General features: G+C 41.5%; 3 protein-coding genes across 3 annotated transcripts; all 3 read right to left on the bottom strand.

The window, feature by feature from the left end:
* Positions 1-33,426: 33,426 nt before the first annotated feature.
* On the bottom strand, positions 33,427-34,230 carry LOC120287466 (very-long-chain 3-oxoacyl-CoA reductase 1-like). The gene is made up of 3 exons (XM_039300271.1): positions 34,021-34,230; positions 33,597-33,922; positions 33,427-33,490 (listed from the first exon to the last, which is right to left on the bottom strand). Exons 1-3 carry the CDS (start codon positions 34,228-34,230, stop codon positions 33,427-33,429), a joined length of 600 nt encoding a protein of 199 aa, XP_039156205.1.
* A 3,598-nt stretch (positions 34,231-37,828) lies between these two features.
* LOC120287465 (very-long-chain 3-oxoacyl-CoA reductase 1-like) lies at positions 37,829-39,906 on the bottom strand. The gene is made up of 3 exons (XM_039300270.1): positions 39,697-39,906; positions 38,158-38,191; positions 37,829-38,064 (listed from the first exon to the last, which is right to left on the bottom strand). Exons 1-3 carry the CDS (start codon positions 39,904-39,906, stop codon positions 37,829-37,831), a joined length of 480 nt encoding a protein of 159 aa, XP_039156204.1.
* Positions 39,850-40,415, bottom strand: LOC120287800 (very-long-chain 3-oxoacyl-CoA reductase 1-like). The gene is made up of 2 exons (XM_039301191.1): positions 40,105-40,415; positions 39,850-40,017 (listed from the first exon to the last, which is right to left on the bottom strand). Exons 1-2 carry the CDS (start codon positions 40,395-40,397, stop codon positions 39,984-39,986), a joined length of 327 nt encoding a protein of 108 aa, XP_039157125.1. The 5' UTR covers positions 40,398-40,415; the 3' UTR covers positions 39,850-39,983.
* Between the last annotated feature and the right edge of the window lie 23,957 nt (positions 40,416-64,372).

Here is a 64,372-nt window from a genome sequence, read left to right as displayed (position 1 = left end):
AAGCAGTAAAGATCGTTGGCTTTATAGGTTCCACTCGCTACAAGTACTATCCATGTCTATTATCTCGTTAATACTCGTATCCACTACTTCAAGAGTTTCTAGTTGCAACTCCACCTTAAGTTGAACACCATTCAAATATGTATAAATACTATCATAATCACTCATAGCTAGAAGTATCAAAGACTCATCAAACGTAATTTCTCTAATAATAACAAGTGAATTTAATTTTGGACACCATAATCAATAATCATGCTTACCTTATGCATAACTTAGGAATATATACTTTGTACCCGTCCATTGAGCTTACCATTACTAACTCAAACATAATAAGGGCAACCAAATATTCTAAGAACCAAATAATCAGCAATATTACCCAAACACACTTCTTCGGTTGTCCAACATCTAATCTTATTCGATGATGATCTCTTTATTAGATAGCTCGTACGTAAGCACATTTGCTAGAATATTGTAACTATACTAGCACTAGAGAGCATTTTATGGGCCATCTTTAGTAACATTTTGTTCATCAATTCTGCAATCTGTTGTAATTCATTGGCACTAGTGCGATGTCTTACTATGCCTTCCTTCATCAGAATTCATTTAATAATTTTGAGCAAAACTTCATGCTGCTATCAATCAACACATGCATGATCATTTTACTAGTTTCATTTTCAATCAAAGCTTTCAACTGCATGATCTTGATAATAATATCAAACTTGTGTCTAAGCACAAACACCCATGTCTTCATCGAATAATCATCAATAACCATTAACATATATCTAATACTCTCCCTTGAAGGAAATCGCGATAATTTGTAATTTGTGGTTTCTATGATAATCGTACAAATTGCACTTTCTGTTATTGATCTAAATCATAACACTTGCATACATTTAGTTCATTAGCAACATAATCACCTAACAGATTTCTTTCACTTACAACCTTCGGGTTTCTCTCTTCAATATTCCCCAAACGCATATGCCATAATTCAGACTCTCAAGCAGATGCACCTGACGTCTCCGTGGCAAAATATGTCGTTGTCTCATCTTGAAGTTCATACACGCCACTATGCTTGATTCATTTCATTATTACCAAAGCACCACGAATAATTATCAAAATTTCACATTCTAAAATATATAGACACTCGATTGAATCCATGACATTTAAGGAAATTAGGTTTTTTTTTTTTTTTTTTTCAACTTTGGAACAGTCTTATCCCAGTCAATGTCCTCATTATACCATTATGCATTCTAATTTAACATTACCAATACCGACAACATTGCATTCAGTATTGGTCTCAACTGCACTTTTACTGTTATTTGTGCGTTGATAAGTAGTAAATCGATTTATATTTGGTGTAGTATGAAACAGACAACCAAAATCATTATCTATCCATCAAACGACTAATCATTAATAACAAACAGAAAAAAAAAACAACATTATCTGAATTATCATTAGCTACAGCTTGCAATAGCATTTACAAAATTAACTATAATTTCTTTTTACCCTTCTTGTTCTTTAACTTAAGACAATTCCTTCTAAAATACCCTCTTGCCATAACACCAATAGACATTATCACCTATCCTAAACTTTCCACTTTATTGCAACTAGTAAAACAATCATGCATCGTCTAAATCTGGTTTATTACAATCCCACACGAAACCTCGTGCTACACATTTCAAGAGAGTTAAAGAATCAGTCAACTAGTTCGGCGTGCGTTACTCGGTCACTTTCACTTGCGTACGTCTTCCTCTCGCTTTCTACTCCGAGACCACTGACAATAAATACTACTCAATACTGACGCGACCATCTAGTACAAAACGAGCAAATTTTTGAGGACTTTCCCATGATACAGATAAGCCTTTGGATACCTTTTCTGAACTGCGCTTGCAAACTAAACCTAAAGCAGAGAAACCACCGTGGAGAGCACGAAGTTCTTCTGTATTTATCATCAGGGCACCAACCTCAGAGGAAGCAATCAAACAGCATCGTTAGCAACTCACCTTGCCGATCCGTCTTAGCTTGAAGGGTCTAACTAACATTATAAGCGCTAGAAACCAATAACGCGTCGTCCCCGATCAGGAGGGATGAAGATTTCTCCACTTCGTACGGTTCAGTGTTCCAAATTTGCGCCCAGACTATTTTCCAACCGCCAATGAAAGTAATGACGATACGAATTAAATGGTGGAGTGGGGCTACGAGAGCTTCGTGTGCAGGGGATAGTGAACCCACTTCCTGACCGCGCAACAATAAGACTAGCCTGGTTCAGGTCACGACCAATTGAGAGCTGATTGGTCAAGATTGCCATCACCATGTCCCCATGTGCATGTTGAATAGTCTGTCATCAATTTCTCTTTTCGCGATCTAGTCTATTTTGCTAATAAAATGTTTTTAGCACGAATTGCGCATGAAACAACGTGCGAAAGCGATCTTCTCAGACTTTTTTGTTGCACGACATGTCCATTTATTGATACTTATAGAGCCGATGAAATGGTTGGATGAAAAAGGTCTCATAAATATATACCTAACTCATACTGAAAATGGCGGTTCCCACTGTTGACTTATTTCACCTAGCTACGACCGTCCCTCTTTCTTTCAATGTAATGTCGCACTTTCTCTAAACATGCAAGCTGCAATTGGGCCTATTTCATGGAGCCCGCACCACGCCTAAAAAATTGTCCATCAACTTGCTCATTCCAAGATTCAACTTTCAAATCTTCTATGACTTACTATTTTTCTTGATTTAGAACCAGATGGGTCATCGGATGACACGGTTTTGGAGATTGGATTTTTATGCCAATGGCCTATGGAATAAAAATCCTTTGTAAAATTGGAGAATTATATGAATTAGGTTTATATGTAGCTTAAGTACCTTGTCTGTTTGATGTGCTATCGATACAATCAATCATATGGCCGTGGCTGATCATTGAATTACATATTTTACACTGAATGTCCAGAATAAAACCCTTTATTATTAGCATGGATTAACTTCCATGTCATATCATGCGAAGCATATTGACTAGTTTGATGGTGCATTAATCGAGCTAAATGATTCATAAGAGTACACAACTCACATTCAACTCTCTCATTACACAATAATCATAAACTCTCAATGTGTATGCAGCTTGAATTAAAGTTTGATTAAGCTAGTTGATTGAAATGAAAAAGTGTGATGACGCCCTTCATTTGGTTGTGCTAACCTTCTCAAGTCTGAAGGATATGAACTCGATAGCGGAAGATACACATAGAATAGTGAACCCTATCATTTCTTGTAAAATGACCAACCCTTGCATGACGTGTGACCAATAAGGGTTGCACTGACCCTTATTGTTGGTAATTTGTTTATAAACAAATGAAGATGTGCCTTGTCCCACATCGAAAAGATTTGAGTGCGCACGTGACGAGATTTGACACTAACCGATGATCATTATTTAATGAAAATCTGGATTTATTTCTATAAAAAAATTAATTATAGTCTTATTAAAAACAATGTGACTGTTCACGAAAAGTTATGATTATTTTTTATTTTTTATTTATTTAATTTCGAATTTTTATGTCTTTTCAACGTAAAAGATGTACTTGTTCATGAAAAATTGCATTTGTTCTTTTGCAACCTTTGCTTCTATTCGAAAAACAAAGATAAGTACGTTTGTTTTGAGATAAAAAACAATTATCTTCTTCCTTTTTCGTCTTCTTTCAAAAGAATATATAGCCATTGTTTTTCAATTATTTTCCATGAGAGACCCTAGAGAAATACTAGAATTGTTATCTATTATTCTCATTTTAAGACTTTGTTGTATCCTGAAGGATTTTTGCCAAAGGACCATTAATAACGTTGTGGGGCAAATAAATCCTTAAAGAAAGTGATATCACGCCTCAAAGTCCAACTTGAGTACTCTAAATATTCATCTTCATTATTCTACCCAATTCGAAGCCATATTTTACCAACAATTTTACGGATTTAATTGTGCAACAATGAAGTTAAAGTCAATCACCAGAAGCAGAAGTTCCTTTAGAGGCTTCGGGTTGTGATATATGTGGCATGGCTGTGTATCTCACTCTTTTGCGGGGCATGCTAGACGAATGATTTATTGCCAGTGGAGTGAGCATTGCACGATTATCCGGTTCTCTTCGAGTCGGCCTCGGTCTAGTCTGCAGAGATTGTGGGCTTGTGCGAGGAGAGGTGGAAAGGCGATCTGCCCGAGAAAGAGAGGAAAGGAGACAGAAGAGAAATTGTGAGAGGTTGGCCACGAGAAAAAGAGAGCAGAATTAGGTCTGTTCTTCGATGGCTTCCACGGATGCTGATGATCATCGCTCATCGCAATCGGCTGTATTTTTGAAACAGCACAAAGCGTGCTCTGCTTGGTTGAGAGCCCGAAGTGACTGCATCTCCATCAAAACTTTTCGTTGGCTGTAACTTGATCGCCAACAATTGCCAATCTATTAACAAGTGATACTCTTTTCTAAAGTATTGCTTTTTTTTTCTGTGGATGGCACAAGTAGATATGACCGGAATGTTCCTATGTTCGCAAATTGGTGTCGCATTGGTGGCACCGATTAAACTCAGGAATAGTGGGGGTCATTGTACCCACAGATAGGACAATTGTGGTTAGCACTACGCGCGAATTGTTTGAATCCGAAGCCCAAGGCCCGTTGCTCACCTTCACAGGCAACATTTCCCCGAGTTTCCTTGCGCTAACTGGACTATTGACGGTACATGAGAATATCTACTCAACAAGCGCATAGAACGGTTTGTCAAAATGCCCTTTAGACATCCCTGCGAAGTAATTTGCGATTTTGTTTAAATCTGAGAATATGATGTGATTTAATAATCTCATTATCGCGTAGACTCTATTTCACTTACGTTTCATTTTTGTTAAGATCGAAAATCTGAGCACATTTTTTTTTGTCATTCTTTGTTTCTCTGTATCTTGGAGTATTCCCATGTCCGTCCATGGTGATCGTCGGAGAGAGATGTTTGAGGGGTGTGGGATGACCGGAAAATGAGAGAAACTGATTGGCGACGCTGCCAAGAACCAGGTTACCATGAATCCCACCAACACCGTCTTCGATGCGAATTGGTTGTTCGGGAGGAGATTCAGCGATCGTTCGGTCTAGAGTAATATGAGGCATTTGCCGTCCAAGGTCATTGCTGTCCTGGACTCAAGCCCATGATTGTCATCATTTACAAGGGCTGTCAATCACAAGGGTGAAGGGAAGCAATTTTGCTGCAGAGGAAATCTTATTCATGGTCCTCACGAACATCCATGAGATCACTGAGGCTCATCTCGAATTTGTCCACGAGCATTGCAAATATGATCCTTGTCAAGCGAATGAGAGAGACGCTCTGTACCAGTCTCTCCTTTTACAGGATATATCATCCTTTGATGGGCAAACACTGATTCATCAAGGAATGGGTCATTTACAACGCCCGAATTGGAAGAAATTGTCAAGTGAAGAAGCGTATGGTTGTTCTTGATGGTTTTTGGGGGGCAATGCTTCGAAAGGACTTCTCGCCCAGGGGACTAATCAAGGAATAAGATATGGCATGTGGGCAACTGAAATGTGCTAAATTGCTTATCGGCTCATACACTAAGGTATACGATGTTTTCATCTCCATGTTTAGCACGTAAACTATTACACTATTTGTCATTGATGGTTTCATGCTTGCTTTTAGTCTTTATTCATCTTTTGGCATGGGTGTTCAATTTCATATGTGGGATAATGATAGAATTGAAGAGATGCGATACATGCCCCATTTAAGACTTCCATAACAAAGAAAATGATACGCATGCCACATGTCTATGCTTGGGCTGTTGATCATTGTAGGCGGCAAACCAAGGAAGGTGAGTTCAATCTCAATGAACTACGAGAAGCTATGTGTATATGTGATGTGACCTGAAATATGTTCTTAATGGGTCTTTTTCAAAGTGATTGTCGATTGATTATGATCGGATGTTGTCTGCTTGTGCAATGGAGACAATGTTACTCCTTTTGATATGCTGCATAACTTTGGGTCACCTATGGTTTAGTACAAAGTTACCTTCCTAGAGGTGCATATAAGCAGGGTGCATTTTATTGATATGAAGCAAATTATCTGTTGCAATTTATTTAGGCATTTTTCAATTTGAGTTCATTACAGCCGAAACCATTTCATAGTCTTAAAAGGAATACGGATTTATGGATTTGGTGCTTAGTGACTTATGTGAACTAAATGCCTTGATAGTTATGTCATGGGTGGGTTACTCAATGCTTGCGCACAATTGGGAGCACTAGAGTTAGGCTGTTGGGCCAATAACTTAATAAATAGAGACAAGTTTTTGAATAATCCCATCTTTGGCCCAGAATTGATCTACATGAATGCAAAATGTGGATGCGTGGCTTGAGACTGAGGAGTTTTCATAGAAATGAGATAAAGTGGTGTGGACTTACAATGAATGGGCATGTCAATCCTACATTTGGGTTGTTTGGCCAAGTAGAGAAGCTTGGGTATTTAAAAGTTAAAAACGTAATGAGGGTTATTCTTTGAGATAAAGTGATGACATGTAAAAGACGTTGAATATATTTAAACATCTTGGCTTCAAAGAAATAAGTAACCCATTTGATTATAGTATTAAATTAAATTATAAAACCAGTGGAGCAATAGCACTATTTGAATATGCCAGTGCTATAGGGTCTTTAATGTATGCGATGCATTATATTAGACCCGATATTACTTATTCCATATAAGTTGAGTACATATGTTTGTGATCCAAGTATAAAACATCGGAGTTATTACCCGAAATTTTGATTATTATTGAGAACTAAAATTTGGGATTGTTCTATAATAATTATTCGGGTATATAAGAAGGATGTGCCGATGTTATTTAGGTTACAAGTGTGAGAAATAAACGATCCATTACTAGATGGATTTTCACATTACGTGAATGAGTTGTTTCTTAGATGAGCAAGAAACAAATGTACATAACTCACCAAACTATGGAATCTAAAGTCATTGCTTTAGCGGCAATTGGGAAAGAGGCTCAATGGATTAAGAATTTGTTGTTAGATATCAAATTATGGGCTAATCCTATGCCTTCTATTTCTATCCACTATGATAGTTAGGCTACTTTGACAAGAGCCTATAATAGCACCTATAATGGTAAGTCTAGACATATTAGTTTAAGACATGAATATGTGAGACAATTGATTAAATATGGTATCATAACAATTGTCTACGTGAGGTCAAGTAATAATCTTGCCAATCATTTGATGAAGGCTTTACCAAGACACATGGTTATAATGATCTCACAAGAAATGGGGTTGAAACCCTTTAATTGAAATCACCAATAATGGTAACCCGACCTTTTTCTAGAATATCACTAGTTATAAGGTTTAATGGGTAAGAACAAATTATTGAATGTAATTGTTTGATACTGATGTAGCCTTGATATGAGAAGTCAATATCGTTTGTCACGTTTTGTAGGTTGAATTGAATTCTTAATAAAGTATAAATCAAACTTGTAATGTGTTGATAGTAACAGAAACGCATGGTAGATACTTCACCTATATGAGCTTAAAAGTGGTGCCGCTTCTTACGAAAGTTAGGGTTGCTTTCTAGAGAACTCATGAAACAGGATCAACCGCAATGCCATAATAGTGCAGAGTAATATAGAACTTCTCGCTAAAATAAGAGGTTAATGTATGTGCAGTATGTCCGGTTCTATTATATAAAAGTATAAGTTTAAAGCCAAGCTACTTGTCACTTTGATAGAGCTTTGAGATACTTGCACTAAGTAAATGTTTAACTCAAAAGAGACCTTTATGAATGTATATTAATCTCACGGAAATTTTGGCTGTATATTTCTAATGTTTTATTTCTTGTTTTTGTTTTACAAACAAAAGTGGGGGATTGTTGGTAATTTGTTTATAAAACAAATGAAGAGGTGTGTGTCCCACATCAAAAAGATGTGAGTGTGCACGTGGACGAGATTTAGCACTAACCGATGATCATTATTTATTGAAAATTTGATTTATTTCTATAAAAATTAATTATAAAATCTTATTGAAACAAAGGCGACTGCTCACGAAAAGTTACAATTATTTTTTATTTTTTATTTATTTAATTTCGAATTTTTATGTCTTTTCAATGTAAAACACGTACTTGTTCACGAAAAGTTGCATTTGTTCTTTTGCAACCTTTTGAAGGGTTGTCTCTATTTGAAAACAAAGATAAGTACGTTTTTTTTAGATCAAAACAATTATCTTCTTCCTTTTTCGTCTTCTTTCGAAAGAATATATAGCCATTGTTTTTCAATTGTTTTCCATGAAAGACCCTGAGAAATACTAGAATTGATATCTAGTATTCTCATTTTGAGACTTTATTGTATCCTAGAGGATTTTTTCCGATGACCATTAGCAATATTGTGGGACAAATAAATCTTTAAATAAAGTGACATCATGCCTCAAAGTCCGACTTAAGTACTCTAAATATCTGTCTTCATTGTTCTACCCAATTCGAAACCATATTTTACTAACACTTATAACTGACCTACTACGTGTTTGCTCCACTGAACATCTTGACAAACGGTATGAGAACCGTACGCCTTCTCAACATAGTCATCTTTGTTGCTAGGAAAAGGGGAATATACCTACAGAATTCAAGAATACATCCGTTTGAACTCCTTTTTGCGCTATATACGACTTGCATATAAACTTAATTCAACATAGATAGTGAATCTTTTGACACGTGGTTAAGAATTAATGATTCATACAAGACTTTATGCACGTATAATCTAACGAGTAGCATTAATGTAACTTGCAAGCACAGTTGTTATACATAACTATGTAGGGTAGCCTGCCCTTAACGAGAGAAGCACATAAGATGAATACGTAAAAAAAATCTTAAATTATATTCATTGTGACATAAGTACTTCGATTTTTTTTTTGTATCATCAAAAACTTTATACTTGTCCATACAAATACCCCTACTTTTTAAAAAGACTCAAGCTTAAGTATATGTAACATATGTACTTTCTATTTTAGTTCCATTCATACTAAATTTAGATTTTTTATGACAAAGAAAAAGTTGAGGGTATATGTGTCTCGATGTGTAAGTTTATGATCTTTTGTGATATAAAAAAAAGTTCAGAATGTATGTGTCATAGTGGATGAAGTTTGGAATTTTCTCTGGTATTAATTCTAATGTAAATTTCCACGGAGTTTCATCCTTTCCAATCTAGGATAACATGCAGAAACCATAGCTAGGTTGGTCATTTTAATTACATTCATGTACTGGAAGGTTCAATAGAATCTATCTATATTATATATAGTGACATATAACATTCGGTTACCCGATATTGAATATCGACCCCACGTTCCTTGCACTCAAGACCGATGCTCCTCGAGAACATTGCCATAAAACTGCAATTAACAAACAGAATACAATTCTCAATTAGCATATGTAGAGTCCACGATGATACGGTCTGGTCTCCTCCATTGACGGAGGAGGCGAGGTGACGCCGGCTATTTCACAGAGAGGGCGAGGCGGCTTGGAAGTGGTGGAAAGTGACTATGGACGAGGAAACATCGAGGCTGCATCTTTCTATTGGTTGGGACGGTGACCGGCAGTCGCGACTGTGGCGGTGGCAGGGTGACCAAGTAGAGAGGATGTGTCACGCCCCGAACCCCGAGCGCGCGCACATCCCACTGCGGTCGATCAAAAATGCGACATCTCAGGATATGTCGCCGACCCATTCATTTATTTACGCATGCGGAAGCGAAACGAACCCCCTGACAATAAAATACGGGATAGAAAAGCAGAAAGCAAAACCACAACATAACACTTCCATAATTCAACAGAATTACAAACAGAGGTCTACGGCCAAAAGTCTACAAAAGACCGGCTCTTAAAAATGAATTGTCCTACGACCTACAAGTCGGACACGTTCTCCAATCTTATGACTTCACCTCTGCAACTCCTCAATGCCAACCAAAGCTATATGGCCGCTTCGTTCACCGGGGACCTGAAATGGTTATTCAATAACCACTGAGACAACGTCTCAGCAAGTTCAACCCCCTAAACCCCTATTAGAAAGAAAATACGCCCAAGGGTGGTCTAGCCACATCACACAGAAAACTTACCTCGCCTCAGCCTTCATCTGCAGGTTAGCACAATTTATATAATTCAACCACGTACAATTATGATAACCGAACAACCATGGCTCAATCACATTATCAAAACAATTTAACCACTTGGATCGTCTCGGCGATCAATCGACTCGGCCGACATGTGTCATTCTAGCAAATCAATCATTGCTCACAATCACGGCCCACTCGCCAACATTAGAATCAACAAGTGGCATCACGGCCCCACTCGCGCGACCTTTAACAGTGGCACCACGGCCCCACCGGGCGCGACCTTTATCAGTGGCATATCACGGCCCCATCGGGCGCGACCTCTAATAGGTGGCATATAACGGCCCCATCGGGCGCGACCTCTAATAGGTGGCATATAACGGCCCCATCGGGCGTGACCTCTAATAGGTGGCATATAACGGCCCCACTGGGCGCGACCTCTAGTAGGTGGCATATCATGGCCAATCGCCCATCAATTTCCACACTTAGAAATTTATAAAGAATCCATATATATCGAAATCACATTCAATTCACCACAACCAATCATAAATATCAAATTCTAAATGCACAAAGAATGATCGGCACGAAATTCGAGCAACCTGGATCAAAAATAATTTTTCTGATTTTTTTTTAAATTAATATTTTAATAATTTCGGATTATAATATAATATTATATTTTCCAGAATTTCAAGCACTTAAATAATTCAAAACTAAAATCATTTTGTGTCACATCAAGGCTTAACTTTAAATAAACTCCCTTAGCATTTAATTAAACATACTTTAGATTAAACAAACATCTTAATCTAAATCATAATTAAATCAACTAAATTAACCACCTAAGCTTAATCAACTTAAGCTAAGCACACCTAAAGCATAATTAACCCTCTAAGCGAGGTTTAGTGAGCTAAACTCACCGGATTAGCGAGCCGAGCGGACCAAAACGAGGAGCACGACGCGAGGATCGACTTTTCTCAAAGCGGGCCGAGCATCCGAGCTCGGGAAGGCGGCCAAAACGAGCCAAACGTCCGCTGCATACCCATTTTCCAACTCTCGCTCGCTGCTGGTTAGGGCCGAAAATGAGCAGATCCGGGCTGGTTGGGGTCGGGAGTGGGCGGAGGAGCTATGGCCGTGGCTGGTGGCGACGAACAGCGGTGCACGGCGGCGACGAACGAGCTCCGGCAGCTCTTGCGCAAGCTGAACAGCAGCTCGGGACGACGAGCCGGGCAAAGCGGGCGGAGCGGCGGCGGCGCGGGCTTCACGCGGACGACGATGGTAGCGGCGAGCCGCGACGGGCCGACGGCGATTCGGGCTCACGCCAGCTTCGACACCTCCTCGATCCGCTGGGTTTTCAAGCGAAACCGGAGCCGGAGAAGAGAGGAGAGAGGGCGACGGTGGCGCGGCCGGTGGTGCGGGCGGACGGCGAGCAGCTTGGCGGTGTAAACGGCGGCGAAGGAGGCGGACGGCGAGGGGCTGCCTCGGCTTCTTCCTCTGCAATTTTTCTGGTCTTTCGCACAAAGAAGATGGAGGAGAAGCCAACGGAAGGGAGAGAGGAAGGAGAGAGAAGGAGGAGAGAGAGAGATGGGACCATTTTTCTTTTCTCTTTCTTTTTCTTTAATCCCACCAAATGGCCCACCATGACCTAGGATGACATCACACTCCACTATCTCCCACAACCTCTTCCAATGGGTTCACTTGCAATTTCCGCCGGTCCAATTCTTGTACATCAAATTCTTCAATTATAATCAATCCACTTCCAATTGAGTCCAAATTGAAATCCATACAATTAATCCAATGTCACCATGCTTCAATTCACATCTTCACTTGTCCATAGGACCAACTTAAGTCCCAAAAGCGCGACCAAAAGCGGCCTACTAATTTCTCGAGCCAAATTAGCCATATCTTGGTTAATTTGCCGAAAAACTCGGCTTGCATGAAAAATCTTCCGAAGATTAGTCAATATTCCTAAAATGATTTGTGACACACCCACTTCCAATTTCTGAATTTAATCTCAATTTCACGGTAAATTTCACTTTGGCACGATACTAGCGCGGCCCAACCTACCGGGTAGCCTTTAGAAATTTTCATGCATTTGACCTGTGGTTGATCATCTCAAGCCACAATGTACATCTTTGAAACATTTGCGACTTTCGGTTGTCGAGAAAATCTCAAGGTTTCAAATACGAACACAGGGTACCCAATCGACAGAAAAGTCGGTCCAGTGCCGATCAACAAGAATTGTGCGATCTGGTGGAATCACCCACACCTGATCACATGCCTCTGTCGAGTCGACCTATCTCCGATCTCTAATCGATTTTTAATTGTGCCGTAATGACCCTTGCAGATTAACTCGGTCGAAAGATCACTTCCTGGTCAAATTCTCGAGTCTGATGCATTGGAAACTCTTAACAGCTTCACCCGATAGACTAGTTTCCACATGAGTGGCCGACTCAAGGAAAAGAACCATATGTGTGCCAACGAAATGCCCGTCTCAATTTATTGAAAATAGAATTGGAAAAATCGGGATGTCACAGGATGAGCTGAAGCGGTCGTCCCGGTTGAAGACTAGCATTCTCAGTTGCATAACTGTTAAGAAGTGATCCATTTACTAGAGAAATCTAGGATAATTATACAAAAAATATCTGGTCATCAGGCGGTAATTGAAGTGCGTGGAGTTGTCCTGACCTTTTTGTAGAAAAATCTTAGACAAATGTAAAAAGAGTGAATGGGTTAAAAGAAGACACGTAGCCTGTGTCTTTACCTCATGTAAATCTCCATATAAATAGGCTTGATGGGCGTTGTAGAATATATATATCGTGGAATGCACACTACAATCCAATGAACTTCCCTTCCTTTCTTGTGCTTCTAATCATCTCATGGCTAGTATTGTCCCGCGTACATAAACTCTTGGTTCATGCTTAAAAATTTTCGGCCACCGATGAAATGTCACACTTCCTCTAACTTGGAACGTCATACTCCAACTAACATGCTTCACCTTGCCACGACCGCCCTTTCTCTTTCTCTCAGTGGAACGTCACACTCCATCTAAATGGAAGCTGTAATTGGACAGTATCTGTGGAACCCGCACCATTCCAAAGAGGAATTATCAATCTATCCTGCTCATTCTAAATTCCATCTTTCAAATCTCGTATGACTTTCAAGTAATCAAATTATTTCTCTTGATTCGAATCAGATAGGTCATCCACGATTCAAGGACGACCATTAAAAATTAATGTGCCAAATATATATTAGATGCAACTAAAATAGATGGTATATATGTCATATCCATATAAGTTGGGGGTATTTGTGTATAATAGGTATAGTTTAGGATCTTTTCATCACATCTGCCTCATTACTCATGACCTCAAAAACAATGCTTATACTAACTTTTAGATACATATTTATTTATTTATTTATTTATTTATTTTTGGAATCTGATTTATTTATAAGTGAAGTAAAGATAGGAGAGGACAACGATTTTAAGCGGGCCCATTGGTGGAAACCTTATTAGGCACACAACCAAGAGCTTTTATAGCATAACATGACAATTCCGAAAGAGCCACGACAGGGTTTCTAAGACCATGCACCCTAGACACCCAACGTCAAAGGCGGTGCCGTCCGAGAATTATTGTGGCGCATGGCCATGGATGGCCATCGTGCTCCAACCCTCCTTTTCTCATCCATTTTACGTAGCGTTGACCATACCAAATGATGAATGCCTCTGTGGCACGCACCACGAACCCTTGCACCGCATGTAACCAGTAAGGGTTGCGCTGACGCTCGTACCCGATCCACCGCAAACTTGCTCCGCCAAACATCTCGAGAGACGGCAAGAGCATTGAGCACCTCCTCGACATGGTCATCTTTGTAGCTATGAAAAGGGGGACCTATATCAGTAGAATTCGAGAATACGTCAATTTCCACTTTTTGGACCGTATATGGCTGGTATTAGGGTACGGTTTTGGGGGTCAGCAGTAAGTGAGTGAGGCATGCAGGGTTAATAAATTTACCGACCCATTTCACTTATTACAAAAGTATACAATCAGTATTGCACGCTTCTTTCCACAATTTTTTTTTTTTTTTTCTAGTTTTTGTAGTATAATATCACTCCATGAGAATTGTCTAAAAAGTCCTAAACCTATTATATGGTGAGCAATTTAGTTTTAAATCTTTTAAATGTATCAATTTAATTATAAACCCTTTGACGATTTACTTAGTCCTAAAATTTTTAATTGTGCTAATTAATTATAAACATTTTGAAGATTTATCAATTCATCCTAAACTTATTATTTGGATATTCGACTGAAAGGGCCACATTGCCAAATCATCAAAATGTTTAGGACTAATTGGATGAATGTTTATGACTAAATTGATACAATTAAAAAGTACTGAACTAGCCTTCATATAATACTTTCTAGACAATATAGCATCTTTCAAGAACACCTACCTTTTAGGAGAACTCACAAGTGAAAGAGTAAATAAGTGATTGCATAGTCTAGCTAGAATGAAACATGACAAGATTTTCCCATGGACCACGAAATAGGCTGTATTATACGACCCCAACATGCGTTATGGAATTGTCACTAATCGCCAAGTACCCGGCTTCTAATCATCTCGTTGACACCTCAATTTTAATTAGGTTAATTTTATTAAGTTTTTATTTTATTTTGTCATTTCGGATAAATAAGATAATTAATAAACAAATAACAAAGCAAAAACAAAAAAAAGCAAAGCAAAAGCCCAACCCATCTTTTTTTTTTCTCCTTTTCTTCTCCCTCCGCGTGGCCCCTACGGTCCATTTTCCTTCACCCCCGGCCCGGCCCCTTTCTCTCTTCTTCTTCCTCCTTCCCTTTCCTTTGCCGCTGCAACTCACGCGTGCGAGGGAGGCCGACGCGTGAAGGATGGCCTACGGCCGAGGAGTGTAGGGCGACATCAGCCGGAGGGGATAAGATCGCAGGTGCCATTAATGTTGAGCGAGCTTCGCTAGAAAGCTCGATGGGACACCGGTTCAGCCGAGTGGAACCGGTGGGCAAGCCGGAGGCCGGCGACCGAGCCCCTCCGTCGACCGGATTTCCTTCACCTATAAATAGGTGGCCGCAAGCATCGTCGGAGGGTGTGGCAAGCTTGGAGATCCTTCACTGAGAGACATCGGGAAGGATCGAAGGGCGAGCGCAGAGAGAGCTCGAGTCGCGAGCTCAGCCCACCCTCCACCGAGAGACTTCGGGAAGGCAGGCAGCAAGCGACTTCGAGAGGTCGGATCCGGCGGTGGAGGCTCGGATCTGGCCCGAGTGAGAGAAGATCGAGGCCGAGGAAGGTTCAGCCGAGATCTGCGCCTCAGATCTGGTTCTTTTTTGCTGCTGTTGTTGCCGTCGGACGCCGTGTCGCAGCCGTTCGCCTCGACCAAGTCCCGACGCCGTTGCTTCGAAGTCTTGTTGTCGTGCCCCACCTGCGAAGCCGTTGCCGCAATCGATCCGCCGACGCCGCGCCAGATCGGGAAGCTGAGTTGCCCCGTCACCGCTGTCGATCGCGTTATCGCCGTCGCATTCCCCCTCTCGGACCATGTCGCCACCAACCACACTAACGCAACCGCGTTGTTGCTCGTCCTCATCGTCCCCGTAGGCGGTTTGTCACCGTCGCCACCGCTGTCGCCGCTGTAATGCCTCGGTTTTCCTCCCTCTGCGTCGCGAATTTGCAAACCCTAGGGTTTGCAATTTTCCGGGTCGTCGAATCGGAGCCGAGTCGACGAGTCGGGTAGGGTTTCGCGAGGCCAAGTGAGGTTGGAAGCCGGGTCGTGAGTCGGAGCCGGGTTGGCGAGTCGGGTAGGGTTTCCGCGATTTTTGGGCAGCGGAAATCCGGTTCGGCGAATTGGGTAGGGTTTCACTGAACTAGGTCGACGGGTCGGCCCGGTTCTTTTCGAAAACGGGCTCTTAGGCCACGACGCCGTTTCAAATAAATAAATAAAAAAAAAAGGAGAAAATCTGAGTCGGGCCCGCAACGCGTTTGGGTCGCCAACCCGGTTGGACCTAACTCGCGGATCCGACCCGGGTCGGCTTTTTATTATTTTATGTAATATTTTAATAAAAAAGGAAAATAAAAATAATTTATTTTAAAAAAAATTAAAAAATATTTTAATTTCCAAAAACCGAAAAATGTTTTAAAATGTTAAAAACGTTTTATTTTCCAAAAAAATATATCAAAATATGCAAAAAATATTTTATTTTCCAAAAATACTAAAAAAATCCAAAAAAAAATCCCTTTTGTGTCCAAAAATTAGAAATAGACTCAAAAATGTTTTTCCTCCCAAAATGCATGGAAAATCCCTCGAACATCCAAAAAACCTCAGGGTTTAAACAAGATTAGGTACCGAAAGGGCATTAGTGATTAACTAGTGTAATCAAGTCCACGATCCTAATTTCTTTGGTTACACAGGAGCGAGCATTTCTCCCGATACTTCACTTGGGTTTCTAATCGACCCACCCCAAACCGATTAGTGGCGACTCCGTTTTAAAATTAATTTATAGGTTAAAAATTTAGACTATTAAATTCGTGAATTGGTGGACTTGGGAGAGTCCGGGCATAACTAATTTCAGCCGAGCCATTAGCCTCCTTAGGCGCTCGTACCCGATTGCGGGCGCCGAAAAAAAGAGAGGTCGCGACAGCTTGGCGACTCCGCTGGGGACATTTGAGGACTTATGCCATTTTATCTTGTTTAAACCCTTTACTGACTTGTTTTTTTTCTTTTGTGCAGGGTAGTAGCTTAAAGTTTTTTTATTTTGTTAAAATAAAATGTTTTGTGATTATAAATTGTTGTGCATGCTTTACTGTTTTAAATACTACACATGGCACACATAACCCGGCCGTCGGACCTGGGCCGCCATAGGATTTCTAGGATGGTGTTATGAAAGATACGACCTCGAACGTGAGACTGCGATGTAGAGGTCGCCTTTCTTTTCCCTGAATTTCTTAGCCGAGGTTAAGAGGGTATGCTGCTAATGCGAGACTGCGACGGGCGGATATCCTTTTAATCTCACCAATTCTTCTGAGTTAGAAATCGAGCCGCACATCCCATCTGTATGTCTTTGTGCTTGCCATTTTATTTAAAAGCAAAGTGATTTCTTAACTTTTACTTAGTCTTTTCTTGCTCATGGCAAAATAGGGTCAGGTTGTGTATTTCCCTTTCTTATATGCGATGGGAAGATTTGATATCCAGTTCATTCCTACCCCAAAGGGAGAGCTTCTCGATGGTGGAAACAGCTTAGATCAACTCGGCCAAGAGTGCGTCAAAACAAGAATCGGTCATCTCCTCCCATTGCTCCAAATCAATATCCATTATGGGGTCATGCAAGCATTACCACATTTCTGGTGCCCTGAAGCATCCACCTTCATGTTCAGCAAATTTGAACTGACTTCGACTTTAGAAGAGTATAGTCTCGCCATAGGAATGCCCCTGGGAAGCGAGCTTACCATGCCACCAATCAGCATTGACCCTGTGGTTAGTCTATCGCGGTTTCTAAAAAATCATTCGGTAAGAGAAATTGTTCAAGCCAACAACAATGCTTTTCCGCTGTCATCTTTAACCAACAATCAATGACCCAAAAAGCCAAGATCTTCCTTTTAGCATTCTTTGGTTTTATTATTTTTCCCCATCGAAAGAATGCTATAAATCCTTCAATCACATGGGTGGTAAATCAAGTCATTTTTGGAGCAGGATATGTGAACATGGTTTTAACCGAAACGTTTTTATCCCTTAATCGTTTTAAAGAAAAAAAAAGAAAAAGTCATGAGGGCCGCCCCAGAAATTTTACAAATGTGGTTCTTTTCCCATATCAAAGGATTCAGGCACCTCATGCAAATATTTGAAATCAATGAATTCAAACACTCATTGCAAAAGTTTCAAAGCTTGAAAATACTCTCCCAACGAGGAATATTCTCGATGGATTAACTTATTAAGAAACCCTGTCCCCAAGACATTCCTATGGCGAGCTAAGTGGTTCATGGCAGGAGAGGCGCGCTTTGCGCTTAATTATTACAACCCCATCCCATTGCTGGGCCTCTTCGGAGCTACCTCATATTATCCATATAGGGTGGCTCGTTAGTATAGGGTCCTCCAAGAAATCCCGCCACCGCTCAAATCGGGATTGTTCCGAATCTTTTTGACCCGTACAGACTACAACTACTTGGAGGAGATCCGCATAATTCAAAATGCATGGAGTAGATGTCACACTGAAAAGATTGTCGTACCCAGAAGGTTAAAGGGACAAGAAAAAGCTCATCATGCATCCACATTCTACATCCTCAACCATATAATTCCCGAGGACTTGCAACCAGTAATCCCCCATGTAGTTGATAAACTTACCTTGCAAGGGCAAATCGAATCCCTTGAAAAGAGCTTCGAGACAAGCAGGAGATACGTATCGAAGCTAGTACGAAGAAGCAAGCAGCTCCACAAGATTGGAACTTCCCATCGCATATAAAAATGGGCGGCGGGACTTTTGATGTGAATATTTCTAATGTGAATATCTAGGGTCGTTCTGACTTGTGTAAGAAGCCCTTTTGGCATTGTATAAATCTCTTGTTAATAAATAAGAATGACTCGACCCTTGTTATGAGCCAGTTTTCTATGTGTTTCCCTTGTTTACGTTTTCTCCATTTTCTGTGCTGACAGGTAATCACATCATAGTCGTATTTGCCAAATCCAAAAGCTAGAATGGCTGAAGAAAACGTACCAAGCCGTGTCGAGATTATGGAAAGTGAAATGAAGCAAGTCTTCAATGTTCTTCAACAACTCTCAAAGCAGATAGATTCCATCCAAGGCAAATTGGCTCTTGCCCCAGCCTCAATCGAAGTATTGTTACCGCAATCGTCTACCCGAGGTGATCAAGGAAGAGATACTGATGATAACATGCCCGAATTGGAGGATGATACGCACCAAATCATGGTTGAGAAAGCAAAGCCCAACAGTTTGTCTAAGACTGAACATGACAAACGCCTTGAGAAACTTGAAGAGAGGCTAAAACAATTGCAGGGCCTTCAAGATCCTACTCCAACAGACCTCTCCATCTACTCTAAGGTCAAAATGCCGGAAAAATTCAAAATGCTTGAATTCGAGAAATACGATGGCATGACCTACCCAAGAGCTCACTTGCAGATGTATTTGGTTCGAATGACCCAGTACGTTAATAATGAACCTTTAATGATCCAGTTGTTCCAGTCAAGCCTGGTAGGTCCCACCCTGAGGTGGTACATAAAAAAGAACATAAACCTCATTGAGACATGGAGTGAAGCAAGTGAAGCATTCCTCAAGCAGTACAAATTCATAATGGACATTACCCCTTCTCGTGAGGATCTCGATCGCACAGAAAAGAAAAAACAGGAATCTTTCAAAGAATATGCTATTAGATGGAGGAATCTCGCCGTCCGATCAATCATGAGCCAACTGACTTCGAATTGAGAAAATGTTCATCAAAACCCTCCCTTTCGAATACCGCAATCGGATGGTGACTACGATCGTCTGAATCATTCAATCAACTCATTCCAAAGGGGAGAGCAGATTGAGATAGGTTTAAGGGACGGCTGGTTCACTGAGCCTGCACCTATCAGCAGAAGGCTCAACATGAAAAATGATAAAGAATCCTTGATTGATGTCAATGCCACATACACTGCAAACACCGGTCATCTCCCGACTATTTAGACAAACACAGGCCAACAACAGACTAATAGCCGTCCACCCCAGCGCTACAACAACCGAAGACAATTCACTCCGCTTCTTGGATCTCCCTCCCAGGTTTTGGCAATCCTCCAAAACAAGAGCCTCCTTTCAACTGAGCCAAGACGACCCAATGCTGAAAACTTCTCCAGCTATGACCCGTCCAAAAAATGTGACTATCACATGGGAGAAGTAGGCCATTCAACTGATGAGTGTTTCATCCTTAAGCATCGGATCCAAAACCTGTTGGATACTAAGGCCTTCTCATTCCAAACTGCAAAGCCAAATGTCCAAAGCAATCCGCTCCCCGATCATGCCGACAAAGTAAACATGATATTCGCCCGGCCGGTCAAATAAAAATGTCAATGCACATATGGCTTACATCTATCGAGGGCTAGTAGAAACTGGGTATTATCCGGATGATGAAATACCACCCTTTGCAATAATGGAGGAAAGGGTATTAAGAATGATAGAGGCCGGAATAATCGTGTACGTCGGCCACACCAGCATAGTCTCCACCATATCGCAAGTCTTCATCAACTGGGAAGAAGAGTTTGCCGCGCTAAATGCGGAAAAGGAGAAGAAGGATTCACCCTCACCTGAGAGCGTCTTTGAAAGGAAGGGAGCCATTGTTCAAGTATCAACAGAGAAACGGCTATAGTCATCGAGATCCCCAACCTTACAAGTACGAGTACAACAATGCGTACCATGGTCTTATGACCTTGATGTTGGTTTAGTCATGAGATCCGGGCGAACCTATGCTCAAGCAAATACTCGCCCGCTAAGCCCGTCACCGATGAAGAAGCCAAGGAGTTTTTGGCCGTAGTTAAGGCCGGTGAATATAATGTGGTGGAACAAGCATTTAAAATCACCAGCACAGATCTCTCTCGCTGGAATTGCTTCAGACATCTGTCAAGCACCAGAAATCCCTTATGAAAGTATTAAGTGAAGTACATGTCCCTGAAACGATTGAGCATGACAAACTCGAGGAATTTGTCAATACCTTTCTTCTAAAGGATCAAATGGCATTTTCTGATGAAGAAATTCTTGAGGAGGGTAGAGGACACACCAAGGGCCTCTACATATCAGTCAAGTGCAACGCATCTCACGTCGCTCGAGTACTGATTGACAACGGATTTGCTCTTAACATATGTCCACTAGCGACACTTTGTCGCCTTAAAATAGAGAGATCATGGATCCAGTACCTAAGACTTCGTTCGAGCATTCGATGGAACAAAGAAGGAAACAAAGGGGAGAGATCGAGCTCGACATTCAAATTGGCCCAACCATATTCAAAATTTTGTTCCAGGTGATGGATACCCCCACTGCATTTAATTTCCTCTTAAGGCGCCCATGGATCCACGTTGCAGGAGCAATACCTTCGAGCCTCCACCAAAGTGTGAAGTTCATAGTTGGAGGAAAACTGATCACGGTCCGAGGGGAGGAAGATCACCGCATCTACCGTGAGACGGCCATCCCTTATGTTGAACCTAGTGACAAAAGCAAAGCTAGCTATCAATCGTTCGAGCTCGTGTCTACTATACACGAAACTCGAGAGACTTTGCCCCTCGTCCCCGAGATATCAAGTGCTGCAATCATGGTAGGACACGGTTTCCTTCCAGGACAAGGGCTTGGTAGGAGAGGCCAGGGCATTCGTCAGCCTATTGAAACCCTAAGGAGACCCTATACTATCGGTTTAGGATATTCCCCAGATAAAAAAGCAAAGAAAAAAATCAGCCTTGTATATCCCCATCTCGAGGAAACTTTCCCAGGCCCAGCTAGGATGATGCATGAGGAAGAGGAAATGAATACTTCAAAATGGTTCAACCCCGGAAGCGCGAAATTGCCCATAATCCAGGAAGACACGACTTAGCCCTCACTTAAGAAAGAAGGGCTAGATGATGTGACCTCCATGTTCGGGGACATTTTCATAGGTGCCATTGAGGAAGAGCAATTAGAAGAGACAAGCGATAACTTCTCGTTCATCCAGCTTCAACACCAAGTTGAAGAATTACGTGAGACTCGTACATCATTTGACAGAAAACTTCGCTCAAGCTACCAAAGGCATTCCGCTCTCGTCACAATGAGGAGCTGGTAGTCAATGAAGAAGACCAGACTGACACGACTTGGCGAGGGGCACGGCTACCCTTATCCTCAAGAAGCACACGACCATATTCGCCTCTTCCTAAATCAATGGCCATTATTTTCCCCATCCTCCTAGAGCAAGGGATAATCGGCAGAGAACTGAACCATCCTACCCCCGAGTACTTCCTTGATTATGATCCATCCAAACAATGTGATTACCATTCAGGGGAATTAGGACACTCGCTAGATGATTGCACCATCCTGAGAGACAAGGTTCAAGATCTTTTGGATGCTGGGGTATTCATGTTCCGCTCTCCATGGCTGTGTTTTGGCAATGATCACCTCCTCGTGGTACCCAGCACCCGTACCATGTTCCCTGAGCATGCTAAGGAGGCACATAAAGGAGAAGCAATCATAGACACTTTGGGCCAACCAAGTGGTAAATTTGACTACTATGTCAATTATTCAATTCCCCAAAGTTTCTATGATCATCACTACAACATCGTCCCCGATGGATGGGGAGACGTGGATGATCTCGAAATCCACAAAACCGGGAGCACAAGGAGACGTGGCTGGCAACCGGTATGAAGACTTCTTCGTGGGCGCTATCAACGAGGGACCGTCAGGGGAAATGGGTGCAAGCCCGCTCGAGTAGAATCCTTTTTAACTCCTCTACATACTCCCCTACGTGGGAGCCTGTACATATTTCTTAAAGTCTGGCTTGTTTTGTTTTCAACAACAGTTCCACTCAAGGAACTATTTTTTGAAACCACCCTGTAAATACGTCTACTAATAAATAAAGTTGAAAACATTTTGAGGGCATGAGGAGACACACCAAACCGGCCCGTTGATGATAGCCACCAAAATGAAAGAAGAAATCTGAGGCTCGGGTCTCCTCATGTTTCCTTGTCTTTAATCTTTAAAAACAATTTATCACATTTTCAAAAGAAAGAAGCATGCATGCTACTAACCTTATTTATTCCCTTAGCCTATCTACTCTATGACACAGAATAATATAGTGGCAAAAGCGAGGGTATGGGAACGGTCCAAACCAAAGACCGTAAGTAGCCATGATAGCAATTCGATGACTCGATGATGATTTTGATGATTCCGACGAAATGCAATGGAATTGGAAGCGCCACGAAGAAGAAAAGCCCCTACTACCGAAGACACCATCATTGTCAATTTAGGCAGCACATAAGATCGAAGGGAGATAAAGATTGGCGCGAACCTTCCTGAAGAAGAAGCTGCAAGCTTAATTGCCCTCCTAAAGAGATATCAAGATGTATTCGCATGGTATTATGCCGATATGCCAGGCCTTGATCCAATGATCATGGAGCATAGCTTGCCAACCAACCCCGATGTGGCCCCTAAGAAGCAAAGAGCTAAGAAGAGCTAAGCTTGAATTGTCAAAAAAGATTAAAGAAGAAGTAATGAAGCTCCCGGTAGTAGGCTTCCTCGAAGTCTTGCAATATCCTAGTTGGGTGGCAAACATTGTACCAGTGAAGAAGAAAGATGGTCGAATCCGGATTTGTGTCGACTATCACTATTTGAACAAAGCAAGCCCAAAGGATGATTTCCCGTTACCTCACATAGACGTTCTTGTGGATAGTACTGCTGGATTCAAACTTTTCTCTTTCATGGATGGGTTCTCAGGATACAACCAAATAAAAATGAAGGAGGAAGACAAGGAAAAGGCGGCATTCATTACTCCATGGGGAACTTTTCACTATAAGGTCATGCCTTTTGGCCTGAAAAATGCTAGAGCAACTTACCAACGTGCCATGGTCACCCTTTTCCATGACATGATGCATAAAGAAATTGAAGTATATGTCGATGACATGATCGCCAAAACCAGACATGGAGAAGACCATGTGAAGACCCTGGAAAAATTATTCGATCGACTTCGCCAGTTCAAGTTGCGCTTGAACCCAGCAAAATGTGTGTTCGAGGCGACTTCTGAAAAATTACTTGGATTTATTGTGAGCTGTAAAGGGATAGAAGTGGACCCGTCAAAACTAAAGCGATATTTGAGATGCCTCCTCCCTCGACTGTGAAAGAAGTCCGGAGCCTCCTGGGAAGTTCAAATTACATTGCGTGATTCATTTCCCAACTTTCTGAAACTGCAAAACCTTTCTTTAAACTTCTTAAGAAAGATGCACAAATCGAATGGGATGATGACTGCCGACTGGCGTTTGAAAATTTAAAGCGGTACCTGATGAAACCTCGATTTTAGTACCCCGACTCAGACACCCTTTGACCTCTACCTTATCATCAACAAGTGAATCCCTATGTGCAATGTTGGCACAGAAAGGACCCCATGATGGGAAGGAACGAGCCATTTACTATTTGAGTAAAAAGTTCACCACATCAGAACAAAACTACTCCAAATCAGAAAAGACCTGTGCTGCATCGGTATGGGTGTTGCACAGACTCCGGCAGTATACCTTGCATTACCAGACATTCCTCGTAATTGAGAGTGACCTAATCAAGTATTTGCTTGGTTGCCCGACCTTGGTGGGAAAATTAGCCAAATGGCAAATCATAATCTCAGAATTTGACATCCAGGTGATGTCACAAAAATCAGTTAAAGGTCGGGTGATTGCTGATATGTTAGCAGATTTCCCTAAAGAAGTACGTGAGGATCATTCCCCAGATGACCGAATTTCAACAGTAGAAGAGGACACATGGACTATGTTCTTTGACGGAGCTGTAAATTTGTCAGGTTCAGGCACTGGGGCGGTCTTGATATCCCCAAATGGGCAACATTATCCTGTGGCTGCAAAACTGATGTTTCCATGCACCAACAATATAGCCGAATATGAAGCATGCATCCTCGGCCTACAAGTGGCTATTGGAATGGAAGTGTCAAAACTAAAAGTGTTCGGTGACTCCACCTTAATTATTCTCCGATCAGGGCGAGTGGAAGACAAGAGACGCCAAACTAGTGCCTTATCACGACTACTTGGAAGAATTGGTAGGAGAATTCCAGGACATCTCGTTTGAATACCTACATAGAATTCATAACCAGTTTGCTGATGCACTAGCAACACTATCATCTATGTTACAAGTAACGAAAGGGTTAGAAGTAGAGCCTTTGAAGATTGAAGTCCTGACAAGACAAGCCCACTGCATGACTATAACTGAAGAACTCGACGGAAAACCCTGGTATTACGACATCATGAAATACATCCGTATGTGAATTCCCTAAAGAAAGCACTCCCTCTGATCGAAAATACCTTATGAAAATGGCTTCGAGGTTCTTCATCAGCGGTGAAAATTTGTACAAAAGATCATATAACTTAGTCCTGCTAAGGTGTGTGGATGCAAATGAAGCCACACAAATGATGCAAGAAATACATGGGGGAGTATGTGACCCTCACATGAATGAACGTATGTTGGCCAAGAAAATAATGAGATTGGGTTATTACTAGTTCCCTTTAGAGAGTGATTGTGCTCAGCATGTGCGAAGCTGTCATCGTTGTCAGATTCACGGGGACAAGATAAATGTCCCTCCAACTGAATGGCACGCTTATCCGAGCCGTGGCCATTTTCAATGTGGGGTATTGATGTAATTGGCCCAATCAATCCGAAGGCATCAAATGGGCACCGATTCATTTTGGTCACACCGATTACTTCTCAAAATGGATCGAGGTTGCATCCTATGCAAGCGTAACCGCACGAAACGTTATGAAATTCATCGACGTGACATAATCGCCCGTTATGGCGTACCGGAAGCTATCGTCACCGACAATGGGTCAAACCTAAACAACAAGTTGATTGATCAATTGTTTTCGAGTTCAAAATCCAACATCCGAACTCGTCCCCTTATCGTCCACAAATGAATGGAGCCGTGGAAGCCGCCAACAAGAACATCAAGAGAATCCTATCCAAGACAGCTGAAAACTACCGCGACCGGCATGAGAGGCTACCCTTTGCACTAACAGCGATCGAACTTCGATTCGAACTTCCACCGGGGCAACGCCTTTTTCCTTGGTTTACGGCATGGAGGCGGTTTTGCTCGTAGAAGTATAAATCCCTTCCTTGCGAATTTTATCCCAAGCAGATTGTCCAAGGAAGAATGGACACAACAAAGGCTTGAGCAACTGAATATGATCGACAAAAAACAACTGAAAGCCCTCTGTCATGGTTAGTGTTACCAACAAAGGGTAGCTTGATCGTTCAATCAAAATGTGTGACCCAGGCACATCGAGGTAAATGAGCTAGTCTTGAGAAAGACGCTGCCAATCTTTCCAGAGCACGGAGGCAAGTTCGCCCCAAATTACAAGGGTCCTTATGTAATAAAGAAGATACTCCTTGGAGGAGCCTTGATTCTGACTGAAATGGACGGGCGGGAATTCTCCAAACCAGTTAATTCTGATGCTGTAAAAAAGTACTACCCTTGAAAGATGTTTATTGTCTGGCATTGCCAAGCACTTCTCTATCAGAATGAAAATGCTTATGCACCTTTATATATGAGTGATGTATTTACACCATCATAAAAAATGTGTGTTTGACTCCATGGAGAAAAATAAATGGTGATGACCAGTCTTTAAGGAAATGTCATAAATCAAGAAGCAAACTTGATGGCATAACTTGAGCAAATCGACATTACCCAAGCAGACGCGTAAGAGTAATCCCTGTCAATTTTGCCCAGCTCGGTGTAAAGGATGCGTCATTCAGAACCACCGGTTAAAAGAAGCCTTCTCGTCCTACCAACAATCTTAGAATCTGAAGCCTCACTTCTTGTTCCGACACATGCTCTTGTAAGAAGTAATTGCTATTAGAAAACTGGAAGTTTTGATTGTCCATCTCAAATTCTATAAAGGCTTGAGGTACATAACTTTGCTTGATCACAAGTAGAAGGAAAAATTCCACAGAAGAAAAGCATTGAAAATCAATCAACAACCAGCAATCATGCATATGGGGCCACAAGTAGGAAAGGCTAGCGTAAGAAAGCATTGAAATGTAAAAGAGGCCGTCAAGAACTTCCCTAAGAACCAGCACAAATAAACTCGGGAAAAGGTAATTTGGCATCATTTCTCACACTCACTCTCCGAATTCATATTGACAGGAAGCATTGGAATTCAAGAGCCAGATCAAGTGGTTAAACAGGGCAAACCAAGTGATCCAAGCAAGGAAAAAGAAACAAAGATGCCCGATTAGATTCCCAACCCCAGCTGATCATTCATGTGCCATATTCCTAATCAATAGGGACAATCATCGACACCCCTTTGTGAATAGCTCTTTTGATATCCAAGATTTAACATATTTGGAAACACATATTTTGTTGACCCTTAAAGCTGTCAACAAGGTCTTTTTGAGCAAAAACCATTCATTTGTTTTGAGAATACAAACTCTCTCACATTTAAAATACTGCATGCTTTTTCCAAATGGATTTTTGCATGATGATTTTGCCTGTCTAAATCACTGATTCCATTGAGAATTTTTAGAATAGACAGCTAAATTAGAATACAAGATTAATCGAGCATGCTGGATGAGGCGTGTCAGAATGATGACAGGCAAGTCATATCCTACACACAGTCCCCCATCTATACACTTGTGAGATGAGTGCAGAAGATTCCATAGCTGCAGGGTAAAGAGTTCTCTCGCGAATGATACGATAACCAAAATAGTGAGAGGCATTCCATCGCTCACCCCATTAAGCCCCATACATTGGTGAAGCTTCTCTCATACCCCCGTCAAGAACAACCCCTACACCGGGGCAGATTAGAAGCGAAGTAGCATCACAAGGTGAGAAGAGAGATAGAAATTTTCTTGCTCGCACTTGCATCAACTTTGGGTGTCTTTATTGCATATGAACACTCGCATTAATTTAAGTGCCCTAGAATGACGAAGAGCAATTCTTTCTCTATGCACTTGTATTCATTGTACAACCCAATTGAGCCTCGTAATTTCACCCTCACATGGAGGCAAAATGTAAGTTACCGCCATTTAAGCAAAGATAGTCCGTAGCGCCATCAAGATGAAGACTCAAGAGTCTAACAACAGTGTCGTGATTGAACTTGCCTAGGCTAGTTCCTCTAACGAGAAGAATGAAAAACATGGGCATAAAAAAGCAGTGTACCTAGTAAAAGCAATGTCAATGCCTATAAAAGAAGAACTGGAATAAAAATAGGGGCATGAAAAAAGCAGTGTGCTTGGTAAAAGCAAGGCTAATGCCCCCCAGCCAAAAATACAGTAAACAAGGTTGTTGTTGTGGTCCATAGAACCTCCATCTCGACAAGAAAGACTACCGACAAATGCCAAGACAAGTCACCAACTCTCACCCTCTTACATACATCCCATTGTAAAAGTCTCTTCGTACTAGGGGCACTTCAATTAACGTAGGATTTCATATGTGCATAAGCATCGTCGAAGAAGTACGAGCAAGATTATTCTATCTCTTTTCGCAGGATTCTTAACTTGCAAACCTGAGGATTATCGTGCGGCACTTCGTTTAGGAGCCTTAACCTCAACAGTCCCATTTGATGAGCCGTTGACCAAGTCTTCATCACAATTTCAACAAAGACCTCTCACATTGGTAAATTCGTACTGTTTGCGAGAATACTGACCCCGCGCGACATGATGACAAAGAGATAGTGTGGTCCTTATAAATCCCGCATCAATGGTCGATAGCCTTTTCCATGAGAGTGAGTAAAAAGTCCTTTCAGATCGAAAGTCCCTCATCCGGCATGCTCAAGACATCTATATTCTAAATGAAGGATGTCTTTCAAAAATCTTCCCCAGTGGAAATCAAAAGATGCAGAACTGACAAAATTATCGTGCATGAATCTCATTTGAACTCATGAATTTACAGCATATACAATCATGTGTTTATACTGTGCAAATAGCAGACATATTCTTAGAGATCAGAGATATTGCCAGGTAAACATATCTCTATCCCCATTTGTCTTAAGGTACCTATCACTGTCTAGGTACTCTCTTCATGACACTCAACTTGCCCGAGTTATCCCCAAATAATAGCAGCTGTTCAAGCATTCCACTACTTTGTGTGCCTACGAATAATGAGGCACGTCCTCGATATTCCAACTACCAGGAGGTAAGAGACCTTCACGAATATGCAAGATCCATCCTCGATATTCCCAACTACCAGGAGGTGAGAGACCTTCACGAATATCCCAGGTACGCCCTCGATATCCCAAACTACCAGGAGGTGAGAGACCTTCATGAATATCTCAGGTACGCCCTCGATATTCCCAACTACCAGGAGGTGAGAGACCTTCACAAATATCTCAGGTACACCCTCGATATTCCCAACTACCAGGAGGTGAGAGACCTTCACGAAAATCTCAGGTACGCCCTCGATATTCCCAATTACCGGAAGGTGAGAGACCTTCACAAATACCCCAAGTACGCCCTCGATATTTCCCAATTGCCAAGAGGTAGAACACCTTCACAAATATCCAAGGTATATTCTCAATATTTCCAATTATTAAGTACCCCTTCGATACTTGTGAATGTCCAAGTATCCCCCAAGAATTTATACTTGTGATCATCCAAGTACCCCTTTAGTGCCTATGGTCAGCCAAATACCCATTTCGACACCTGCAAAGGCCCAAATATCCTTCATGTTAGTACTTGTGAATATCCGTGTACTCTTTAATATGCCCGTGAATGTCCGTGTATCCCCCAAATCGATGCCCTAAGAAAGGTCGGCGCATCCTCCCGAGAAAGGTCGGGTTCCAACCGGTGTCTTCGATGTAAGTCGACACCCCACAAATCGATGCCCCGAGAAAGGTTGGCGCATCTCCCGAGAAAGGTCGGGTACCAACCGGTGTCCTCGATACAAATCAGCACCCACAAATGAGATGCCCCGAGAAAGGTCGGTGCATCTCCCGTCAAGGCGACCGAAGAAAGGTTCGGGTCCTAGACAAATTATGGATTGTTTTAACAGGCGACCGAAGAATGGTTCGGGTCCTGGAGAAACAACTTCCCGTTACAGCGACCGAAGAATGGTTCGGGTCCGAGACAAACCACTGATTACTCCAATAGGCGACCGAAGAATGGTTCGGGTCCTGAAGGAGCAATCTCCTGTCAAGGCGACCGAAGAAAGGTTTGGGTCCTAGACAAATCATGGATTGTTTTAACAGGCGACCGAAGAATGGTTTGGGTCCTGGAGAAACAACTTCCCGTCACGGTGACCGAAGAATGGTTCGGGTCTGAGACAAACCACTGATTACTCCAATAGGTGACCGAAGAATGGTTCGGGTCCTGAAGTGCGCCTCCCGTCAAGGTGATCGAAGAATGGTTCGGGTCCCGAAAAGCAATTTCCGTCAAGGCGACCGAAGAAAGGTTCGGGTCCTAGACAAATTATTGATTGTTTTAACAGGCAACCGAAGAATGGTTCGAGTCCTAGAAAAGCAACCTCCTCATATCACCAGGTAAGATGACGCCTTGATACTTGCCAAACTCGGGGTTCACACCCAATCTCACTCACTCTCGGTAAGTAACTATAGGTATCTTCTTATCTGTCTTAATATATGTAAAGTTATATTGCTCTTTTTCCGCATAGAATAATAGGTCTCAAATAAAATATAATCTACTACGCATGCATGGATAAAATTGAGGCATCAGTCTGTCTTTGAATGCAACCTCTGCGAGCTCACCTTCAAAGAGGGGCAGCTATTGACACCTCAATTTTAATTAGGTTAATTTTATTAAGTTTTTATTTATTTTGTCATTTCGGATAAATAAGATAATTAATAAACAAATAACAAAGCAAAAACAAAACAAAAAGCAAAGCAAAAGCCCAAATTATCTTTTTTCTCCTTTTCTTCTCCCTCCGCGTGGCCCCTATGGCCCATTTTCCTTCACCCCGGCCCAGCCCTTTTCTCTCTTCTTCTTCCTCCTTCCCTTTCCTTCGCCACTCGCAACTCACGCGCGCGGGGAGGCCGACGTCAAGGACGGCCTACGGCCGAGGAGTGTAGGGCGACGTTAGCCGGAGGGGATAAGATCGCAGCGCCATTAATGTTGAGCGGGCTTCACTGGAAAGTTCGATGGGACACTGGTTCAGCCGAGCGGAACCGGTGGGGAAGCCGGAGGCCGGCGACCGAGCCCCTCCGTCGACTGGATTTCCTTCGCCTATAAATAGGTGGCCGCAAGCATCGTCGGAGGGTGTGGCAAGCTTGGAGATCCTTCACTGAGAGACATCGGGAAGGATCGAAGGGTGAGCGCAGGAGAGAGCTCGAGTCGCGAGCTCAGCCCACCCTCCATCGAGAGACTTCGGGGAAGGCAGGCGGCAAGCGACTTCGAGAAGGTCAAATCCGGCCGGTGGAGGCTCGGATCTGGCCTGAGTGAGAGAAGATCGAGGCCGAGGAAGGTCCGGCCGAGATCTGTGCCTCAGATCTAGTTCTTTTTTGCTGCTATTGTTGTCGCCGGACGCCGTGCCGCAGCCGTTCACCTCGACCAAGTCCCGACGCCGTTGCTTCAAAGGCTTGTTGTCGTGCCCCACCTGCAAAGCCGTTGCCGTGATTGATCCGCCGATGCCGTGCCGTCGTAGCCGAGTTGCCCCCCCCTCTCCGTCACCGCCACCGTTTGCCACCTCGTCACGGATAGGTAACAAGCAACCGTCACCGCCGTCGATCGCATTATCGCCGTCACATTCCCCTCTCGGACCATGTCGCCACCAACCACACCAACGCAACCGCGTTGTTGCTCGTCCTCGCCGTCCCCATAGGCGGTTTGTCACCGTCGCCACCGCCGTCGCCGCCGTAATGCCTCGTTTTTCCTCCCTCGGCGCTGTGGATTTGCAAACCCTAGCAATTCCTAATCAAACCCCATTATTTTTTAATTTTCGAAATTTTTAAATTTTTTTAATAATTTAATTTAATTTTAAAATTTTAATTTTTTTTTATTTTTTTCGATATTTTTTTTGGATTTTTCGAATTTTTTAAATATATATATTTTAATCTTTTTAATTTTTAAATTTTTTTATATTCAATGTTTTTTTGGATTTTTCGAAATTTTTTTTAATCTAAAAACTAAATAATAAAGTAAGTAAAATAAAATTCGGGCCGGACCTGACCGGGTCCGGTCGGCCCGACCCCTGTTCGGCCCGGGCTCGCGAAGTCGAGTTTGGTCGGAGACCGGACCCGAGTTCGGTCCGGCCGGGCTAGGCCCGATCGCCTTTGATCGGGCCTTCGCTCAGCTTGACTTGGGCCCAAACGATGGGCCCAAGTCGTGGACAAAGGCCGAGTGGGCCGACCACAAATCTTGCCCAACTCGGCCCGCAATCCCCGGGTCGCGACCGCCGCCGCGACCAAGGATGCCAGAACGGCGAACACTTGCGGCGGCGACTTCTCGGGCAGATGGGGGGCACGGCTCAAGCTCTCTAGTCGTGGCGGCGTCCCTCCGGCCACCAACAGTCCTAGGGGGCCCTACGCGGAGCAATTGGGGGCGAAACTCGCTCGGACAATTCCACAAATAGGTTGTATACACTAACAAAACTAACAAACTTTGTGTCGGTTGCAGCCCGAGCACCTATCCAGACTTCGAAGGCGACATGGCAGAACAGCAAGCGGGGTAACAGGGACAGGAAGGCAGCCGGAGCTCGCCCGAACTAGTCGGGATGAGCATCGGCCGACTCATTTCCAGAAACGCACACCAGAAGTTCGATGAAAGGCCTACCCAATTTCATACGGGAATGGCAGCTTGGAAGACGCGTCTCGCAAAGTGGTGGCGGTGGCGATGGTGGCCCAGAGATGCGTCAGCAGCGGTTGCAGCGGTCGGGAGACGCGTCGACGGCAAAGGGCCTTGGTGAGTTCCCCTCCTTCCTCTCCCCGTTTTCTCTCTGTCTCCCCTCTCTAATTTTCCCGTCCTTTCTCCTTTCTGTTTTTTCTCCTTTCTGTCTCCTCCCGATCCCTCTCTTTCTCGATATCTCTCGCTTTCGATCCTTCGGCTCGCGCGCGTGCCCTCGGCTTTCTCGAACCAGCCCCCTTTCCAGCCCAGCTCTAACCTCTCTTCCCCATTCCAATGCTCGCCTACCCCACGAGATGATGCTGTCTCCTCTACCCTCTCGCCCGCTTTTAGCCTCGCCATTTCCCCACGCGAACGGCTACTTTCTGCTTTTGTCTTCGTCGGTTCCCCGTGCAAAAAGCGGCTGAGGGAGAAGACAATGAGGTGGGCCGGGCCGGAGGGAAGAAGAGGGTCAATGTGCGAAGGGGAAAAGAAAGAAAAAGAAAAATTTAAGGGGAGGGTTGGGCCCAAGCCCACGAGGGAGAAAATAAAAGGAAAAAGGGGGCCGGGTCGGGCCAAGGCCGAATCCAACCCGACCCGGACCCTCACAGTTTTTTTTTTAAAAAGGAAATTAATAATTATTTTTTTTATTTTTTTATTTTTTATTTTTTATTTGATTTTATTTTCATTTTCATTTTTGATTTTTTGATATGATTTTTTTTATACTACTTGAAAGATAAAAATAGGTGTCAACACTACTAAATAGCTGGAATGTTAGGTGATGCACAAACTTTTATCCATCGTTGAATTTGATTAACTTCTTATTACTACTTGTAGTCCATCACGTTGTTTACCCTGTCAAATTTGTAAATAGCTACAATCCTGATATAGCTACAATCCTAAAAGGAAATTAGTAAGAAAGTGAAGACTTTTGCGATATATATTAACAAATTACCGAAAAAAGAAGGCACAAAACTGGAGGAAAATCGAAACGTACGCTTTGGTGGAGGCATACAAGGTCAGAAGAGGAAACGAAGGGATACACACTGAGGAACCAGAACCACTGTTCAAGATCGCTCCTCTCTTCCTCTTCAACATTCCATCGATCACTCCCTTCGTCGCCCACAACGCTGCGTTGACGTTCACTCTCAACATGCTCTCCATCAACTCTCGATCCACCTCGTGAAAGCAACTCGGGTACGGATAAGCCAACCCCGCGTCGTTGACGAGCAACCTGACGTCGATCCCTTCCGTGGCTCCCGCAATGGCTGCCGCTATCTCCTCTCCGCTCAGCTTCGTGAGGTCCGCAACCCCAGTCTTGACCTGGACAAACTATCTAATGCGTCGGATATATCATCACTCGGGAATTCACGCGAATTTTTAACGTAAATGGCATATGAAGTGCTAACTATGTGATGGACCTCGGTGGTTGCTCCGAATCTATCCCTCAGCTCACTCGAGGTGGCTTCGAGTTTGCTGGGGTTCCAGCCAATGAGCCCAAGGTTGAGGCCCTTGGAGGCGAGCTCGAAGACCAGGGCTTTCCTGATGCCGTCGGTGGTGCCGGTGACAACGGCCCACGAGCCGTAGTCCTGCAAGTCCTTCGGGTTCCTCAGGAAGTGGCGTGCAGCCATCGGGTGAAGGCGAGCAGGTTCTTGAAGAGCGAGATGAAGCATAGTATGGTGGCTGTGGCGATCAAGAAGTCCGCATGTACCATCGCTTTGTGCGGAGTGTGGTTTCACCAGATAAGTAGTGTTGACAATTGCTAAACATTTATAGACGTGTCTCTCACCTCACTGCTCTGCACAACTCCGCGACGTACCATCTCTCCTAGCCTATCCGAAAGATAGTTTTGTACCCAGATATTCCTATTGTAAATTGTCAGAGTGTAAATTTTTTTTTCGCAGTGATCTATATATATATATTAAATGAAGTATAAATAGGATGATTTTAGAAGATAGCCAACTGCTAATAATAAAACGTTTCAAAAAAGAATGTTGTTCCTTTTTCTCTCACACTCCATAAAAAAAAAAAAAAAACGAACAAAAGGCAATTTCAATTCTATTTTAAGAAAACCATTAACATTAATGCTGAAGAATGTGAATACTTTCTTCGTGATTGTACTTGGACCATTGTGAAATCGTATCGTCCATCATTCACTTGTGATTCAACATATGTTCCTAGGTAATTCATTTATTACACAATAACAATGTTAGTTGTTTCTTCTGCCATATTTCATCTCTCATTGGTCTCAGAGCCTGTATCATGATATTTATGTTGTTTTTTTGTCGAATTTTCTCGCAAACTGCTTGATATGAGGATTAAGAAGATGAATTTCATATTGTTTGAATGTTCATTGATTAGAAATTGCAACATGAATCATCAAAAAAGAACCAAAGCAATAGATGGCTTTGGAGGTCATGGACAACCATCTTTGTTTTGGTCATTTTTGGAATACTTTTCGGCCAAATTCAATTTTTGAATATATGAAATGAAAGTATTTGTCGAGATGATCATAACCGCGGGTGACGTGCCACCGGATGACGCTAGATGTGCCTACACATGCTAGAAGCCGCTGTGTGTAAGCGCCACCCACACGCTGAGAATGCCCAGTACATGAGCGCCACGCATGCGTTGGCGAATCAATGTGGGCTGACATCAATGATGACATTACCAACGGTCGGTAATTGACCTACCAACCGATGAGCCGACCGACTGGAGATCCAATCTGACCTGGATGAAGACTAACTCGAAGACCCGACTAGGTTGATTGGTCAAACAGTTAGATTGATTGGACAGGCTAGAAGCCATATTGGCTTGCTATCGCATGCGCCACATGTGCGAAGCACTCAAACAACGTGTTTAAGCGTGTGGGAGTCCACTCGGCGCATGGTTGGTGGTGTTTGGTTCGTATGAATATGCTCTACATTATGATGTATTTATTTTACATGTTTCAATCTTTTAAAGGTTTAAAAAGGCATACAAAACCTTAAATGCGCATAATTTTTAGGGTATAAGTGAATCGTTTATTCCTTCAAACTTGTATTTCCCTATGGTTTTGGAAATACATAAGTTAGTCAACATGTAAATGACCACATATATGTTGTGTAGAGCTTGGCTCGATGATAGCATGTATATGCTTTGATATGCTTTCAATTTCCTAGTTTCGAATAAACTCAAACAATGGCTATAGATCCTTGATCTTTTCACTACATCATGAATTCCGCTTTCAATTATAGTTGTTGTATGAATGTTTGTACATTAATTCACGTCGTGCTATGCTTTTTGATATTAATTGAAAATGTAAAAATTACATGAAATCATATAATTATTTTTTTTAGTAAAAGTTGTAGATTGGTAGAATTCAAAGGAGTCCTTACATAGAATTTGACATTTGCACAAATTAAAATAATTAATGATTGTAAAATAATCGTACACAAAAGCTGATTGAGAACATAGTGAATTTTCGTTTCTATACATTTTATTGAATTATCATTAATTTAGTTTTTCTTTTCTGCAAATTATATGTGTATTAATGTAGAAAATGTGCTACTATTGATCCTGCGTTTATTATATCAATGTGGCTATAGCAATTGATTATGTTTTCGGCATCAAAGACCATCGTGGCCAACTTTAATAAGGTGAAAAGATGAATGGTTATAATCATGATATTTTGCATTAAAAGGTTCAGTATATCTTTAACAGGTATGAGGTTTTGGAAATCCTCAACCACACCATGAATAAACTCGAGCATAGAACCTCAATTTAGCACAGAAGATATCAAAAATTTTATAAAGCTTGGAAAAAGAAAAATAAAGCTCAAGTAATGTGGACTGCCTTGAAAGATAAGATTAGGAATACATCTGCCATAAAATTAAGGAGACTCATCATTAAATTTGACACATATCAAAAGCACTCAAATCTAATAATGAGGCAGCATCTTCAAGAAATGTTAAACATGATATGTGAGTTGAAGTTGATAGGCTACACTCCTTACAAATGAACAACAAGTTCATGTTATTATAAGGATTCTTCTCGACAATTTGAAGAATATAAAAATCAACATGACGCACAATGAGAATTTTTATCATTTTTTTTACGATATAGCGCGTCATATGGAATTAGAGGATGAGCGTCTAAAGGTTGCAAAATCCTCTGTCCATGCTTATGTTGCTAAATTGGGCTTCTACGAAGTTTCGAGCTTCAAGCGTATGGGGAACCATAAATTCAACAACAAATGGAAGGAGATTGATTAGGCACCCAATAGAGTTAAGACCTTCCCATGCAAAAAACGTGGTGGAAAGAAGGACAGGGCTAAGATGGTTGATGCTTTTAAGGCATTGATGGTGAAAGAATTTGAGATGACCGATAATGATCTCATGAATTATTTCCTTAGGATCGAAGTAAAGCAAAGTGCCAAGGGATTTTTTATTTCTAAAAAAGGATATGCAGAAAATATCATTGAAAAATTTAATATGAAGAATTGTATTCTGATCAATGCACTAATTGAGTGCGGAACCAAACTTTCAAAGTTTGATGATGGTGTCGATCTTGATTTGATATATTACAGAATCTTGATGGGGAGTTTGAGATACTTGATATGCATAGGACCGGATATTATGTATAGTGTTGGAATTATGAGTTGATATATGAAGAAGCCAAAGTCATCTCATCTTAAAGATGTAAAAAGATATTTCGGTGCATCAAAGGTACTACTTCTCATGGCCTACACTACTATCGTTCTGAATCCTTCCAACTTAGAGCTCATTTAGATAGTGATTATGTTGGAGATATCAATGATCGAAAGAGCATTACAGATTTTGTATTTTTCTTATGTGAAAATGCTTTCACATGATTATCAAAGAAATAACCCAATGTCACTCTATCGACATGTAAACTCAATAATGGAAGGTACATATAGAATAGTGAACACTATCCTTTAATGATCTTTGTGGGCACCACAGCGTAAGCATTTGAATTTAAAAAGTGAATCGTGCTTAAGAGGGTCCAACGTAGAAGCACGAACTTTGTTGAAAGACCCGGAAACACAGTGTATAAACGAAAACTTATGCATACCGAATGAAACATAGAAAGTCTTCATATCACATGCCATATTCAAGGCTCGACCACAGACCCATATCACGCCATTCCAAGCTTTCATATCCAAGTCATGCACACAAGCTGCAATTACGTCGGGGTGCGTCTGAAAATGCGATTACCATGTTCGATGACCTAGCGATGCGATCTTTCTCGATCTCTCACCCATTTCGCGTAACATTCGAGACCCCAAACGGTGATTGTGTCCAGCGTGCAAGCCACGAACGCCTGAACCGAGTGCGACCAATAGGGGTTGCACACCCGGTTGTACCCGATCCACCGCACGCTAGCTCTGCTGAATATCTCCGCCGAAGGTATGAAGAGATACCGTCTCTTCATCCTGGTCATTTTGGTGGCAATGAAAAAGGAGCCTGCAATATGATTGGAATTCAAGCGCAGCGTTAGTTCTAAAAGCTTTTTCCTTGGGACTTGCGATTCATTAATTTCTATGAAAACTTAATTACACATTTGAAGTGAATCTCCAACATCCAAGCATAACTGTTTATCTCATAGTTTCAAACAAACAGTCAAGGAGAAGAAAACAAGCACAATAACAAGACCATAAACAAAAGAACGCACATTAAGATTCGAAATTATACCTTTGCGAGATACAATGCTAGAAAAACCGTTTTCCTTTAGCTCATATAATGTCTTGTTTCACCAATTAGCAAAGGGCATCGAGTGGCATTTAACTAGCAAGTACAATCTATACAGCTAGGGAATGTTTTGGAGATCAGGGGTTAGTGAATGAGGCATGCATGGTCAATAAATTTACCGACCCATTTCACTTCTTCTTACAGAAGTACATAATCAGCATTGCACCCCTCTTTCCACAGAGGAACTTTTTTGAGTTTGTATAGGATGAAAGTCTTAAACTTATTATATGTTAGCCAATTCAATTATAAACCTTTCGATTGTGACAATTTAGTTCTAAACTTTTTAATGATTTGTCAATTTAGTCATAAATTTAGAACTTTTTGAACAATTTTCCTCATGTGGAGAACTCACAAGTGAAAGAGCAAATAAGTGATTACATGGTAATATGAAACATGACCAATAAGATAATCGCACAGACCAGCGCATAGATTGGATTATATGACCCCCAACATGCATTTGGAATTGTCGCTAATCACGAAGTACCCAAAGCTTCTAATCATCTTCCCTCTATTTGTGAAGTCATGGAGAATGAGCTCCTAGTCTTTATTATTATTATTATTTTGGGCTGAATATCACCCATTGAAAAAGATTAAATTGATCTATTAAAAGTCGAGCGGTCATTACGTCATTGAAGGAGAAAGTATATTATGCATCCATTTTACTACCGATGTGGAGAAGTGAGTCAATTAGTTTCAATAAAGTGATTGTGTTATGAAGGGAAATTCATTGGCATCTGATTTTCTTTTTTTAAAGGAAAAGGTAAACATTATAACAAGGTTCTCTTGCAAATTTATGAGTATTTAGTTAGGAGCGGAAAAGAGGACAGAACAAAGGGGACACAAGAATTCTAACCATATTATCACAATACCTAAATGATATATGATTTTTCTCATACATTTACCTGACATTGAATATCAATCCATTGTCCCTCGTACTCTAGATTGATGCTTTTTGAGAATGTTGTCAGAAAACTGCAACGAATCACATTGATATATCAAGTTCACATGATTGAACTATAAGAATAGATTGGATATAGACTTTGCCACTTGAAAGGTCCTTTTGGATCCAAATAATGTGAAACACACTAAATTGTTGGAACATTAAGCGATGTATAAACTTTTTTCCGAAATTGAATTTGATTAACTTCTTAAATTGAATTTGATTAACTTCTTATTACTGCTTATAGTCCATCACATTGTTTACAATGTCAAATTTGTATATCAATCCTGATATAGCTACAATCCTAAAAGGAAATTAGTAAGAAAGAGAAAACTTTTGCATTATAAATTTGATTAACAAATTACCGAAAAAATAAGACACAAAACTGGGAGAAAATCGAAACTTACGCTTTGGTGGAGGCATACAAGGTCAAAATGGGAAACGAAGAGATATACATGGCGGAACCAGATCCCATGTTCAAGATCGCTCCTCTCTTCCTCTTCAACATTCCATCGATCACTCCCTTCGTCGCCCACACCGCTGCGTTGACGTTCACTCAACATGCTCTCCGTCAACTCTCGATCCACCTCGTGAAAGTATTTCGGGAGATAAGCCATCCCCGCGTTGTTGACCAGCAACCCGACGTCGATCCCTTCCGTCGCTCCTGCAATGGCCGCCGCTATCTCCTCTCCGCTCAGCTTCGCGAGATCGGCGACCACGGTCTTGACCTGGACAAAGTGTCTCGTGCGTCAGATGTACCATCACTCGGGAATTTTAAGGTAAATGGCATATGAAGTGCTAACTATGTAATGGACCTCGGTGGTTGCTCCGAATCTATCCTCAGCTCCCTCGAGGTGGCCTCGAGTTTGCTGGGGTTCCGACCGACGAGCATGAGGTTGAGGCCCTTGGAGGCGAGCTCAAACACCAGGGCTTTCCCGATGCCGTCAGTGGCGCCAGTGACGATGGCCCATGAGCCGTAGTCACGCAAGTCCTTCGGCTTCCTCAGGAACGCGGCGTACAGCCATTGGGCGAAGGTGAGTACGTTCTTGAAGAGCGAGATGAAGCCTAGTACGGCGCCAGTAGTGATCAAGAAGTCCGCAAGAACCATCGCTTTGTGCGGTGTGTAGTCTCACGAGAGGTCTTCGGGATGGCAACTGCTGAACATATATTGACGTCCCTCTCACCTCACTGCTCTCGAAAACTCCGCGACGTACCAGCTCTCCTCACCGCATATCCAAAGATATTCTTTACTCAAATCTTCCTAGTGTAAATTGGCAATGCGTACATTATTTTCTTAGGGTGCGTTTAGTAACGATTTTATTCCCGGGAGTATATTATGATCAAAAGTTATTCTTTTTTATTCTGTTCCCGGAAACCGATTCTAAGCATTTTAAGCCGTTTGGTAATTGTCTAAAATTTTTTATACTGGAATAGAATTGCGTTTGGTACCATGCTCATTAATTCTGTTCCAAATCAATTTCTTTTAATTTTTAATTTTTTTTACTTTTTTCCTTTTTTTTCTTTTCTTTTTTCCTTTTCTTTTAATTTTCTTTTTTTCCTTTTTTTTATTTTCTTTTTTTCATTTTTCTCCTATTATTATTCTTCTTCTTGTGGCCGGTCACCAGTGACCTCACCGAAGCTGCCGCCGGCTCTCGGCGAGGCCAACCCTTGTCGACCGAGCCTCGCCGGCAGCTAGGCAAAGCTCGCCTAGCCCCACCGAGGTTCAGCCTCGCCGGGGCTGGGCAAGGCCTACCTGGCCATCGGCGGGGCTGGGCGAGCCTCGCCTGGCCACTAGCGAGGCTGGGCTTGCCTTCGATGAGCTCGCTGGACCTCGCCCTGGCTTGGCGAGCCTTCGGCAAGCTCACCGGACTAACAGCGGCGGACGGCGATCGCGAGATGGCCGAAGGGAAGAAGAAGAGTTGTTGGTTTTGATTCTCAAATTTGTTCTCGAAAACAAAATAAAATCAACTTTTTTTTTATTCTTAATTCCACTCCCAATATGTTCCCGGAACAAAATTTTTATCAAACGCGATTTTAGACTCAAACTGATTCTGGGAACAAAGAATCAAAATTTGGCCATGTTTGGATGATTACCAAACAGGGCCTTAGAGTGATCTACACCCCATCCCCTCTCTTTCTCTCTCTTTCTTCTCTCTTCACTCCCTCTCGTTACAATCCCACGTCTAAGTAATACCGACACGCGAGACATGTGACACGATACGACATGACACACCGATACGTCATTTCTTAAAAATAGAAAATTTCAATACGTTGAGACACATTATATATTAAAAAATATATTTTTTATTTTTAATTAGTTTAATTCAAATTCACAAATAAATAAATAATAAAAAGAACTTATGATGAATTTATACTAATAATATTAATAAATCTATTTATAGGAAATTTGAAAGATATATTAATAATTAATGCTACCCATAATTGAGAATATATTTCTAACTTTAACAAAAATTATAAATGAAATTAATGACTAACAAAATATTATAATCAAATTATTTAAAAAAATCTATGATCTTATATAATAATTAAAATTTAACATTATTTAACTTTTTAATATTTTTATTTTTGAAAATTATATTCTTTCTTCTTTTTTTCAAACCCTCATTCCCCAAAATTTATTTCACTCCCTTATTTCTCTCTCTCACGCCACCTCAAACACTCCCCTCCCTCTCGCTTTCTTTCTTTTCTCTTCTCATGACTTGTCATTTCCCTGAATTTTTTTTTTTTTTTTTTTTTTGTTGGAGGAATCACTTTGGTCGACAGCCGCCACGTAAACCCCAGATAATGCTAGCAGAGAAACCACCACCCTGATGCCACATGTCAATCACCTAATAACCCGCTAGCCCCCTTGCAACTTACAAGGGTTTCGAACTCCTGAACTTCCTTCAAAGGACTGAAACCTACCCAGCGGAGCCATCACGCCGATGGGGTCATTTCCCTGAATTTTCTCTCCTATCTAATCCCCAAAATTTATTCCCCCCATTATTTCTCTCTCTCCTAGGTCACCTCGAACACCCCCTCTCCCTCAGTTTCTTTTCCTTCTTTTCCCTCCCAATGGCCCGCCATTTCCCTAGATTTTCTCTACCACCTCACGTCACCCCCTCTTATTTTGTGCCCCCAACTTGTCAATTCCATTGTTTCTCTCTTCCCCACTCCCCGTCACGCCACCCCCACCCCTTGGCCCCTATCACCTGTTTTTCTCTCTTCCCTCTTTCACCCCCACTCCACCCCAACCCCCCGCCCCCTGCCTCATTTCTTCCCTTTCTTCCACCCTCCCATCCATCACCCGTCGTTTCTCCTCCCCCTACCTCCCTCCTCTCCACCTACGGTTCTTTCCCTTTCTTCCCCCTCCCCCTCCCCCATCACCTATTAACCGCAACCTCCTCCTCCTCCTTCTCACACGATCCTCTTTGCTCTCTTTTTGGTCACCTCACCACCCCCGCCGACCCCTCCTCCTTCATAACTGCAGCCTAAGCCTCGCCACTGGCCCTCCATTGCAGCTTCGTAATCACAACGATCACCATGATTTTTGCTCTTCCTCTAACCCTCCCTCATCACGGCATCGCCTTCGCTCCTCGCCCTCGTCTCCACTCTCCATTGTCTTCTTCAACGATCTCTCCCGGACACGTGTGTTGGAACGTGTTAAGAAAAATTAACCACATGTCGAAAAATTCATCACGGGTTGACCGCGTGTCCAAGCGTGTCCTAGCATGTCCGGACGTGTTCGACACATCGGCACGTGTCAAACACGACACAGAAGCTCCGACAGTGTGTCAGTGCTTCATAGCCCACAGCAACCCACGGCCACACAGCCGTCGCGCCCCACCTCCTTTAGGCTTTTGAGACCTTTTAAAGCGTTGGAGTAATCCTGTCGGACCGGAGCAATTTTCTGTCTTAAGTCTGGTCAACAGGGTAATGACCATAGCCTTCTTCTTGACCTAGTTTAGGATGAAGTTAATGTTTTTTAACTCGGGGTTGCTACTAGAGATAAAGGCCTAACTAACGTTTGGGAACAGTCATTTATTATGGCAAAGAAGGAAGGAATAAATGACTAGACGAGTGCCATACGTTCCACGTTTACCAAGCATTGGATGCATTTGTCCCATCAGTCAATTGAGGCTGGCTATGTCCTATTCCATCAAAACTCATAAAGATAGAAATTATTACGGAAACCAACGTGATTCAATAAAAATAAATTGAATATTATAATTACGTGATTCAAATATAATGATTTATATTTATAAGAAAATATATATATGAATTTTATTATAGATCACACGATATAACGAAAATTATACGGTTGAATCATTCAAATATTTTCAAGATTCCATTATATCAAATAACTCACGTAGTATTTAACCTTAAATTCCTTGTTAAATAATTTTCCAATCTCATAAAAAGATCTTGTTAAATAATTTCCCAATCTCATAAAAAAATTTACAAATCTTACCATAAAATTTCACAATTACAAACACTAATGTGATAAATGTAATTCACGAGTTTCCTCTGTGCGTCTTTGTTCACCAAGCACTTGTACACAAACGGTGCTTCAAGAAAACCTCATGGCCATGGAAAGACTTCTTTATATACATAGAAGCAAGACCCACAAAAATAAACCCTTGAATGTTTTTTATTTTGGTAAAAATAAACCCTTGAATGTTAATATCACCGCCACAGAGAAGAAGTCCAAGTCTGTCACCTCTTGGTCAACAAAAGGAAATCAATTGACCGAGCAATTGCGATTCCAACACACGTTGGATTTCCAATATTAGTTCAAAGGCTTCAACAATCCATGTATAAGTTGTTGATTATATTTCCTCCTCTATTTTGCCTGGCGGTTTCAAATTTGATATCAGAGAATATCCAAATTTAGACTTTAACACTGAAGTAAGAAATATGTAATTTCATGGTACAAATTTGGATGTCCACAAATAACAATATATTTTAGGTCAGGATTCGTTCATGGACTCAAATTTGAGATATATTTTAACAATGTCCACCTTAGCTCAACATTTAAGCCGCAATCGCTTTGTTAAAATTTGAACTCTATTGCTACTCTCCCAACCCTCGGTAGGCTCAATAACCATGGATATTTTTCAAATTCAAGCCGTGCTTAAATTTCACCATAATCGTGGACCTTATTAGAACATCAACTTCACATGTGCCTTTAAATGATCCGCAAGGATTTTCCGACACAATCTCCTTAATCGTAAATAAAACAAAACCATTGTTGCGACCTAAATTTTAGATGCACCACCTAAAATTAGGAAGCCTAAACTTAGCTTGGACTCTCCTAAGCCCATACTAATTTACGACTTAGGTTCAAGTTCTTAACAAACAAATGATTTTTTCAATTAAGAGTCACCACAATCTGTTTTTGGTGGGTCGATTAAAACCCAAATAAAATAACGGGAGATTTACTTTACTCCTACAAATCAAAGAATGTGAGTTCAAAGACTTAATTACGCTAGACGTTCTGGTATCTTTCCCCTTTAAAAAAAAATTTTGCAAGCAGCTTGAATTGATTTCAATTTACATTCCTAACATATGAGATAATGATGCGGTTGCGCAAATTACCAATTGAACATCCAAGAAAAGTAATCAATAAATTGCAAGATTTACCTCATAGCAACGAAAGCATTACAATATTATCAAAATTCACATCGACAATCCTATATATTATTTCTAATTAACATGTAATTTCTTTTGTTTTCACTTATTTAATGAGAATCATGTTTTATCCAATGCATGCTACTAATCTAACATGAAATGATATGACATGACAATATGACCTAAACTATATGACATAAATGAAATATTTTGTGTTTTATTAATGAGCATGCAATCTATCCTAGAGAATAAAATTAATTTATTTTAAGACAATTTTCTTGATATTTTTCATGAAATTCGAAATAAAAATTGTCCAATGGTTAAATGTGCAATCTAAATTAACCAAATGACCTAATTCTAATGACATGTAATTTCTAATTAAATGGACTCCGCAACAATCACTAAATGACGTGCATTACTAATTATATATGACATGCGCATGATTGTTTTTTTTTTCTAATTCATAATTAAAATTGCTAAAATATAAAAATCTAACTAAAGTGAGATATTATCTATTTTAAGTTAGGATTAAACTAATCTGATTCCTATCTTAACTTAGAAAATTATCTCATTATGCAATTTATTTCAAAAGATATTATCTAACCTAGATACCATCTAAACATGCATTTAAAAAAAAAAAAAAAACTAACTATTCTATCATGCAATTTTATCTAGAAAAGCCAATTCTAATTTCCATGAAATGCAAATGCAATTTTTTGTATTTTTGGGATAAATAAAGCAATTAAAGGATAAGCACCAAATTATTCACAATAATTAAGCATAATATCCATTGTTTAAGTCTAGAAACGATATTTAATCAAATTTGATTATTTCGCTAATAAAATCGATAAATTGATCTTAAGCCTTAAAGATCAAGATATCAATTTTATTCCGTGTGATTAATTATTCTATTTAAAGCCTTATAGATGGAATAAAAAAATCATGTGCGGTTGCGAATTAGGTGGTATATCGGGAATTTCAGTTGTGCATCAAGAAATATTTCAAACAAAATATAAATAAAATATAACAAAAAAATCTACCTAATTTGAATTTTTCCCAAATCCGACTTAACGAACGGTGCCTTGTGGACCATGATAGAGGCTCACCACGGCCGAGGTGGCACGGGGTCGGCTTGGCTGAATGCTGCTCACAAGCTTGAGAGGACGTCGGCGTTCGGAGCTCCGACGAGGGATCAACAAGCGCGCGGGGAGGATGCTCGGAGCAGAGGTGGCTGGCAGCATTGGTGTCACTTGAGTGTGCAAAGGCTTCGCGTCTGGTGGCGTCACGGGTCAGCCGCAGTGGTGGCAGACGCGTAGGCCAGCAGAGGGAACCTCAGCAGCAGGGGACTCAGCGAGGAAACTCCAACGCGGGCAAAGGGAAGCTCGGCGACTGGTCCTGGCGTCGTGGGTCGGAAGCAGTGATGGGCATCGGCGCTGGGTCGTGGCTGGCGACACGGGCGGCAGGGTTCGGCGCGGCTGCAGCAGGCGTCGACGATGGAGATCGGCTGAGGCGCGAGCGGAGCGGCGAGGCGGCAGCAGCGGGCGGAGCAGGAGCAGCGTCGGGTCGTAGCGGGCCGGTGCGGGCAAGCGACGACGGGTTACGGCAGGCGGGTTGCTGGTGTCGCGCGGTGCTCGCAGACGAGCGACAGGGGTGGCAATGGCCGGCGCGGCGAAGGCCTCGAGCGGGCGCAGGGCGGAGAAACGAAGAAGATTAACATTCACGTTTTTTCCTTTTCTTTTCTCTTTTTTTTTTCCAACCTTCGCCCCCACGTCCCTCACCTGTTTCTCTCTCTCTCTGCTGTCCCTTCAGCAAGGAAAAGCTTCCACTGACTTTTTCCTTTTTCCACGGAAACGAAAAATTCTTTCTTTTGTCTTCAGTTTTTTGATCGAGAGAAAAGCCCCTTCAATGTAATCAAATAAAAAAACCCCCCTCTTATGTATTGTAACAACCTATTTATAGGTGAGTGGATTAGGGTTTTAAATCAACATCCATGAGGATTTTTTCTGAATGTAATATTTGTTCTTGATACATATTGTTAAAGATTCAGGTTTACAAGAGGATTTTTCTCAAATTTCAAATCTTACAAAAATGAGCTCATAATAGTTTTTTGTTACATTTGCCCTATCCGAAAATATTAAAAAAATCTCCATCATATCCCAAAAAATTTCAAATCTCTATTTCTTATAAGATAATTTTGGTAAAAAAAAAAAGGGTTTGAGCTTGTTAAATTAAAGCTATGAACCATCAAGTCGAATCAATCCGTCACCAGTCCAATGCAAATAAAAATGCTCCTAAAACTATATGTTATGCAACTTAATTCTATATTTTCTACTTAGGGGTTAAAAAATAATCCCTAATTTTTAATGCGATAAATAACTAGATGGGTTGCAAAAAATTTAGGTGTTAACAACCATTATTACATCTATATTAGTCAAAACATCAAATATATACCTTGTTAATACAAGCAGTTACAGTAATCATTGGCTTTATAGGTTCCACCTCGTTACAAGCACTATCCATGTCTATTATCTCGTTAATACTTGTATCCACTACTTCAAGAGTTTCTAATTGCAACTCCACCTTAAGTTGAACACCATTCAAAACTGTATAAATACTATTATAATCACTCATAGCTAGAAGTATCAAAGATTCATCAAATGTAATTTCTCTACTAATAACAAGTGAATTTAATTTCGAGCACCATAATCAATAATCATACTTATCTTATGCATAACTTAGGAATATATACTTTTGTACCCGTCCATTGAGCTTACTATTACTAACTCGAACATAATAAGGGCAACTAAATATTCTAAGAACCAAATAATCAACAATATTACCCAAACACACTTCTTCGGTTGTCCGACTTCTAATCTTATTCGATGATGATCTATTTATCAAATAACTCGTTGTACTAAGCACATTTGCTAGGAATATTGTAACTATACTAACACTATAGAGCATTTTATGGGCCATCTTTAGTAACATTTTGTTCATCAATTCTGCAACCTGTTGTAATTCATTGGCACTAGTGCGATGTCTTACTATGCCTTTCTTCATCAAAATTCATTTAATAATTTCAAACAAAACTTCATACTACTGTCAATCCACACATACATGATCGTTTTACTAGTTTCATTTTCAATCAAAGCTTTCAACTGCATGATCTTGATAATAATATCATACTTGTGTCTAAGCACAAACACCCACGTCTTCATCAAATAATCATCAATAACCATTAACATATATCTGATACTCTCCCTTGAAGGAAATCATGACAATTTGTAATTTTCGTGGTTTCTATGACAATCGTACTGAAATTGCACTTTTTGTTATTGATCTAAATCACAGCACTTGTATACATTCAATTCATTAGCAACATAATCACCTAATAGATTTCTTTCACTTACAACCTTCAGGTTTCTCTCGCCAATGTTCCCCAAACACATATGCCATAATTCAGACTCTTAAGCAGATGCACCTGACGTCTCCGCGGCGAAATCTGTCGTTGTCTCATCTTGAAGTTCATACACTCCACTATGCTTGATTCCTTTCATTATTACCAAAGCAACATGAATAATTTTCAAAATTTCACATTTTAAAATATATAGACACTCGATTGAATCTAGGGCATTTAAGGAAATTAAGTAATTTTTTTTCAACTTTGGAACATGTCTTACATCAGTCAATGTCCTCACCATACCATCATACATTCTAATTCTAACATTACCAATACCGACAACACCGCATTCAGTATTGGTCTCAACTGCACTTTACTGCTATTTGTGCATTGATAAGTAGTAAATCGATTTATATTTGGTGTAGTATCAAAAAGACAACCAAAATCCATAATATATTCATCAAACGACTAATCATTAGTAACAAATAGGACAAAAACAACATTATCTGAATTACCATTAGCTACAGTTACAATAGCATTTACAAAATCAACTATAATTCATTTATTTTTCTTGTTCTTTAGCTTAAGGCAATTTATTCTAAAATACCCACTCTTGCCATAAGTCCTAAGATGGCATGGATAATTGATCAAATCTTGAGAGTGGGGAATTATGTCAACATGATTTTAACTAAAACATTATTGTCTTTTAATCGTTTTAAAGACAACTCGGAGAAAATCATGCGAGCCTCTCTTAAAATTTTACAAGTCTGGTTCTTTTCTCACCTAAGCAAATTTCGAGACTTCATGTGATCGTCTGAAACAAATGCTTTCGAAAAATCCGTTACAAAAATTTATGGTTTTAGGACCGTATAAACCCAATCAAAGCTGTTTAAATTGGGTTGACTTCCTAAGAAACCCAGCTCCTGAGGCATTCCAATGGTGTGCTGGTTGGTTCCATGAAAAGCGGGCGCGCTTTGCTTTCAAGCGCACCCGCCCAATTCCGTTGCTCGGCCTCACCGGTGCCATTCCCTATTACCCATATCGGGTGGCACGACAATATGGAGCTCTTCAGTAGATCCCACCGCCTTTCAAGAGGATGATCCCTCCAGTTCTTTTCAACACCAACCGTGACTACGCAATCGAAATTTCTATTGCTGAGGAAACCCGGGACAAGTGCCATCGCAAAAGGATCGTGGTACCTGAAAGGCTTGAGGGAGAAGAAAAAACCCACCACACCTCTATGTCCTACATCCACAACCATCGTATCCCGACAAGGTGGAAGCCATCGGTCCCTCGCTCAATCAGAGAGAGCAGCCCGCACGAGCAAGCAAAGCTCATGGAGAGGGATTTGAGAATGGACTTGATGCACACCTCAAAGCCAGCCCAAGGAAGCAAGCATCCTCACAAGAACAAGGCTCCCCGTCACATATAAATTGGCAATCATGTGCCCCTTAGTGTTAATCTTGTGAAAGTTTTGTCCCATTGTTTAGGGACTTTTGTTTAATGTCTAGTATTTCATTCTGTCATTTCAATTTCAGGTTTTAGATGTTAGAAGTTTGTGGTCTATGAAATCCTTTTTTGATAAATAAAAAGTAATTAGACCATTGCCATGGGTCAATCTCTGTTTATTTCCGTGCTCATTCATTGTTTTCGCAACGAACAGGTAATTATGAATCGTCAGCCACCAATAGCTCGCGAATGGCCTCATGCACTAGGCCCGATCGAATGATGTACAAAATCGCCTCACTAGCATTTAAGGTGGTGTAGGACAGATGTCCATTGTCCTTCAACAACTCTCGAGACAAATGAAATCTACTCAAGCTAAGTCCAACTCTGCAGTTGCCTTAAACACCATCATGACACCCACAAATTTGCCAGAAAATAGCCAATACCATAGACAGTTTGAAAAGATCATGAAAAAATTACGCTAGCTACAGGACCAGAATCCCATGGACCTGTCCAATTACACCGGCATTGAGATCCCTGAAAAACTCAAAGCGCTTGAATGCAAAAGGTATGCTGATACCTCCCGCCCAGAGACCTACTTGCAAGCCTACCTGGTTCGAAGGATGATTCAATCGTACCAATCGAGCTTGACTGGCCCTGCCTTGCGATGGTACATTGTCAAGAAGATTAGTCCCCTTAAAACCTGGAGGGAAATAATTCATGTTTTTCACCAAGAGTATAATATTGACATCACCCCTAACATCACATTGTCCTACAAAGAGACGATGATCGCGGAGCACGAGGAGCCATTAGTCGCTGAGATAGGAGAAGAGCATGTCAATGAAGCCTTGCATGATAAATGGGCAGCTGAGCAACATCTTGTTACTGAAAAATTTCCCACTAGGAAAGGCAAGGAGCCTTTGTACGAGATCAAAGACATAGAGCCTGTTCAAGACCGGGGCACAACTGGACGACTCCCCAAGCTTACTCCAAAAGCTAGGGTCCAAAGAATACCAACCCCTATCAACTTGGAAAGTGAATCAAACAGTGAAACTCTAATGTCTCTCACTTCCCTTGACAAAATCGAGCTGGCAAAAGGAAGGGCCCTACTCAAAAGATCTAGACTAAGAGCCAAGAAAAGAAAGCCTAAGCAGATCAATGCAACATCTGCCGACGAGCCACCGCACCAAAGCTTCAAACATTCCCAAGAATACAGCTTTGAAGGTTACCACCCCTAGAGTACAACCCCGACGACTTCCCCGGCCCTAGAATACAATCCCAAGGACTTCCAAATTATTTCGACAATGAAACCGATGATTCATCGTATAATCTATTTCCTACTCTCATCCGGGGATGAAGGCCCGTCATAAGAGGAAGCATACGTCTTTATCTGCTACGATCCTAACGAAGTACTAAGCTCGTCACCTGACCATGAGGATAGCTTAAATGCTTCATCCTCCTTCGGTAATTTTGACCTGGAAGAAAGTAATGGGGTAATCTCAATAGAGTCCAGCTTCTCTGAAACAAAAAAAAAATTCACCACCACAACAAATATGCAAAGGGAAAACCAAAGGGCCTAACCAAGATACATCAAGCCCGTCTTGCCCTCGTAGGATCTTGACCCCCATAGAAATGTGGATACCCAATCTCCGCAAGTATAATGGCACAACTTGTCACGTGACCCACTTGTAGTATCTCCATGCGAAAATGAGTCGGTACTATGGCCCGATGTCGTTCACAACTCAGGCATTCCAAGAAACTCTTACGGGGTCTGCATTGCAATGGTTTATCGCAGCAAATGTTTATCTTCTAAAGGATTGGAGAGAGCTAACTTCCACATTCTTGCATCGCACCAAAGCCGATCGGAACTGAACTACGCCTTGTGAGAGCTTGGCTCATTTCACAAGAAAACCAATGGAAGATTTCCGAGCATACGCAGGGAGGTGGAGAGCTTTCATGATGCAAACCCGCCCTCAACTGGCTGAAGAGGAGTTAATGAAGCAGTTCATAGAAGCTTTGTCCTGCAAGCATCGCTGTTGGCTGCATGGGTTACACTTTCGTAGCTTCAACGAGGTAGTCATCACATGCGAATACTTCGAGTCTACTGAAGGCGAGGAATTCAAAGACGCTTAGCTTCAAGACCAGCACTATCAAAGCGCTCCTTTACATAGGGGTTTTCATGAGTTTTACTTATTTTTATAGCTTCATGTTTCTCATCTTGTCTAGTGTGCTACTGTTGTATTTTCCATTCAAGTACTCTAATGTACAGTTCTAATATTTTGTTTTGTAAGCATGAGGCAGTACTCCAAACCTACCCGGTGATGCTATCCAACCATGAAAAATTATCATCCAATAAGAATACTGAGGGTTGGGCTTCCTCATGCTTTCTTCCCCCAAAAAAATATATACTTTTGAAAAGAAAAAATGTTTTATTGCCAAAAAGCTTTCGTCAAAACAAGATTATTAAATCATGTTTGTCTTTCTAACTCACTCACTTTATGTTTCAGAACATCATCCCCTTTGATTTAGTATGACAAAAGGTATTTGAAACTAGCACATCGTGTGAACAAACCAAATTCAAAAGCACCCTTCCAAGAAAGCAGGGGCAAACGGAAAGGATCATCACGTTTCAAAATGGTAAGTCTTATTCCCTGAACATAATGTCGAAAATGACATCCTCTCTCTTCCATCTGCAGGAGACGAAGGATGGGACGTAATAGGCACAGGCATATTATCAAACTTAAAGCATGCATAGCATGATAGCTCAAGGCAGGATGTCGCGAGTTCATTGGCGGGACTTCCAGCTTCAACGAGCCAAGAAGCACAAAGAAGGAATTGCTTCTCTTCCTTTAAAGTGATTACTATCAACAGGGAGAAAATATAGATAGTCAAAGCGATCTATAGCCCCACACCCTGGACAATGACTTTGGAATCTAGAAGCTTCACTCTAGATGCATTTTCTTCCAAGGAGTAATTGCCATCAGAAAACTTGAGATTTTTTTTATCTCAGATTCCATAAAAGCTTGAGGTACACGACTTTTGCCCAATGATGCTATAGTTAAAGACATAAGGAGAAATTCCACAGAAGGAAGGCGTTAAAGATGAATCAACGACCAACAATCCTGCATACATGGTCACAAAGGAGGAAGGCCAATTGAAGGAAATATAGAATTGAGTCAAGATGAAGAGGCTGTCATCAACATTCAAATATCCCTAGGAGTCGGCAAATACAAACTTTGGGGAAGGGTAACTTGATATCGTTTCCAATAACCCAACTATTTGAACCTGTTTTTGACATATTTTCCTTATCGACAGGAAGCATCAAGATTCAAGAGCCAAACTTGATGGTTAGGCGAATCAATATTGGCCAAGCTAGTACGTGGAAATGACCCACATCAAGTTCACCTGGCTTCGTGTAAAAAGACATGTCATCCAGGAGCCAATTCAGAGAATAATTGACCTAACGAAGCAAGGGACATAGGATTTCGTGTCCCCTCTCACTTCAGTTCACCCAATCATATGCAAACCAATGAAGGGTAAAGTTGTATCGCTTCCGCTTATTCAACTCTTGAAAGAGTTCATGATTAACACATTCCCTCTTGTTTGTTGCGGATCACCCGACACAAAAGTAAGGATAACAAATCAATAAGATGAGAAGCATGTCAGACTTTGATAAGCTCTCCCAAGCGAAATGGCGCCCTGATTAATTGCTAAAACTAATGACAGAAACCTTCTAGGTGTCAAATGACATGCCAAGAAAAAGTTGTTGTTGTGGTCCACAGAACCTCCATATGACAAGAAAGACTAGTGACAAATGCTGAGACAGTCACCAACTCTCACCCTCTTACATGTGAGCCAAGTCCACATCACATTCCCATTGTAAAAGTCTCTTCAGACTAGGAGCACTTCAATTAATGTAAGATTTCATATGTGCATAAGCATCGCTCGAAGAAGTACGAGCAAGATTACTCTATCTCTTTTCGCAGGGTTCTTGACTTGTAAACTCAGAGATGATCGTGCAACATTTTCGTCCATCGGCTTCGACCTTGATGGTCCCCTCTGATGAGCCGCTGACCAAGACTTCATCACAGTTTCGACAAAGACCTCTCACATTGGTAAAGTTGTACCACTTGCGAGAATACTTGGACCCCTGTTGACATGATAACAGTGAGATAGTGTGGTCCTTATGAATCCTGCATCAATGGTCAGGATAGCCTTTTCCATGAGAGTGAGCAAAAAGTCCTTTCAGACTGAAAGTCCCTCATCCGGCATGCTCAAGACATCTACATTCTAAATGAAGGTTGTCTTTCAAAATATTCCCGGTGGAAATCAGATGATGCAAAATTGACAAAATTATCATGCATGAATCTCATTTGAACTCCTGAATTTACATCATATACAATCATGTGTGCATATTGTGCAAATAGCAAGCATACTCTCAGAGATCAGAGATATTGCCACGAAAGCATATCTCTATCCCCATTTGTCTTAAAGTACCTACCATTGTCCAGGTACTCTCTTATTGACACTCAACCTATTTGAGTCGTCCCTTGAGTTTGGGTGCTTATTGCTGTCTAGGTATCCCCATTGTCTTTGAGTACCGACCACCGTTCGGATACTCCCTTTCCCTGACACTCGACCTGTCCGAGTTGTCCCCAGAGTATTGATACTTGTGACTGATCAAGTATCCCTTTATCTTTGAATACCTACTGTTGTTTAGGTATCCCCATTGTCTTTGAGTACCGGCCATCGTTCGGATACTCTATTTTCTTGACACTCAACCTATTCGAGTTGACCCTAAAGTATTGATACTTGTGACTGACCAAGTATCCATTTATCGTTGAATACCTACTGCTATCTAGGCATCCCTATTGTCTTTGAGTACTGGCCACCGTTCGAATACTCCCTTTTCCTGACACTCGACCTGTTTGAGTTGTCCCCAGAGTATTGATACTTGTGACTGATCAAGTACCCTTTTATCTTTAAATACCTATTGTTGTCTAAATATCCCCATATCGTCAAGTACCCACCATTATCCAGGTACTCCATTTTCATGACACTCAACTTGCTCGAGTTGTCCCCAAATAATAGCAGCTGTTCAAGCATTCCACTGCTTTATGTGCCCGCACCTACCCAAGTATGCTTTCTAAACTTGGACCAGCTAAGTGGTCCCGCATCATGTCATTAAATACTTGTGTTCATCCAAGTATTCCAAAGATACTTGCGGTTACCCAAGTGTTTCAGTCCTTTTGAGTGCCTGCGGCCATCTAGGTAAGCCTTGTGTTACATTCAAGTTTATATTACCAGGAGGTGAGAGACCTTCATGAATACCCAAGGTACGTCCTCGATATTCCCAATTACCAGGAGGTGAGAGACCTTCACGAATATCTCAGGTATGCCCTCGATATTCCCCAATTACCAGGAGGTGAGAGACCTTCATGAATATTCGGGGCACATCCTCGATATTCCCCATACCAGGAGGTGAGAGACCTTCATAAATATCTCAGGTACGTTCTCGATATTCCCAATTACCAGGAGGTGAGAGACCTTCATGAATATCTCAGGTATGTCCTCGATATTCCCAATTACCAGGAGGTGAGAGACCTTCACGAATATGCGGGGCACGCCCTCGATATTCCCAATTACCAGGAGGTGAGAGACCTTCACGAATATCCCAGATACGCTCTCGATATTCCCATTTACCAGGAGGTAAGAGACCTTCACGAATATGCGGGGCACGCCCTCGATATTCCCAATTACCAGGAGGTGAGAGACCTTCACGAATATCCCAGGTACGCCCTTGATATTCCCATTTACCAGGAGGTGAGAGACCTTCATGAATATGCGGGGCATGCCCTCAATATTCCCAATTACCAGGAGGTGAGAGACCTTCACGAATATCCCAGGTACGCCCTTGATATTTCCCAATTGCCAGGAGGTGGGACACCTTCACAAATATCCAAGGTATGTTCTCAATATTTCCAATTATCAAGTACCCCTTCGATACTTGTGAATGACCAAGTATCCCCCAAGAATTCATACTTGTGATTATCCAAGTACCCATTCAATGCCTATGGTCAGCCAAATACCCATTTTGACGCCTGCAAAGGCTCAAATACCCTTCAGGTTGGTACTTATGAAGATCCAGGTACTCTTTGATATGCTTGTGAATGTCCAGGTATCTTCCAGAATCGATGCCCTGAGAAAGGTCGGCGCATCCTCCCTAGAAAAGTCAGGTACCGGCTGTTGTCTTTGACAAAGGTTAGACACCCCCACAAAACAGATGCCCTGAGAAAGGTCGGTGCATCTCCTGAGAAAGGTCGGGTACCAACCGGTGTCCTTGATTAAGGTCAGGCACCCCCAACAAACAGATGCCCTGAGAAAGGTCGGCGCATCTGCCGTTAAGGCGACCGAAGAAAGGTTCGAGTCCTAGAAAATCATCGATCGTTTTAACAGGCGACCGAAGAATGATTCGGGTCCTGGAGAAGCAATTTCCCGTCACAAAATGGCCAAAGAATGGTTCGGGTCCGAGACAAACCACTAATTGCTCCAACAGGCGACCGAAGAATGGTTCGGGTCCTAGAGGAGAATGGAACAAAGGTTCGGGTCCTAGACAAATCATCGATTGTTTTAACAGCGAAAGAATGATTCGGGTCCTGGAGAAGCAATTTCCGTCACAAATGACCGAAGAATGGTTCGGGTCCGAGACAAACCACTAATTGCTCCAACATGCGACCGAAGAATGGTTCGGGTCCTGGAGGAGCAATTTCCCGTCAAGGCGACTGAAGAATGGTTCGAGCCTTGGAAAAGCAACCTCTTCATATCACCAGGTAAGATGACGCCTTGATACTTGCCAAACTCAGGGGTCACACCCTATCTTACTCACTCCCGGTAAGTAACTATAGGTATCTTCTTATCTGTCTTAGTATTTGTAATGTTATATTGCCCTTTTTTGCATAGAATAATAGGTTCCAAATAGAATATAATCTACTACGCATGCACAGATAAAATTTAGGCATCAGTTTCTCTTTAAATGCAACCTCTGCGAACTCACCTTCAAAGAGGGGCAACTGTTGACGCCTAAAATTTCATTTTTATTAATTAGGTTTTACTTTTGTTTTTATTTATTTTATTTTATTTTTTATCCTTTTTCGGATGAATAAATAACAAAGAAAAAAAATGGAAAAGAAACAAAAAAGAAAACAAAAAAGCAGCAGCCCCCCTCTGTGGGCCTCCACGGCCTAGGCGTAAGGCCTAGCCCCCCTTCGGTCGTCTTCTTCCTCAGCGCCTCTGCAATTCACGCGTCGAAGGTGTGACACCGGAGCAAACGGAATGAACAGCGACGCACGTGGAGCGGCTGGCACCGAACGGTGATGGGACGTAGAGCATGGGGGTAGTTGGCGTCAGATAGGACGCCGGTTCGGCCGGCGAAGGCCGTGGTGACCGACGGTCAAACTCCGTCGATCGGCCACCCCTCGGCCTATAAATAGGCCGTCGATCCCAGCAGCAACGGACACACAACAAAGGTAGAGAGGAGAGATCCAAGGGAGAGAAAGGCTAACCGAAGCTCGAGGTCCCCTGAGAGACTTCGGGGAGCTTGAGTGCAGGGTCGGCCGTGGCGTTGTGAGCTCGGAGGGGTCCCCGAGAGACTTCGAGGAGCTCGAAGGGCGAGCCCGAGGGAGAGAGAGAGAGCCCCGGCCAAATCTGACCTAACCTAGGCCTTGCCGTCACCGTCGTTGTTCGCCGCGGCCTCCACCGTCGCAAACCGCCCTCCTGCCATTGCCGTCCTCGTTCGAGAGAAGGTAAAAAAGGTGTCGTCATTCATCGTAGCAGTTTTTCGTTGACCTAGTCGTCACCGCCGTCACTGTTGTCGCCTTCGTCGTCGCCACCGTAGTCGCCGTCGCCACCAAACACCCCGGTTCCCCCTTTTCGGCGCCGCGGATTCGCAAACCCTAGGGTTTGCAATTTTCCGGGTCGTCGAAACGGATCCGGGTCTTGGAACCGGGTAGGGTTTCGCGAGATTCCGAGGCGACGGGAAGCCGGGTCGCGAGGTCGGGTCGAATCCGGGTAGGGTTTCGCGGGGAGTTGGGTCTCGGAGCCGGGTTGTCGGGCCGGGCCGGGCGTCCCTAAACAGCCGGCCATGACGTCGTTTTCTTTATAATTAAAAAGTCGGGCCGCATAGCGGCCCGTTTTTCAGCCGGGCGGGTCGACCCAATCGGCGGATCCGACACGGGCCGGTTTATTTTGTTTTATTATTTTAATATAAACTAATATTCTAATAAATAATAAATAAATAATTTATTTTAAAAAAATCAAAAATGTTTTAATTTCCAGAAAATCGAAAAATATTTAAAAATGTTGAAAAATATTTTATTTTCTAAAAAATCGAGAGAAATCAAAAATAATTTATTTTCCAAAAATATTTTGAAAAATATTAATAAAAAATTTTATTTTCCAAAAAATCAAAAATATCAAAAATATTCCATATTTTCCAAAAAATGCCAAAAATTCAACAAAAAAGCCAAAAATTCATTAAAAAAAAAGCCAAAAAATTCATAAAAAGCCAAAAATACTTGTATTTTTCAAAAATCCGAAAAATCCCTTTTATGTCCAAAAAATTAGAAAAAGACTCAAAAATATTTTTCCTCCCGAAAATGCATGGAAAATCCCACGAGCATCCAAAAAACCTCAAGGTTTAAACAAAGATTAGGTACCGAAAGGGCATTAGTGATTAACTAGTGTAATCAAGTCCTCAATCCTAATTTCTCTGGTTGCGCAGGAGTGAGTATTTCTCCCAATACTTCGCTTGGGTTTCTAATCAACCCACCCCAAATCAATTAGTGGCGACTCCATTTTAAAAATTGATTTACAGGTTAAAAACTTGAACCATTAAGTCGTGAATTGGTGGACTTGGGAGAGTCCGGGCATAACTAATTTCAACCGAGCCATTAGCCTCCTTAGGCGCCTGTACCTGATCGCGGGCGCCGGAAAAAAAGAGGTCGCGACAGAATTAAATTTTAATTAAGCTAGTTGATTGGAAATGAAAAAAGTGTGATGATGGCCCTTCATTTGGTTGTGCTAACCTTCTCAAGTCCGAAGGATATGAACTCAATAGTGGAAGATACACTTAGAATAGTGAACCCTATTGTTTCACAAGATCGTGAAACGATCTTGTAAAATGACTATTGACACCTAAATTTTCCCATTTTCATTTAGGATTTAATTGTGTGTGGAATTAGGAATTAGTCATTTAAAACAAAAAAACAAAAACAAAAAACAAAAATAGGAAAAAAAACAAGAGAAAAGAGAAAAAAGAAAAAAGAAAAAAAAAAAAATCTAGGAGTCGGGTCGAGCTAGATCTGGCTTTGGCCCGGCTATCGCCCACCTCTCTTTCCCCGAGTGGCCCACGCCATCTCCCTTTGGTCCAGCCCACATCCCCACTTGTCTTCTTCCTGGTGTCTTCACATGCGGAGCCTACACCAAAAGAAAAGGAAAAGCAGCAATGTCAGAGAAAAAAGAAAAAAGAAGAAAGCGACAACAGAACAAAAAGCGGAGAGAAGAGCAGACAGAGAGAGCGGGGGTTCGAAGGAGACAGCGGGAGGAAAAAGGGGGAGAGAGTTCAAAACAGAGAGAGCGAGAGCTCGAAAAAGGGAGTTGGGGGCCGCCACCACTGTCACCGAGGAGCCGCCCAATCAACGCCGTTCGCCGTTGTCTTCCCGGAATCCATATCTGAAGAAACAGAGGGGAGGAGGGCAGTGGCGGCACCGCCTTACGCCGTCCGAGCCGCTGCCCTCCTCACCGCCTCAACTCGACACCAGCCGAGCCACCTCGCTACAGCCCGTGCCGTCGCCGCCCACCTCCACTTGCAATCCAACGCCACCACAGCAACCTGCTACAACCGGCTCCGTCGCTGATGCCGCAGCGACCACCAGCACCTGCAGCCGCGACGACCACCGCGCCAACAATCGAAGCTTGAGAGAGAGAGCTCAGTAGAAGAGCAACCCATAAATAGAGAGAGAGAGAGAGAGAGAGAGAGGCGGCTTCGTCCCGCGGCCGCTCGAAGCATTCGCCGTGCTGACCGCCTTGCGGCGGAGCCGCTCATACACAAGCACCGCGCCACCACCGCTACGCCCCGACTCGCCTGCAGCCCGAGCTTCCGCAACCCTCTGCACGAGCACCCTCCCGCGACGCCAGAACCGATCGCCACTGTGTCTGCTCCGCAACGCAGCAGCCCGCCCTTGCCCAGCCGCGACGCCACTGCCGCTGCCATCGTCTCTGCTCGATACCAGCAACCCGCGCCGGCCACCGCACCTCGACCGCCTTGCCGCGCCGCCGTGACCAACTTCCGGCACCGCGTCGCTGCTCCTCGCCGCGAAGAAACCCTAGGGTTTCGGCCACAAACCGGGTCGCGCGAGCCGGGCCAGGTCCAGTCAACCGAGTAGGGTTTTTTGGTGTATTGGGCTGGGCATACTTGGGTCGGGCTTGGGTTATTTTTGCATGTGGGCTTATGGGTCTTTAGGTTTGTGGGCTTTTAGGCTTGTGGGCCTATTTGTTTTAAAAGAGGGGGTGACCTTTTGGGCTTGTGGGCCTGTTTGTTTTAAAAGAGAGGGTGACTTTTTGGGCTGGGCCCACACTTCGGGCCCAACCTCCCAATCCGACCGAACTCGGGTCCAATCTTCGACCGGACCCGATCCAAGTCGACCCGGGCCGAACCGGGTTGGGTCGAACTGCACTAACCTGGTCCGGTCCAAATTTTTATTTTTATTTTATTTTTAAATTTTAATATATCTTTAAAACAATTTTGAAAATCCAAAAATATTTTAAAATTTTATTTTTTAAAACAATTTTGAAAATTAAAATATTAAAAAAATTAAAAAAATTTCGAAAATTAAAAAATTTAAAAAAATTTAAAATTTTAAAATTAATTATTTTTCTTAATTTAAAAAAAAAAAATTAAAAAAATTAAAAATTTCGAAAATCCAAAAATGATGGGATTTGGTTAGGAATTGCTATATCTTGTTTTCTTAGTGTAATTAGACATTTATTTTCTCGCATACTGATTATGTAGTATGTTTAATTTGCATATTTAATTATGTTTGATTGTATGTGTTTAATCTTATTGCAATTAGGATCTTAGTAGTTATGATTATTACTTTAATGATTGCGCACCTACATGATCACCTCACATGTTAGTGGATAAGCATAAAATCAATCCAAATTGCCTTCCAAAAATCATTTTGTTAAAATGAACAAGATTAGGTACCGAAAGGGCACTAATTGGTTAATTAGTATAATCAAGTCCCCGATTCTAAATTCTCTGGTTACGTAGGAAGTGAGGCACACTCCCATGCCTCACTTGGTTTCTAGCCGACCCCAATAGGCTAGTGGCGACTCCTTTTATGCAAAATTTCTTAAGAATATCCCAACATCACGCGGGGTATGGGCTTGGGAGAGCCCGCGTCTAACCAGGGGTCTTAGGCCCGTCCTTTGGGCAATACCCCTAAACCTATTCCCTCCCCCCGGGGTAGGTCGCGACAATGACCAACCCTTGCACGATGTGTGACCAATGAGGGTTGCACTGACCCTTGTAACTGACCTACTACATGTTCGCTCCACTAAACATCTCGACAAGCGACAAGGCATCATACGCCTTCTCAACATAGTCATCTTTGTAGCTAGGAAAAGGGGAATATATCTAGAGAATTCGAGAATACATCCATTTCAACTCCTTTTGCGCTATATACGACTTGCATATAAACTTAATTCAACATAGATAGTGAATCTTTTGACACGTGGTTAAGAATTAATTATTCATACAAGACTGTATGCACATATAATCTAATGAGTAGCATTAATGTAACTTGCAAGCATAGTTGTTATACATAGTTATGGGTGTGTTTGGGAAAGCTTTTGAGAAAAGCCTTTAAGGAAATGCAAAGACCTTTGGTCTAAAGGGTTTTGGTGAAATGCAAAAACTGTTTGGTAAACTATAGCGCCTTGAGAAGCAACTTTGGGAAAATGCTGTTTGGTAAACACATATTTGAGGAAGTCCTTTAGCATGACCAATTTAAGCTTTTATTTTTTATTTTTAAAAATTGAAAACAAAAATAATGATTTTTTATTTATTTATATTTTTGTACTATCAACTCTACATACACCTTTAACTACTTCACATGGATTTTTCAACGCAATTTCCTTAACCGTAGATAAAACAAAATGATGGTTACATCTATATCTATCAGGAGATCAAATACATACATTATCAATATCAGCAGTTAACCATTGGGGTTTGCCCAGTGGCCACCCTTCCAACATGGAAAGGGAATGTGGAGAGTTCGAATCTCCACCTTCTCAGAGGAGGTTTGGGATGGGATAAATTAGTTTCAAATGTGGATTTCGACTCCCACGCCCTGCAAGAAGGTAGGATAAAAGTCTGAGAATGAGAATTAGAATATGAATAGAATATGATTGACAAATATATATATATATAAATATATATATATATATATAGATATCAGCAATTATAGTAACCATTGGCTTTATAGGTCCCATGTCACTACAAACACCATCCATGTCAATTATCTCATTAGTATTCGTATAAGTTTGAGAGTGAAAGTTAGAATAAGAATATAGTAGGATCAACAGAAAAAAAAAAATATCAGTACTTGCAATAACCGTTGGCTTTATAGGTCCTATGTCGCTACAAACACCATCCATGTCAATTATCTAAACACCATCCATGTCAATTATCTCGTTAGTATTCGTATAAGTCTAAGAGTGAGAGTTAGAATAAAAATGTACAAATATATATATCAACAGTTGCAGTAACCGTTGGCTTTATAGGTCCCATGTCGCTACAAACACCATCTATGTCAATTATCTCGTTAGTATTTGTATACGTTACTTCAAGAGTTTTTAGTTGCAATTCCATCTCAAGTTGAACACCATTCAGATCCGTTTCGAATATATTTAAAAATCTCTGTTGTACTATTCTCTTTCCATATATTTATTTATGGAAATATTTACAATTAATTGGTTTTACATTATCTTTTAAATGTCAATTTCTTGCATCCATGCAATGTTCTTTGTTAGGAAAATACTCGCATTTTTACATAAAATACTCGTACGTACTTTTAAAACAAATTCCCTCTTTCGCACGTTTTGCAATTATTCGCGCTATTGGAGTGGACTGATTTATACATGTATGCAATACATGTATTATGTTTACCAAAAAGTACTCCAATTATGAATTCATTTCATATATTTTCTTTAGTCAATTAATTACGTGACATGTAAAAAATCATTTATGCCCAAAATATGATTATTTATCCTTGTCATCCCCAAATTCTGTAACAGCTTTTCTGAGAAATTTTCAAAATTTAAAAATTTGATTGAACCTTCGATACGAGTAAAACCTGTAAAAACACATAGAAGCACAACTCGCTCGAAACCTATGAGGTGAACTCTCAAAGTTATTCTCAAAATTGAACGTCACAAAATGAAAGAGAGAAAAAGTAAATAAGAAAACAAGATAATTGAAATGACAAGGTCCCGTCAATAAGATGAAAACAATGTGTGGTTTTAGATACTTTGCATAATAGAGTTTATGGTCTTTTATGAGCACCATGTCCGTGTAAATTTTCAGCATTTGATTAAAAAAGTAAACAAAAAAAAAAATAGAACCGTTCAGGTTGAAATTTATCAAACAACCAAAATCCGCTGCACTTGAATGCAACGGCGAAAAATCACGAGGGCATCGTACCCAGTGGAAACTATAGGCTGACCCGGTGCTCTCTTTGTAGGAAGAATGAAAGTGGGAGCAAAGGCTTACCGGCATAAGATTGTGAAAATCCATAGGGGTGTCATGGCGGATACGAAGACCAGCGGTTGGGTTGTGAGATCCTATATTCAAAGCGCCAAGGCTTCTACTTGCCATTATCGACATCATCCAAAATGGGAAGCAACTCATTGCAGAGATGTCTTTTATCAAAACGAGAACACATTCTAGAAAACCCTCTTCAATGAGGATTCAAGCAGGTGTCTGAAATGCTCCGGACTTCGAATCAATAGGAAAAGGATAATAACTTTGACTTCTAACTTTAGTGGTAATCCACATGATTTATAATAAAAAGAAGAAAAAATCAACGGGAAATATGGATGACTTCGAATCAATAGGAAAAGGATAATTCTTTTGATGTTTTCTATGTATTAGATTGAATTTAGTCATTTTTTTCTATGGTCAATTTCATGCTAAACTTTTGAACCATGTGAAAATCTTTCAGTAGTTTTGATCCCTTTGAAAAATTTTAACCAAATGTTGCGTTTTGATTTTATTATAGGAGATTCAGGTTTTGTATTGAGCTTGGATAAAGAATGTCAAATGCGAGAAGCACCCTTATTTATCAACTTATATATACAACCTTAACAATTGATACTTGGATGACTTGAAGACTAAATGCTCCTTAGCATAAATTACACCAAAATTTAGTCAGTTATGTAATCTGGACACTAACAGTTATGCTTCAAGCACAAATAATACTGGAATTTAATTAACGACGCTGGATTTGTGGAACAACACTAGAATCTAATTAACAATGTTGGACCAG

The sequence above is a fragment of the Eucalyptus grandis genome, chromosome 8 (genome assembly GCF_016545825.1).
Source record: "Eucalyptus grandis isolate ANBG69807.140 chromosome 8, ASM1654582v1, whole genome shotgun sequence".
In the NCBI taxonomy this organism is placed as follows: domain Eukaryota; kingdom Viridiplantae; phylum Streptophyta; class Magnoliopsida; order Myrtales; family Myrtaceae; genus Eucalyptus; species Eucalyptus grandis.
The sequence above is the reverse complement of the archived record's forward strand: the minus strand, read 5'-3'. Positions and strand labels throughout refer to the sequence as shown.

Coding starts and splice junctions, on each gene's coding strand:
- LOC120287466 (XM_039300271.1), bottom strand. CDS start 34,230: ATGGCTGCACGCCACTTCCTGAGGAACCCGAAGGACTTGCAGGACTAC. Junction 33,923..34,020: donor GATTCGGAGCAACCACCGAG/GTCCATCACATA, acceptor TAGTTTGTCCAG/GTCAAGACTGGGGTTGCGGA. Junction 33,491..33,596: donor TTGTATGCCTCCACCAAAGC/GTACGTTTCGAT, acceptor TTAGGATTGTAG/CTATATCAGGATTGTAGCTA.
- LOC120287465 (XM_039300270.1), bottom strand. CDS start 39,906: ATGGCTTATCTCCCGAAATACTTTCACGAGGTGGATCGAGAGTTGACG. Junction 38,192..39,696: donor TTGTATGCCTCCACCAAAGC/GTAAGTTTCGAT, acceptor TGAGATAAACAG/TTATGCTTGGATGTTGGAGA. Junction 38,065..38,157: donor TGGAGATTCACTTCAAATGT/GTAATTAAGTTT, acceptor ATCATATTGCAG/GCTCCTTTTTCATTGCCACC.
- LOC120287800 (XM_039301191.1), bottom strand. CDS start 40,397: ATGGTTCTTGCGGACTTCTTGATCACTACTGGCGCCGTACTAGGCTTC. Junction 40,018..40,104: donor GATTCGGAGCAACCACCGAG/GTCCATTACATA, acceptor CACTTTGTCCAG/GTCAAGACCGTGGTCGCCGA.